The sequence below is a fragment of the Cryptomeria japonica genome, chromosome 3 (assembly GCF_030272615.1).
Source record: "Cryptomeria japonica chromosome 3, Sugi_1.0, whole genome shotgun sequence".
In the NCBI taxonomy this organism is placed as follows: Eukaryota; Viridiplantae; Streptophyta; class Pinopsida; order Cupressales; family Cupressaceae; genus Cryptomeria; species Cryptomeria japonica.
The window spans coordinates 777161939-777234027 of NC_081407.1; the positions used below are offsets into that span (position 1 = coordinate 777161939).

Here is a 72089-nt window from a genome sequence, read left to right on the forward strand (position 1 = left end):
TAAGTGTTTTGGAGTGTTTCCTAAGATGATGGAATGAGTATTTGAAATCCCTAAAGGTGACTTACTCTGATAGGTTTAAGTTCATGTCAACAATTGCATTCATTCATTCTTTTATACATAAGTTTTGGTGGATTCCCACCGTTTTCCATTGATGTAAAAGGGGGGGGGTGAGAGCAATGAAAAATGGAAAAAGTAGTTTAGGGGGAGTCAATTAGATTGAGTGTTCAGAATTCAGATTTTTTGTGTTTTGCAATTTTTGGGATAGTTATCATTTTTCACCAGTGTTTCCATCAATGCCAAAGGGGGACATTTTTAGAATTTGATGATCTGGTGATGCTCCAGATTGGTGCTTCCTAATGCTTGTAGATTCTTAGGGTTTGTCATTGAAGGAAACTCAACTTACTGATTTGATCTGGTATGAAGTTTTGGCTAGCCAGATGTCTTGGATAAAGTATTCCTCGATTAAGACTGTCAGTGTAGTTCAGTATATATTTTTGTGATCATTCTCATTTCTAGTGAACCAAGTTTTGGCTTAGGTGATTAGTGATTAATTGGTTGGGTATATGAAGCAAATTATCATGAATCACCCTCTAGTGTTAATTCCTATGCATGTTTGAAGATCCAGTATCTGGTAGGGCAATAAAGAAGACTATTCTTCATGTTTGGTGGTGTATCATGTGTCTTGATTCTTTAACTTGATTCTGGTGATTGGAAATGTGTTTGGGGCAATATGTGAGACCTATAGGAAGTGTGTGATCTCATATTTTAGGTTTGGAATATGGCTTGGTAATAGATCTAAGTTGGACTTGCAACTACATGTTTCACATTTTGATAATTGGTGAAGCCGACTTGTGGAAGATTAGTTTTTGTATGTGTGGATATATAAGACCAATTTGAATGATGCTTTTGGTGTAATATGTGATGTGGTAGACTATTTTGAAGTGATTGAGCATAGTTTCATGTGCGCATCTTGATCCAGTAAGCACTTGCAAACCATAACATAGCAGATAAGAAGATTAGTTACAACAGATCATTTTGCACTTAACTAGAACTAATTTTTGGCATAATCAGGTGCTATTTTTTGGTTCACTACTTATTGTAATCAGTTTGTAATCTCTTGTAAGGTAGTGATCCTTCCTCCGGGTTTGTTACCTTATTTTTGTGACTTGAGTAGTGAGTTCTAGGAAGTGTGCCTGAATGTAAGTGCATTCCCCTTTATGTAATATTGTTTGGCTACTAGCCATAGTGGAATAATGTTGTGGGTTCAATTCCCATCATGGATTTTCCCATTTGGGTTTCCATGTAAAAAATATTGGTGTTATGGTTGCATGGTTACTTGTTTTATGTTTCTACACTTTTCTTTCTTTGCAATTCATCCCATGGTCAAAGAATAAGCATAACAAGTTTGAAATTTATAGAACCGATTCAACTCCCCCTTTCAGTGTTCATTGATTCCAACATTTTCAACCTTACAAGTGTCAATATTGCCTGATCTAATATATTTTGTGGTATTAATTTTCTCTAAATGATTTGATTAGATGAGCATGGGAAAGGGTTGAGACCCATTACATTACCATCATGAAGGAAAATGGAGTGAATCCCACCAGGGGTGAGATTAATCAAAAAGAAAAAAGAAAAGAATCTTTATAGTAGAATAAAAAAATATAATATAGAAAGATCTAGCAAGGGACAAACCTACTAATTACTATTACTAAGGGAATTTAGTCCATTCACTATTTGTCATTTCTTTTGTACCAAGTCCAACTTCTCCTCGAAAGAAACACACTTAGCACATTGATTCCCAGCAACTACATTGACCTGGATGGAAAAATTGGGGAAATCAATCAAATATTTTTATTTTTGGTGCTTTTGATAATAGAGGCTACTCCAAGTTACAAATAATATTTCCCTCTCCATTTCTTCTTTCTGGAGTAATTATGAGAATTATCTAGCTATTTCTTAATTATCTTTTAATTACTTTTTCAATTAAGCTAAACCAAGGTGCCCTTTTTATCTAGAATTTAAATTTTTAGCTTTGATTCAAGATAAAGTTGAGCTTAATTTAGCTCCTCATGCTTTTCCTTTGTTCTCATAGTTTTTGGGTTAGGGTATCTATTTCTTTCTATAAAGAATGTCATTCATTCATTGTAATTGAAATTCTTAGATATTATATCTCTAATCAATTTAGTGTAATAATATAGAATTATCAAGTTGTTATAGATTATATTATCCTTTCCTGATCTCTTTCAAGTGACAATTGTTTTTCTTGTAGATGATTATTGGCTTATGTGGTTGTATGATCAATTTCTACATGTTATCAGAGTATCAAATCTCTCAATTTTTTATCCACATGGTTGATGGATCTAACCTTGAATTATTATTCTATGCACATTAGGCTGAAATAAATATTGTCATTGTGTTTGCGACATCCTAAAAACCTAAGGTCAACTAATGTTTTGTCAAAATTTGACCAGTTGAATTTTTGGGTCAATTTAGATGAGTGCCTGAAAACTAGGGCAAAGTTTTGGGGTAGCTAAGAAATAGGGGCATTTTGGGGTGAAATGAAGGGCACCATCATGCTTAAGAGGCTCATGGACCCTAGAAATAGTTGTCAATTTGTAAAACTTAAAGATTGGGAAAAAATTTACAATTTTTTTTGGGATATGAAAATCCATACCATATTGTACATATCTATATAGTTGTATGGAATCCATACCCATGGGTTCTACATAAAAATCCACAATTCGATTCAATTTTTTCTCAAAACTTGTGTTAATTTCAAGAAATATCTATGGTTAAATGTTTTCCAAAATTTTTGTTGACTTGTGTAATTAAAAAGGTTCAAATTCTTTTATGGGGAAACATAAGTTTTTGTAGAAAAAGTACTACAACTTTTAGCTCCCACATACTTATTTGGATTGTCAATGTCATGCTTTGTATTTAGAGACTTTCCCTTAAATCTAGTGACTTTCTATTTTTAGCATTGCTTCTAATTTTTTTATTTTGACCAAGTCTTGGTTTATTTACCATAATTTCATCATACAAGCTTGAAAGTGCACAAATGAGATATCATTTTAGGGTTGGTTTTAGAATTGATCCAAATTCACAGGTTAAGATATCATCAAAGGTTGGTTTTAGAATTAATCCAAATTCATAGGTCAATTTATCATATCCTACACCAAGTTTTCATACCATACCTCCAAATTCAACATTTAGTTTTACACTTCTAGGGCCATATTTTCCACATCTAGACTCCATTTTTTTAAAATCAAACATCTTCAAGGAGATCTTAGAATCCTATATAAAGATATTTAATCCAATTTTCTAGAGTTTTCCCTAGATACATCTCATTCATATTTTTGTATTTCATTATTTGGTTAATTGCTTGGATGTTTTAGTTCTTGGGAAGGATATTTTTGTTAAAGAGGGTTGTATTTGATGTGATGTGCATTTATTAATATTTTTTGGGTCTAATGATTTTATTTGTGGACATATCATGGGTTTTTATGTTCACCCTTCTCATATCAGCCTAGCAAAGGGCAATTGTGAAGCTTGGTGACACAACAGCCCCACACATCTCATCTGGTTAGATATGTTGCCTTATTTGTATGGACTCATACCTAAACTTGTCACTCTAGGAGGAATATTAGCTTGGGGTTATATCATAGACCATGTTATAGGTGTGATTTGTTCTAGTGTTGATTATGACACTATGTATGCTATATTGGACCTTGAATGTCCTCGCCCTCTTTACACCCAACTTTGTGAGATGCATGGAGGTCTTCATATCTCTCCATTCCTAGAGTACCCTATAGTAGATTGTCTTCTTCCCCTTACACATGTGGATTTCATAGGTTTTGATAATGATTCTTTAGTGGAGCTTGAATACATTATAGGTCTTGCAAGTTCTGATTGATCAAAGGAATGTATTCAGTTTCCTACTCCTTATATTGAGATAACATCCCAATTATCTTCATCTTCTTTTGTTCCTAATATATTGGAATTTTATAATGCATAGTCCCCATGGATTTAATGCAACATTACAATGTTCTTCCAAACACAACTACTTTGGATTCTTATCTTATAAACATATTATCCTTGTTTGTGGACTCTCATATTGTAGATTTGAAGGATTATTTTGAAGACGTTAATCTCCTCTTTGTTAAAAGTCACATTAGAGTTGTTAGTTTATCTTTATTTCCCATGGATCTTATTCTTCATCAATTTTTGCAGAATCATGGTTTTGTCACCCCCTACATTGATTGAGCATACACCTGATTGGTTTGTGGCATCATCATCTATCATGGACATAACGACATATGAGCAGTTTTTAGAGGTAGACATAGTTTCGATTTGAATTTCTTTATCCTCCTATTTATGGGAGTGGCTTTTCATATCTCTAGTGGATTTGTTTCTTCCCAAGGGTAGAAATATTGTTTGCATGCAATGGATCATGTTTTATCTTTAGGTATTCATCACTAGCATAGGAGCTACTTCTTCATTTGGGGGATTCCTACCTTGAATTTCTCTCTCTTATAGAGATACAATTATTGTGTTTTTGTGAGAAAAGTGACCTTTTGGGGTGATATTAAGTCTTCCTTCTATCGTTCTTTCTCTAGTACAACTAGTGTATTTTCTCTCTTTTAGAGAAGAATTTTCTCCCACTATTCTTTTCTCCTTTACTTCATTTATGAGAGTTGCATTGATTTGTATTGTTTTGTATATGAGTACCTAATCAGGTCTAGTTGTCAAAACTCATTCAAGCATGCATTTATCTTAGCTCTTTAGCTACTCCTTAAGTTAATCTTAAGGGGAATGTTCAAGTAATTAGAATAATTATCTAGTTATTTATTAATTATGTCCTTTAATTTCTTTTTCATTTAAGCTAAACTTAAGTGCTTTTTTCATCTAAAGTTTATTTTTCTAGCTTTAGTTCAAGCTATAGTTGAGATTAATTTAGCTCCTCGTGCCTTTCTTTAGTTGTCCTAATTTTAGGATTAAGACATCTCTTATTTTCAATAAAGAAAGTCATTTATTCATTGTAATTGCGAATCTCCAAAATTGTAACTTGAGTCAATTGAGTGTGCAATAATACAAAAATTTTAAGTTGTTAGAGAGAATATTATATTTTCTTGATCTCTTTTGTGTGAAAGGTTTTTTTCTTACAAATGATTATTGGCTCTTGTGGTTGTATTGTCAACTTCTACACTTCTCCTTCTGGCATTTTAACTTTTATGTAAAACATGTATGATGAGGGTTGTATTCTTTATCGAGTCCCTATAATGGCCAATTATCTATTTCTTGTTGCTAATAAGGACCTCCTGAATTTATTTTAGTTTATTGACTTTTACTTTTAGCTTGGGGTTTTTAGCCTCTTTCTTGACTTTTTTAATTTCCTTTGTAATAATCCTCTATCTCTCAATGTTTATAGCCATTTCTTGGGTTTTCTCTCAAGCCCTACAATCAATTTCTTCATTCAACCATTCTTAAGATTCCTCGAACACCATTATTTCTAAAATATAGATTTCTCATTCAGCCTAGTGGATTTGTGTCATTTTCCATTTAGAAAGCTTCATATGAGTGGCAATGGCATGACAAATTTCTTTAGGCTTTTGTTGCAGCTTAATGCAGAGGTTGCATTACACTTGTGTAGGCTTAAAGATTGACATTTATTAAATAAATGTTACTCATCTTAATAATAATTTATAAAATTGATAGATGGGTTAGGTACTCACCTAATGTGCATTCAAGCCAAGTGTGCAGCCGAGCTAAGTGTGCATCTGGTGCAAGCCTAAGCTAAATGTACACCAAGTGCACACTTGGTCTATTTATTAATTAATTTTTAAAATTATCTTTCTCTAAGAAATTTACTAGGTTACACTTTAAAATTGCATTCACAAGTGAGTAGGAAACATTTCTTATTAAACATTCAAAAGTTGTATCCATGAAAGGAGTATGAAATGTTAGTGTGAATGAGGCTATTTTCTAAATAATTCAAAGTTAGAACTATTTACACATGTTAAATTTACTTTGGATAGCTTAGTTGTCACATGGAACTCTCATTTAATATTATTCAAGTTAGTTATCTTAGTTGTCATTCTAGAAAATGTAAGTTATCACTCACTTATCTAATAGTTTGCATCATAAATTTAATTTTGTATTAAAAGTATTTGTAACTGTCTTATCATCTCTTACTTATATAAACAAGGTAACTGTACATTTATAAATCATCTCAACAATATCATTTATCATTTGTTTCTTATATATTTCTTTTTTGTGAAAGCTATTGTAGTCATAATCCGGGCTTGGAAACAAAGCTCTAACATTTGTCCAAGCCAATTTCCTTTCCGTTCGAGATAATTGAGCTTTTGATTGAGACCCGTTATTCGTTCCTTATCTACTAGCCAGTTCGTAGTCCTAGCATCATTTAGGCGTGAAAATTTCTTTGAATTTTCAGAAGTCATCTCAATTTAGGCTGTCGTAGTACCTGTCCGTGGTGACATTGTTTCAGATTTTTCCAATGTATTTGTGGGCCTGCATCATTATTTCCCTGCAGCTCGAGGTTCTTACCAACTACCTCTCTTGATCTCAGTAATATTTATCATTGAAGAGCAACATTATTTTTTTAACTCGACCTCTGTTCATTTCGGGACGTACCCACAGTGGTAGTGATATGTTTTTCTTCCATGATATCTTTGGAGAGAGCGACATTTTTTTATAGCCGACATTATTTGCAGCGTATACATCATATTATGGAGCATTTATAGCCAATGTCTATCCTTTTTTGGCTGACTCTATATATTTGACTCTGCATCGAAATAGTTCTCAGTGGCTACGACATTAGCTCGAGATTTTGTATATCAATTTCTGGCAGCGATGTATGAACAATGAGAAGCTATGTTGCGATTCTTTTGAGGCAAAAAGGGTGGCCTCTTTTATTTGTTTGTGTTGATATTAAATATTTTAGAGCGTAGTTTGGTTGAGCCGTTATTAGTTCCTGCGTAGCATAGAGGGCTTGCACTAAACCGTGATTAAACTCATCTTTCTCAGCCAATCACAATTCAATATTATTTGACCATTCTCCTTCATGCAATGTTTTATACAGAAAACTGGTCAATATATAACAATTTACTGTTGAACAATTATCTCGGCAGGCTCTGATTGGATGATACAGAGAATTCACGGTTATCAAGACCAGAGAACGCAGAGGTATCGAGGAGTGCCAAAACCAAGATAAGCGAGCAGTGATTTCAAGTTTTTGGAGATGGTGTATTAAAATTGAGAGGACACATGTGGTAAATGTCCCGAATACAACATCCTACCTCTGAATGGCGGTGGGATTTCGTGGAAAATGCAGAAAACAGTTGTTCCATTTACATGGTTGTTCGTTTGACGTGGCTGTTGAGGATATCAAGCTTCATCTTGACCTTTGGCAGAAAATATATGCCTTCTATAAGACTGGTCTCTCACAATCATCCAACTTTTATCATAAAAATTAGTAGAAATAACGTTGAAGAAGCTGAAGAATATCCCAGTATGGGATTCAGATCAAGCGCATATCCTCCAGAAATTACTAAAATTGCTAGAATTGTTTAGCTTCTCAATCTACCAGTTAAGTTTCCTTCTTTCCTCCTCTGCATCTTTTGAAAGAAAGCACTTCAAGGATTTTTAAGATCTGTTTCTTACAAGATTTAGAAGATAAACCCCAGAAAATGCCGAAGGAAAAATAATCCATTAATTCATTAAAGATTTTTTCAATTTTGACTGCTAGTGGAATGGATGTTCAAACCCCAAATAAAATAGGTTTTTGAGTTCATTTTAAACACAAGTTTTTTCAAAAGCTTTAATAACGGATCAGATGTCTTGACCAATGACCTCAGTTTTTTGGTTTCACTTTTAATGCAAAAATTTTCAAAAGCTTTAATGATGAGTCGGATGTCTCGACACAAACCCCGCAGATCCATGATCTGATTTTCAGACAGATATTTTCAAAAAACTCTCTATATTCTATTGAAATAGTATTTTTTTAGGGTCGCATGTTTGCAATCACCTTTTAATTATAGCACCCAGCATCTTCTAAGCTAGTCAAAATATTAAAGCACTCGAAAACCAGAGAAGCTATTCTACCAATTTAAGTTTTTTAAAAATTTATAAATCTAAATTTTCACACAAAAGAATAAACCCTCAATTTTCAAAGGCATCTGTACCTCTCCGCCATTAAAGCCAGTTAGTTTTCATTATTGTGTGGTTATTATTGGCCTGAAATACAAAACAATAAACTCTAAGTGTTTAGAGCTCTTTGTACTTCTCGACCATTGTAAAATAGGGGACTCTAGGATTCATAGCTTTATGTGCACAATATAGGGAGTAGAGACAAGGACACCTGGCGATATTATTGTTTTCTTAAGGAAAAAATATTTTAGAAAAGCGCATCAAGTCTTTGAAGAATTCTTTTGAAGGAAAAAATTTCCGGTTAAGGTTTCAATTGGCACAATTTGATATATTGCGTTTCACTTTCAAGTTTTTGTACTTTTTGATTCATATGGTACATTTTCATAATTAGATTTTAGCAAAGATAAAACAATTTTAACTGCAAGATTGATGATGAAATATTTGTTCTCGTTTTTACTAGGGAGGACGTTGGCTGCGAGCTTTGGAGTTTTCTGGATTTGTACCATAAGTTTGTTATGGTAGAATTGATATTTCTCTTTTTTGAAATCCAATAGTGTGAGGCTCTGCTTTGTTAGTTCCAACCCTTTCCCCCAAAGGCTAACAATTACTTTGATTTAAAATTGTATACAAATGCACCCATGGATCTTCTAAACAAGGATTGTGGGCATCTTCAATAGTTAACCTTTAGTCATATGCTTTTAAATTATTGACACTTTCTTACTTTTTTGTACATGTCATTGTCAGAACTTGCTTAGTAGTATTTACTGTAGTCTAAAGATAAAATGATTTGTTTCCTTGAAATGTGTATTATGTCTCTTTTTAAGAAATTAAATCCGACAACTCTCGATCTTATTGTGGTTCTGCAATGATCTACATAGATCTCTCATTATATAAATTGGCCCCTAGTGAGGCAGGAAATGCCAATCACAAAGAAATGTGCAAGCTTATAGAAAGATAGAGATAGATTGACATGAATACAAGGGTTTTTGTCTTCAGATCTTTACTTCCACAAGAATATATTACGGTAAACATATTTCTTATTTTTTATTGAGAATGTTGGATAAATTTTGTTGATGGTTTTAGTTTAGGTCACACTTAGGTAAACTAACAAAATATGTTGTGTTGTGCAAGGAAGATGGTCACTCTCTGATCAAGTTGAGAGAGCAGTTGAGTATAGTAAGCATCTAAAGGAACACATAAAATAGATTATCAGAAAAGAGAAGACATGGTAATTTCTTCCACATCTAATTGTGAAGATAGAAAATTTAAGGCTCTACAATTATGTTGTACATCAAAACCTTTTCCTTCAGCGAAGATAATGGTTGTTGGTTCAGGTATTGAAGTCTCAACTAGCTCATTAAAATGCCAAGTTGTCTTGTCAGATATTCTTCTTGCACTAGAAAATGATTGACTTGAAGTAGTTAGTGCTATTTATTGCACTACAATGGTCAAAGTATTCCATAGTATATACAAGGTATGTTGATATAAATTTCTAAAATATTGTTTATTCAATTTATTAAGAACATGGGTTGATGTTTTTTTGGTTTTTTTTTTGGTTTTTTTTTTCTAATTTTCTAGCACAAATTAGAGAACTTATTCATACCCTATAATTGTCACAGATATGAGGCATTGGTGGGTTAGACTTGATAACATTTTTCTGAGTATCACAACATCAGTAAAATATACAATCTTTTAGCTACATTTTAGGCTTTGGATCTTCAAAAGTTTGACAAGACAAATCTTCATCAGAAGCTTTTCCATCTGCTCAAGAAAAATACAAGCAATGTAGATTTTTGATTGTGAGTATGTTTTGAAGACTTTTGTGGTTGTTTTATCTACTAAAATTCGAATACCTTGATTTGTAATGGCTATCAAATGTTGCAAGTTTATACATTTTATGCTTTAATAGTGTTATATTTTGTTAGAGTTTTTCTTAGTAAGCATTACAAGTTTCGATATTCTTATTTAATATTTCCTTCTTTTATCTATAGTTAACAACACTCTATACTACATGCATTAAATCTTTTGATTGTGGAAAGCTAAAACAAAGAAAACAATGCCATTAAATTTTTCATGAATTATTTTGGAAAAATTGGCAATGCATTATATGTTCTAAATTTATGCATGAAATTGATGTGCAGATAATTTCACTGTTGCATGCTTTCTTGAGGTATTAGATGATGCAGTTGCAAAGAATCCATAAACAAGTAGTACAATTGATTCGTTACCTGTTTCTACTAAGGAAACAAGGCAAGAGGACAATAAAGACATTGATTATAACCACCAAAAACAAAGTAATAGACGAGGATCCATGGATGAAGGTCACTAGCAAAAATTATTACTTTTTATTTTTTCTTATGAATAATTTTTACCTATCCCCTCTTCATCCTTACGTCCAGTGCTTCCTGTTATATTTATCAGGATGTGGGTAGGAACTTCATTGTTAGAGTGTCTCTTATTTGTACTCATTTGTATCTTAAATCTAATTCATTATCTCATTAAAGATATATTGCAAATATTTTTGGGTTTCTTGCAACCATAGAAGTTTCAGCTTATCAATTTTTTGTGTTGACTAATTAGTGAATCAAATTACTTTGATTATTCACAATACAAGATTGAATATTAATGTCAATTATATTTAGTTTTAGATTGAGGTACATATGCATTTATGTTATGGATGTCTTAATGATTCTCCCATAAGAAAAGACTGGGATGTTTTGTGCCTAGGGAAGTATAATTTCCTTATCCCAATTTATTGTTAACTGTTTCAAGATGAATGTGTAGTTCATCCGAGTTCAAGCTAATGATAACAAGTCAGTGTATGGTAAGAAATATAACTCTCTCTCTCATGGATTGAAATGCTAATTTCCTTCTCTTTATACATAAGCAGACATGAAAACTAAAGTGGGAAACAACTAACATGCTAACATATTTAAAAAACATTTAGATTTTGTCAAGATCATAATTGAGTATTCACAGGGTAGAAGACATGCGCATAAGGTGCAATTTATTTTTAGCTTTCAATTTATTTTAAATTCTTAGAAGTACTGTCATTTGTGAAAACTTTCCTTGTAGAATTCAGTAATTAATCTTTTTTCTTTTATCTAGTTTAATTAATGAGTTCAATACACACCTATCTATCCTATAGAACAAATTCAATATAGATGTCTTGAGATTGATATATGTTAGCATCTTCTAGTTAGATGTAGTTAAGATATTAAGGTTAGTTTACTATTTTGGTTTTGGATATTCGATAGTATTTGTTAATATGCTTAAGCAATTACATTCTACCTCATTCTGTTACTATAGGTTATTCCTGTAGGTGCAATATCGTGGGTTAGAAGAGATCAAATAGGGGGAATACTTGAAATTGAAAATATTGCACAAGACGTATGCCATTGGTATAAGCGCATAATCTTGTATAAGGTTTTTTCTATATGCTTGGTCACTAATGTTGTTAGTTTCTCACTCAATAATGAAATCAAGCAAATGTCATAGGAGGATATGATACGAGGTTTATAACAATTCAACTCTTGAATGCTGTTTTTTTTATATGCATAGCTTGCAAAATGCAAGTCTAGAGGCCCAATATATTCAATTGCAGCTAGCAATTAATTTCTAACAAGAAAATATGGGCATTTTAAAGATTCCACAACTTCAATCTTTTAAAAAAAGAATGTCAATCTTAGAAAGTCTTATGGACTGCATTTGAAATCAGAACTACTAATTTTGACAAATTGCCACCAATTAACCTTAAAATTGCACTGCTAGAAATTAACATATTTTATGATATGAAGTTGTCTGTCTGTTTTACCTCTCTTTAATAAAAGTCAATTTTACCTCTCTTTTAAAAAAATCTACTTAGCATCCCATGTCTCCTCTACTCCCCTTTCTCTTCTATTGTTGCTTATACCATGCCATATCTTGTCTCCTCCTTCATTCCACCTCATAGCCCTAATCTTCCATCTTAGCTCGCTAAATTTTCCTACACCTAAATCATTATATTATATATCTCAAAGACTATTCCTTCTAACATTTTCCGAACACCGTAATATCTCTATTATTACTAACCACTTCATTCACATCCCATATTTTTAGCCACATGCCAACGATAGTCAGCACTGCATTGCAATCTCCCCAATATCTACCATCTCAATAATGCCATCGATATCCTTTTCGTACTCCCTGTACTAAACCTTACTCTTTTATTTTGATTCAATCTTGCTTATGGTTTTTGTACATGTGCCCTCAAATATTTTGCAAATCTATTATTAAAGTTTTCTTCGCACTCCAAGTTTAGCTTCGAGCTTCTTTGAACAACAGCAATAATGAGATGACTTTTTTCTTTTAGGTCTGCCAACAACTCAAAACAACGAGTTTACTTCTCTTTTAGGTCTGCCAACAACTTAAAACAACCACACAACCATCCTTGCTTTCTTACGCAGGAACTTCGCTGCTCTGCAGCACTTGTTTAAAACGGCAAGGCAAATACATACCAAAGGGAGCCCATATTAACTATTGGTGATCGCGCTATTCATATTGCTCTTCAAACTGGCATTTTTCTTTTGATTTAAAGTTCTTTCGTCATCGCATATTCTTTATTGTGTCAGCATGTTTTAAGAGCCTGTGATTATTACAACATTTAATTGATGCACCTTGCTTGATTGGCACCCTTCATGGTTTGGGTGAATTGTATTGTATTTTCTGCTCATATAGTTTGGCTCATTGTCGGATGTTCTTTGGGCAACATTTTTGCATCTGCGTGGAGGTGCCCATTGTTTTGGTTGGAAAGTGCATTCAGATTTTTCCGGGTTAAATCTATCTATTGAAACTTTAATTATTGTTGGCATTTTTCAATTTCAATGTAGACCCGTTATTTTCTCTACAAATGCCGTCATTACAGGCGCCTTTAATGCATCGGTCCACTTTCACTGTTGCAAATTATTGTTGTTTTGAAGAATACATTTCTTAGCTATAGGCTTTAATTAGCATCTACATTTTTTGGCCAAGTCATTTTCCTCGAGGACCATGAGTTTATAATAGCATGATCTCAATACCTCAATACGAGGCACATATTGTCAGTGGCAGGCTTCATCTTTACAGCAATATATTAAAGCTTCAGACGGGCTTAATATTGTCAGAGATAACTTATTTGTGGTATTCGCTTTAGCAGTGTATTTCTTTGTGGCCGACATCAACATCATTCTTCTTGACTATGGTATATATTATGTTGGCTGTTACTTTGGCTGCGAATTCTCTCCATATCGGCTTCTATCATCTTAAAAGGCTGCAAATTCATGGTGGACTGCTCGTGACCATATCACAACAGACGGACAGATTTTTACGCCAATGGCTTACAATGTCGGTCAATCGACATCGACCTCACTTGCAAGCCCCACTTACCATTCATTATTGCCATCTCAAGTTGCTTCTTTTTTAATCGTATTTGGAGGTTTCGCTTCTATCTCTAAGATTTTGAAGAAAATCATAGTATGCAATGGAATTATCAATTCATCCTTCTTTGATCATCTTAAAGAGGGGGAATTATAGACATTGGAGCAATGACATTATCAACCATTCTATAGGCCTTCATTTATTACCGTTTTTGTATAATCTTGTTCTCCTACTTGACACACATAAATAGAAGATTGCTTGGACATGGAACATGGATCTTGTCTTCATATTCATTGTTATGTATGTTGATAATGACATTTAGGAGTCTGTTGTTGATTTCAAATGTCCTTATACTCTTTTGACTAAACTTTGGGAGTTTTATAGTGATCATACTACTCTACCCGTCCTAGATGATCCAATTTTGCGTCTTCATTATTCACCAGATAGTCTCCTTGATTGTGATCCTTTGGAGTTTTTTTACACTTTGGTCGAACTTGCTTTAGAGGTTCCTGAATCTTCTTCAAAGATAGTTGTTCCACCATCCCTTCCATTACCTTCTTCTCTAGATTCACTAGTTAAGACTTTCATCATCCCTAATCAATAGGACTATCATTGTCTTTCACATTTGATTATAGGACACACTTCAACATATTCATCTTTAGAGATTGTTCTATATAAGTTACCTCATAGTTCCATCCTATCACTTTCTTGTTTGTTTGGACATGTTCGTGAATGGATTGTGGAATCATCATCTTTCATGAACAAGGAGACATGTGAGAAATTTTCAGAGAAAACATCTTCATTCTTCCATGTTTCATTGCATATTGAGAATAGGACCCATACCTACATTCATACTTGGTTTTATTTCTTCCTAAGGGAAGACAAGTGGTTTTGTAAGCATTGGATCTTGTTTTGTCTTCAAGCCCTTCTCATTCTTGCAGGAGATTATTGAGTATGGAGTGGGGGGGCTACAAAGTCTCTCTCTTTCCCTCCTATGTGGGTGCTATTGATTGGATTCTTGTGATGGATGTATTTATTGGGGGGTATTGGCATTGAGACCTCCATGCATCACTTCATCTTTCACTTGTACATAATTTACATATCTTTTGATTGGAGAGGAGTTTTGTCCCATGAGGTTTTCTCTTTTTCTCTATTTGTGAGAGATTTGTTGCATGATTAGTTGTTCATGGCTACCTAACAAGGCCTAATTTTCAAGACCTATCATCATATTATATTGCATATTCCATAAGAATTTTTCTTCCAAAGTTGCACATAGGGGGGGTATTGATGTGAATGCAGTTACATCATAATTAGTTTAAAAGTTAGAACCTATTCATAAATGTTAATTTTACTTAAGATGCTTGGTTATCACATGAAACTCCCTTAATAATGTTCATGTTAGTTACCTTAGGTGCCTTTATAGAATATTTGAGTGACCACTTATTTATCTAATAGTTTGCATCATACATTTAATTTTGTATCAAGGGTAGTTGTAACTAACTCATCTTCTCTTATCTATATAAGCAAGGCTATTGTACATTTGTAAATTATCTCAATAATACCATTTATGATTTTCTAATGAAATATTTATCTCTCTCTTTCTGTGAAAGTTGTTGCAGTCATAATTCTATCTTGGGAGCATAGCTCCAACATGATGAGAATAACTAATAATGGCTATGTTCAAATTGTATAAATCACTAATGCTTTTTTATTCTACCATTAATATGGTCATACACAAGGAACTATTGATGTTATATACTATTGGGATTGATTTCCTCATGCATTGAAGTTGTTTATCTCAAGTTCATTATGTAAGGTCATTCCCCTAATGGATTTACCTTTGGTGTTCTATTGAATGAACAATGTTTTTATTAAATGTGTCTTCTTATATTGTTGCAATATTTTTAAGTAGTCCATAAAATTTGTATGTGTACTAAGGTAAATTTAATTCTCCTTCAAATTGTATTCTTTCTTTATGAGTGATGTAGGTTCATATTTTTTGTTTTTCCCTCAAGGGAGGATCACTAGCTATGGGTCTGGTTCTATAGTCTGCAATCATGGCATTGATTTTTTTCAAACCCTCGATGCTATTACTCATCACCTCGCTGCTAATTTCCACCAGATTATTCAAGTTGTCTTTGATGTCAACCACATACTCTTTTAGCTTATCAATTATGCGCTCGTGGTTGATCTTCATAGTTTCAACATCATGAGACAAGTCCCGAGTCAATCTCATGCGCTTCTTATTTTTACTAGGCCCAAGGGAATCCGTGAAAGTATCAATACAATCCTTAATCCCATCTTTCAAGGTTCCAATTTCCTTACCAACCCATCTCCAACATCTCTCCTGGCCCCTAGTGACCTCCAAAATCAGGTCTTCCAGCACCTTCTCCCCCTTTTGACCACCTTCATTATCTTTATTCACGATTCCATGTTCCTTGTTATCCACATTGATGGGGATGTCTAACATAATCTCGTGGTCCTTGGTGCTATTGAGTTCATTGTTGATGATACATAAAATTACATTATTTTAACTATGGTGGTGTTGTTCAAATAGTTTATTTATTCAGATGATCTTTACGCACTCTGCTTATATAGATGCAAATGCAAGGCTATCATCTTTTGAGTCCTTAAATAGGTTTTCAAGGCATCTATAAGTTGATTTTTTTATCTTGCATTATTTTATATTGGGCTAAGTATATTACTATATGTGAACTTTTGACTGCCCCTATTTATTTAATATTATAATATGATAAGAATAGTTATCTTCTTGTTTGAATCGTTAGGTTGGGAATTCATTTTATATCATGAACATTACAAATGGATTCTATATAGTAGAATGTTATCTAGAAAGGCCATTTGAATGTATAGTCCTTATGATATATGAACTATAATTTCGTTTGCATTCTTGATTTATGTATATGTTCTTAACTAAAGGTCAATTGAGATGGATTTAATCTATTATTTTAATTTGGATAAACGAGACTCCTATGACTTATATGCCCACATGCATTGGTTAATAAATTATTTTATGTAATAAGATCAACTATTTAAATTGTGAACCCCATGTGATAGTATGTGCTACATTCATTGGCATCTATGCTTTGAAATGTAGAATCCTAAAATGTCATAACCCAGATACATATGGAAGTCAACTTATTTGTCATTACAACTAGGGTAAAAATAATGACACTATTAAGACACAAGTAGACAAAAATATATTCCCATTAGTATATGTCTTTCTACTTGTTCCTAGATGATCATCAAAGCTTGAAAACTTTTATTTTTCCTACATATAACCTTAACATTATTCTAACATAATAAAATTTAAGAAGATGCATCTCCTAATACAATTTTTTAGTTGTATTTAGTGTTGTCTGGATTTTACTATTATTATTGAACTATTGAATTCCAAGAGCTATCCACTTTTATAGGTTTATTACATGGTCTTTGACTAATAGAATGCACGCAAAAATTTCATCATCTATTTGTCTTAGAACTTCAATATAGAAATTGGTGCTTTGAGAGTTTGTATGTTGTTAGTGTTATATTTGGCTTGGTATATGGTTCTTAATCATCTAATTGTTAGACCATCTAAGGTTACTTATAACACAATACTAGATATAGATGAAATAAAGCCATAAGATCTAGTTATGATTATTTGGTTATAAAATGTTTTCTAGTATCAAAATTTAGTCAAATATAATTGTAGTATGACTTGTTGATAATAGCTCAAAGGCGAGGACATGACTAAACTAGCTCTGAAACTAATCATGTTATTGACTTTTTCAAAAACAATTGAAAAATCAAAGTCGTAGCTAGTTCTGTTGATCACAATCAACAATCTGTAATTTTTTACTAACCTTCGTGTTATTGACTTTTTGTATCATTTTGGACCTAGTTTAGCCATGGCCCAAAGGTGATCAATGAAAAGTGCTAAATATCATATACATAATTATTTAGCTATCATTAGTAGCATTAGGAGATATATTACAGAAGATAGCCTACATTCATTAATTCCATGGTATATGATAGATGCTTTGAACTACCTCATAATAAATTGGGCTCTCTTTTATCAATAGCATAGAAGTGATAGATTTTAAGATTTTCCAAATCAAAAGGCATAATTAGCTATAGAAACTTATTAATCAGACCTCACATTTTGAATTTAATTATTGTTAGTGTAGAATATCCTACCTAAAATATTCCTTCTAAATAAGCTTGCTTAGAAGTGTTTGCTTGGATAGAGTTGCATGCCACTATTCTAAATGGAACTGCTAATCCTCTTTACTATATATGTACATCTTTTTGTGATATAATAATCAATCTATTTAGTTGATCCATTCTGCTATTGCATTGAACATTCTTGTGTTTCTCATTAATCTCTCAGTTATAGCATGCACTTTGTTGTCTTGTATGGTTCCCCAGTACAACCTTACTATCTAAATATTTTGGGTAATCGCACATGGTGCCAGAGTGATTTTTCATTGTAGTTTGAAATGCTTGCATGCAATCTTTGGTTTGTCATTCATGATCTATACAAGGTCGATTTAGGTGATTGAATAGCAAACTATCTTGATGAATCTGTTTTTCAGTTCTGTCCAAGTGATTAATGCCTTTATGCATGTATAGCGAGTTTAAAGGCTTACGTGGAATATTTGTGTGGAGCTCACAACAGTTTGTGTTAGTACCAGAGATTTAACCACTATTTGCTATTAAATTGTGTTTCGATTTGGGCAAATAGAGATATTGATTGGTTTTAAATGCTATTTTGTGCTCGAATAGAAACCAGTGAACAAAGGCATTCATGATAGAGCCCATGAACTTTCACAAAGGTCCGATATATCCGTTGGGGCAGATTCTTTGACAAATTCCTTGCTAAAGATATATGGCTGGAACAACATTTTCTCCTTCAGTGATTAATTATTGAAGCGATATGTGATCCCTTGGCCACGTGACATTGTGCAAGGTGCAAGTGGTTTCTGAAGGCAATGTTAGTCTCTTCGCAGGTTAGTTCTTATTTAAGCAGCATGGTTCTCTGTAAAAGGCCGTAGGCTACATTAAGCCTTTTTAGGTCACTATTTGAGCTCATGAAGTCGTGATTTGTTGTCTCACCTTTCAAGCCGTGAGATCCTTGTTGGCTTTGAAGCTAGTTGCTTGCAAAACATGAGCTTCTTCTAACGAGAAGCTAAGTCAAATTCAACGCTGACTTGTTTCTTGTAGGCTGAGATTTTCTCTGTCAAGGTCACCATTCTTCTCTTCCTGATCGCTTATATACGCATACTACATTATATAAAAGGCACATTTGCAATCTATCAGCCTTTTGTGTTTGTCTTTCACTCTCCCTGTGAGCGGGTTTCTTTCTACTATGTGTGAAAGGCATCTGAGGGCAGGCCTTTATGCAGATCAACGTATTGAGAGAGGTGTGAATCTTTTTGCATGCGTGATCTATTGATCTTATCATTGCATGCTGAATTGAGAACGTTCTATTGCGTAGTGATAGAGGCATTTTTCCTTTGTTTAGGCTAACGTCATTGTGCAGGCCGTGATTTGTCTAGGCGTGGTTAAGACAGCGGCAGTTTCAACAAGTAGTGTTTGAACATTTTTTCTCTGGCGTGAGGGCATTGATCGCTTGTGAAGGCAGCCAATACATTTATGCAAGCCGCAAAATCCATTACCTTGGCCATGGTTGCTAGCGTGAAGGGTTTTGTCTTTGTGCATAACACCAGTGTTTCCAGTGTTGTATTTATTGATTCTCTAGCGTTTGTTGTTTTCACCTTGCGTTGTCGTTTTGACTCTTACAGGCCGATACAGAGGCAAACAAGCAGTTTGTAAAATGTAAAAGTCATTCAAAAAATTTTCGTTATCCCTAATTTATTTTATTTTTTGCCATGCAAGGCCAAAGTCTTTTCGTTGGGAATTTAGTGTGCATCAGAGATCGATTTTGTTGAAATGTGAAGTTCAAATTGATTTCTTTTAGATGTGTTGAATCATCTTGGAATCTCATCTAGATGTGGAAGCACAAATTTTTTTAAGACTTACTATAAATAGCAATTTTGATGTGTTATGCATTTAGTTGTGGGAGTCATACACTTACTAAATATAGTAAGTTGTCTTCAATTAAGACTCTACAACTTGGCCCATGAATATTGGCATTACTCACACAAATAAAGTTTGAGTATAAATGAACAATATATACTTTTCCTATTAATCTGGAGGGCAAAGAAACCAGAGCTTGAATGATAATCAAGCTCTATTGAAAGGTCGCCCTTAATTCATGTAGATCGATTATATAATGGGAGAATGGCGAAGAAACTAGGGCAGGACTAGAAACTAGGGAGGGACTTCTTATGGTTTTTTCCTCTCCAGCAATGCCATAGATTGGGGTACCATAATCATAAGCCATCTCAGAGCCAGGACAATCGTTCTTGTAGTCATCCTCGGCAAAATGCCTCTGAGGAATATCAACACTTGAACTCCTGGGCAAAAATGTTTGCGACATGATCAAACTGCATTCCCATTTCAAATTATAAGAGAAGCTTCACCACTCCTAAACAATCTTTGCATCCAAAGATGCAGCCTAGGCATCAAAGACGACAAGACCATCCTTCATTCTTGACAGGGTGGCCTAACAAAGTGTGGAGTAGTCTAGGCCCACAGTATAGAGATTTGCGAGCCAAGGACCTAGGAAATGCTTTCCCCTTAGGGACCAATCTTTGGGGTTTTAAGAGCAGGGATCGGAAATGGCCAAGGAAAGCAGGAAGTAAACTCTTTGTACTCCCCTCGAGTTCTCATAATCCTTTCTCCTCAGGGACCAACCAACAGGGAATTGGAAACAAGGCTCAGAAATGGTCCAGGAAAGCAATGGGCAGTAAACTCTTTGTGCTTCCCTCGAATGCCCTAAACCCCTCGCTTGTCTGTTTTAAGGAGAATGCTTTCTTTGCGAAGTGGTGTGGCACTGGTGGGACAAGCAAAGAAATTGTGGAGTGGTGGGTATCATCCTTTCCAGACCTCATAACAGTGAGACAATTGCAGAACAATTTCTTGTTTATAGAATGTGTGGATGCGACATTAAAGCAAACAATCACAAAGGGTAGTCCTTTATTCTGCCAAGGCTCCACATTCCATTACCTAGATTGGAAACTAGGGTTTGACCCAGCCCAGCACAGATTCATGAAAACTCCTGTCTAGCTATCACTAGCTAGCCTTCCTTCAGAATATTGGTGCCCAAAATCTCTTCTTAAGATAGGGGATGCCCTTGGATTTCTTGTAGGGATTGAAGCAGACTTCTTCGAAGGCCAGAATGGGGACATGGCAAATATTTATGTCGAGATTGACTTGTCCAAAGGTTTTTATAGTGAGCTCGAAATCATCTCAGAGTTAGGCAGATGGAAACAAAAAGTGACTAGATTGGGAAAAGGAGCTCCTAGCAAATGCATTCTGAGAAATCACATAGTCAACAATAGCTCCTTGGTAGTGTCTATTGGATTCATCAATCTCCCCCTTTAGCAATTGGACCAATTTGCAAGCCCAAATCCTCAAAAGAGACACTCGAAGCTGGAAGTAGAAGTCAAGATTCTGGTCCAAGCCCCTTTAGAGTCCTTGCGCTAGTTCTCAGGTATGGCCTCTTCTCCTCCCCTGGTTTCTTTAGTGGCTCTAGATCCCCTTGTCCTTCTCTACCCCTCCACTGATGTGAGTCTGGGAACCAATAATTCTTGTCTGGTTCTCCCACTCTAAAGCCCTGGTCATTTGGATTCCCCCCCAGCCATGAGCTCTAGTCCTCATCTCATCTTATCCCCAATTGCCAAACCTCATTCCCAAAAGACAGTCAGAAGTCTATTTGGGCAAAAAAAAATAACATCAGCTTTGTGTAGAGGGGCTTTCAAAATCCTTTCCCATCCTCCACCTAAAGCCACAAGAAGGAAAAAAGGCTCTAGGCCCAATAAGATAAAGGGACCTTCTCGCACAGCCAAATTTACAAAATCCAAAAATATTCACCCGGTGAAAGCATTGCTTGAAGAAGAGATTATTGAAGAGGATCTCAAAGCAGACTTTGAGGCCAATACAGACTTTTCCCTCTCAGAAGGAGAAATTTCCCCTTTAACGGATTGCCTCCACCACAAGCCCTTTCTCAACCTATCTTTGGAAATCTCCTTCCCCTCCCTCGCATCCCCTCCATTTGAACCAACCGGCCTGGATTTACCTTTGGACCAAGTTGCTCAAAATCTCTTGCAAAATGCCATGCTAGAAGAGGAGGACTAGGAGGCTATTTTAGACACACCCTTGGCAGTGCTCTACTCCTAGATTAAGGAGAAAATGAAGCTAGGGATTCATTAGAATCAAGAGGGCGTGGGAAAGCCAAATTTTGGCTTTTCCCCTTCCGAGAAGGGGAGAAAATCTTTCATAGAGGTAGGAACCACGAAAGGAATGGTAGTCAATCAATCCAAACTATTGGATCTTTGGAGAGTAGGGAAGAGAAATACCCTTCTTGAACAACAATGAAAATCTTATCTTGGAATGTTAGGGGACTCAACACCCCTAACAAGCAGAGAGTGATCAAAAGAAAGATTATTTTGGTCAGTACAGATATAATCCTACTACAAGAAACTAAATTGGAAGAGAGGCTTGCAGTTGCCTTTGGGAATGGGATAAGCTCATCATTCCAATCTTCTTGGGAGACTACAGTAGCTTCAGAGGGTTCCTCAGGAGGACTAATGATAATTTGGAAGCCCTCTCAAATTAAAGCTGAAGGAATAGCATCTAATAAGGACTGGATGCTAGTTTAAATTAAACACCTACAATCGACCACTTCTTTCTTCATAATTAATGTATATGGTCCAGTAGCTCCCTCCAAAAAGAGACAGGCATGGTCTTCTTTGGATGGAGTATTGGCCACCTTATCTAAGGAACAAGTTGTCATTGCGGGTGATTTTAATGCTATCAGGAATGCATCAGAAAAGAGGGGGGGCATCACTCGCCTAGGGTGTGTTCAATAGGATTTTAATAGTTGGATTGAGAGGAATGGCCCCTTGGAAATAGAATCAAGAGATTCTTACACTTGGACCAACAGGAGGAAAGGCTTTAGTAATATAGCAAAGAAAATAGATAGATTCTTCTGGCAAGGGGATTTCTTTACCTTTCCCTTCACCCCTCTTTGCAATGTTCTCTCATGTTCAGGCTTTGACCACTATCCCATTTTTCTCACTTTAAAAGGCACCCAGGGATCAACCAAGACCCCCTTTAGATTCAAAAATATGTGGATGAAAGAGCCAAACTTTCTGATATTGATTGAAAATTGGTGGAAGGAAGAGTCCTTTGAGGGCTCAAAACTCTTCTGTTTCATAGCAAAACTAAAATTAATTAAATAGAAACTACTTCAATGGAACTCCAAGCACTTCAAAAACATCTTCTCGACAAAAAGGCACATAGAAGAGCAATTGGAAGCCCTAAATGATAGGATTATCAAAGTGGGCATGGACCAAGAATCTTTTCAGAAGGAAAGATTCCTTCTACTGGATTATGAGGACATCCTCTCCAAGGAAGAAATCTTTTGGAAACAAAAATCAAGGGAGAATTGGCTCGGGATGGGGGATGAAAACACTAAGTTTTTTCACAATGTTACTAAAATCAGAAGAAACAAGAATTGGACATCTAAACTACAAATCAGAGATGACCAATTTATTGAGGACCCGAAGATCATAAAAGAGGAGATTATCTCCTACTATTCCAATCTTCTGAATAACAGTGAAGGATCTCATCTTCAAGATCAAAAGAAGCTTCTGTGTGAGATCCCCAAGATCATATTTGAGGAGCAGAATTAGAGTTTAAATGGGAAAATTAAAATGGAGGAATTCTTCAAGCCCTAAACCAACTCCCTTCAGGAAAGGCACCAGGGCCGGATGGTTTCCCTTCAGATTTCTGTAAGAAATGATGGCACATCCTAGGGTAGGAACTCTCAGATGCCTTAGAGTGTTCAAGAAGGTCAGGGAAAATCCTCAAAGAGGTTAACAACACTTTTATAGCACTTGTCCCAAAGAAGGAGAAGGCGAAAAATTTGGGAGATTATAGACCTATTTCACTATGCAATGCAGTCTATAAAATCCTCTCAAAAATCATGACCAATAGATTGAAACCTCTCATGAACATTATCATCTCAGAAGAATAGATAGGGTTTATCCCGGGCCGATCAATTCTCGATGGAGTGATCATAGCACAAGAAGCAATCCACACCCTTCAAAACACAAATAGGCCAGGTATGTTAATAAAGTTAGATATCACAAAAGCTTATGATAGTGTAGATTGGCGTTTCCTTTGTAAAACTCTGCAAGCCTTTGGCTTTGATAAGCATTGGATAAACTGGGTATTTGAGTGCATATCTATGCCCAAATTTTCAATACTAGTCAATGGAAAGCCAGTTGGTTTCTTCTCTTCCTCAAGGGGTATTAGGCAAGGGGACCCCCTTTCCCCCTTCTTGTACATAATAATGGGGGAGGCTCTAGGAAGACCCATAAAAGCCAGTTATGCCAGCCAACAACTAGAAGGAGTCAAAATAACTAAAGACTTTGTAGCAACCCATCAGCAGTTTGCAGATGATAATCTCTTATTTGGATCAGCAAAAATAAAGGAAGACAAACTCCTAAATCATATCTTAGAAATGTATGGAAGGGCATCAAGTCAACTAAGAAACAAGGACAAAACTAAAGTATTCTTCTTCTCAATAGCAATTCCACTTCAGACCAAAATTCTTAGAATCTTGAATTGCAATGCAAGAAGCCTTCCATGTACCTATTTGGGCATCCCAATAGACAGAGGCTTGAGGAACTCCAAACTCTGGGATCCCTTAAAAATTAAAGTTGAAAGTAGTGCAAATGCCTGGAAGGGTAAATGGTTGTCTTGGACGAGCAGATTAGTCATGATTCAAGCAGTGGTCTCAGCTCTACCAACTTATCTTTTATCCTTTTTATCCCTGACATCTAGTGCCAACACCTTCATTATTAAGAAGATGAGGGATTTCTTTTGGCAAAACATTGAAGAGAAGCATAAGATTGCACTAATAGCTTGGGACAAAATTATGAAGCCTAAACCAATGGGAGGCTTAGGCATCAAGGATTTTAGATTTCAAAATATAGCTTTGGGAGCCAAGCTAGTATGGAAATTTATTAAAAACCCAAATGCATCCTGGGTCAGAATGCTAGCAACAAAGTATCTCTCAAATCAAAATAATTTAAACATCCTCAGATCAGGGGCATTTCCGAAAGGATCAAGAATATGGAACTTCATCATCTCTTGCAGAAACCTGATCTCAAACTCAGTCTCTTGGGATATCCATGATGGTTCGGCAAGCCTATTCTGGGAAGACTCTTGGGGTGGTTACCCTCCTCTGGCAAATATAATTCATATTCCTGCAACAGAAAACTAGTTCAAACACAATTGGGGAGTCAGAGTCAAAGACTATATGGAAATAGAAGAAACTCCAAACACACTAAGCTGGAAGTGGAAATCAATGGAGGGGCTACCAATTCCAAGGGAGGACATGGAAGAACTTTTAGGACATCTACAGACGAGAAACATTACTCCTAGAAGAGGGGAAGATTCACTTATCTGGGAGCCTTCCAAAATAGGACAATATAACTCAAAGGATGGCTACAGAATTCTAGTTAGCCCAGTAGAGCTCAACAACCACAACATCCCCCTCAAGATGTTCTGGAGCCCCAATGTCATCCCAAAAGCGGGCATCTTCGCATGGCTGGAAATTCAAAAAAAAATTCTAATGGCAGACAGGTTCACAAGAATCGAATATGAAGGACCTTCAAGGTGTATACTTTGCAAAGCCCAATTGGAGTCAGTGGATCACATCCTCTTGACCTATCCCTTTGCCTCAAAATGTTGGAGATGGCTCTGTGCAAAATTGCAACTGATCTTAGTCTTGCCGAATGATATTAAGCTTCTATTCCAGAGCTGGCCTCTACATACAAAGGAGAGCGTGCTAAGCCAAATTATGGAACTTTCTCCTTCATGCTTAATTTGGGAAATTTGGAAAGAAAGGAACCGCAGGCTATTTGAAGGTAAAGCTAGAAATTAGAAATCAATTCTAAATTCAATAGAATCGGCAACAGTGGATTAATCAATAGCAGAACATCCTTTGCACTAAATCAGTCCAAAGTTTTCTCCTCATGGGATAGGAAAATTAGTCAAAACTGGCAAGGAGTCATTATTCCCTCACTCTCTCGCCATAACTCAATTTCAAGGAAAGGAGCAATCTAGTCTCCCCTGAAGCCAGACTGGGTGAAACTGAATTTTGATGGGGCCTCCAAAGGCAACCCAGGCCCCTCCAGAATAGGCTATGTCATCAGAGACCAGTCAGAAGCAATCATCGGGAAAATGGCAAAACCAATCCCTCTGGACACTAATAACATCGTAGAGTTCATCACTCTACTATTAGGCCTAAAAGACTGCATCAACCATGGAATCAAAAATATTATAGTGGAAGGAGACTCAGAGATAGCAATTAATGCTATCAAGAAGAAGGCAACCCCCAATTGGAGGCTTCAAGCTCTTTTCAAGAGCATTCTAGAAATCTTAAACAACCTAGATCTCTTTGAGGCAAAACATATATATAGAGAAGCAAACACAAAGGCGGATGCTCTATCAAAAGTTGCAGCTCTAGGAACCACTGTCCACTAGTTGTCACAAGGATCTTAGCCTTCTGCTATTTTAGATCGCCCTAGCTAATATGACTGATCAATCAAGGTTTGAGTCTCAGCGTGCTAGTAGAATGGAGGAATGCATAAATCAAATTCAAAAATTCATAATCCCTTTCTTACCCTCCTTTTGGTGGTGAACACCAATGGTCACTTTTTCTTTTCAAACTAGCTACTCATCTAATTCTAGGATGTATGGTGGGTCCGATAAAGCCGACTAGACTAACCAGCAACATTAATCTGGGACCAACTAAAGCCCAGCTGGTGAGCACTGCCTCTTTGTCCTTGCATGAGCTGTCCACAGGTTAATCTCTCCCTCCACTTTTCAAGGGATTTGGTTTGATATGAGCATTTATTCTCTACCACCTTCGCGTGAGGTTTAATTTCTCGCGTTTTCCCATCATTGCTCGTCGAGTTGTGCGCCTGCCTTCCTGTAGAAGACCATTTATCATTTCTCATTTTCTTTGGCTCAACTGGTTGCTATTTGGCTCGCCTCTTGCTAATCTAGGCTTTTAGTCGCCATGCCTTCTGAACCCCCTTTCGGCTTTATCATGAGTGTTTATCCCAAGCCCATGTCTTGTTTTGGTGTAGACACTCCCATCTCTCTTGGTGCTTCGACCCGTCAAGTTTCCTTCTAAAAGATTACGGACCTGAGACTCAAGCGTCTTCTTATTCACTTGGATCCTTTGGTTCTTTTAGCAGTTAAATTGATTCTGGGGAGCGCTCATCTGAGTAGAGACGAATACCCAAGAGACAACACCTCCATTTCTTCCAGATTTGTGGCGTCTCTACTGGAGTAGAAGCTTTCAAAGCAACTAATCTAGAATCTTACCAGGGAACTCTTCCTAGCTGAAATTCTTCTAGAGCTCCAAGAAGTTCTGAATAAGGCCAATCACAACTCTGGTGCACCCAGACCTAGCGACAAAATCCTTTTTAACGCTCATGGTGCTCTTATCAAATATTACCCATTCCTTCTGAACTTGAAGTATAAAGAATTGAATAGGCACAAGAAGTTTGCTAGTGCAAGGCTGAGCTACCTCAAATGGCGTTTTCTAGGGGAAAATCTGGAGGCTGAAGGGCAAGAGGAAATTCTGTTCCTCTTTGCAAGAATGAATGGCTTCCTGCCTATGCTTGTGGAAGATAGAGAACCAAAGCCTAAACAGAGGTGCAGAGGTAGCTCCAGCAGTGGTCGCAGAGGCAGGGGTCATGGTCGGGGCTCTCCAGCAAGCAGAGGTTGAGGTTGCCCAAGAAACCACCATCCTCAACTGGATATTCCTTCCACAAGCTAGGCTCTCTATGGATACCCCTTTTGCTTATCGAATATACAATTAACCTTGTAAATTTTTATTAATCTTTAATTTTAGTTTAAAAACTCGGAATTTAGGTTGAAGAACTCGGATATAACTAGTACTTATGCTTATGTTTTGGTTTCTAGACTTAAACCTTAAATGGTTCAAGAAAATGATTGAACCCCAAGCTAAAAGGCTCTGTTTTTGAAGGGACCTCTGTGCTCCTAAGAACAAAGGTTTTTGAATTTTTTGAATTGCAGTGGTAATCATATGTATTTACTCAAAATTAATACAAAATTTGACTTTGCCTTTACCGACAAAAAAAAAAGACTCTGCAACTTGGTTGTTTTATGTTGGTCGAAGTCATGTTTTCATGTACTTTTTGAAATTGTTGTAACTCTCTAAATTCCTAGAATCGATACGAAAGATATATTTTATATATTATATTCTATTGTTGTTTTCTGCAATTGCAATTTTCTGCACTTATTATTTTTCTCACAGATTCAACATTCATGGCGATAAGCATTCCTCTACACGTCGTCGCTTTAACATGTGGATCTTTTCGTGTCTTTCCTTCTTTGTTTTGATAGTAAAGACAACTTAGAATTTGTTAGTCCGAATTTAGGCGATATATGCATTCAACCTTTAACGTGCTTAAGGAAGAAGACGAATAGCAAAAAGAAGAGGAAACTAATTTGGTTTCATTCTCACGTAATGAAGGACAAGATAATGGAGCTTCAGGTAAAGAAGATGAGGAAGAGAGGACAAAGGACATGGAGGAGAATCAAAGGGATGACTATTCTGAAGAGGGGAAAGGGAATGTCAATCCGAATAATACTCTAGACTTCTTAAAAGGTAACTTTGCTATCTTTAAAACTAGCCTGGGAAATTAGAGGGATGAATATCCTGAAGAGGAGGAAGAAAATGGTAATTAGAATCACACTGTTGACTCCTTGAAAGTTGCCATTGCTATCCTTCAAAGTAGGATGGGAGAGATTGAAAGGGAATTGTAAGATAAGAAATAGTGTAAAGATTTTAATGAAAAATTAAAAAGCATTTATGGTCTTATTAGCTACCAAAAAGAATTAAGATGATGGATACTCTTTGGGAAAATTTGTTAATGTCACCAATGGCAATATGAGGAAAGTTGTGATGGGCACCATTCCTAGCTAGTCTAAAATTAAGAAATAGAGAAATAAATAGGGGACCATCACTGAAACTTAGGATACATGAAATAAGAAGATGAACGGAAAGAACTCACAAGAGAAACTAAATTGGGAGTCTCTTGAATCTTGATTGAGGATTGGAAGTTTATATGCTTTTTTTCCTCTTTTATGTTTTTGTTAGTTATTTCTTTCTTTTTTCTAATTTATATAAATAGAGAAGGGTCCAAGCCCATGAAATCAATCTAATTTTAAAAGTTTGTGAACTAGAAGAGGCTGGGTAGAAAATAGTGGCAACTATGTCAAAGTGTCAAAACTAGATAATAAAGGTGAATACAAAGCATGAAAGTTTCTAAAATTATATAGAAATCATGGAATAAAAAATGAAGTCCACTACCATTGATTTAGAGCAGATATTACCGTACAGCTTAAAATTATAGATTTTGATATAGATGCATTGTTTCCTTCACATTAAAAAGATAACAAAATAAAGATAACATATTCTAATTCAGATAACACCCATTGAAGTTGGATCTGAGTTGTTTCCTTGTAATACAAATTCAATAAATAAAAAACCATGCTAAGATAGAGTTGAATTTATACTTTCCAGTTCCACAGAGGCTCCCATAAGGGACCAATGTCTTCTAACATCAAATCATCACTTTGTTCTGTTGGAGGCAAAACATGAGATCTACCCGTAACGATTGAAGTCAGGTCATCTCGCTTCCTACTCATTCTAACAACTTCTTTCTGCGTGATTGCCAACTCCGTTTCAAGCTCAGCAATTTGCCTCTGCAGTTGATAAACTGTGCCTGCAGACCCATGCACTGGGTCTGCCAATCTGGCGTTTGCTTCATACACCATGCTATTTACCGCAGCCGCCCTTTCATTTTCTTCCACATCCTAAACCAATTCAACATAAGAACCAAATAAGTTCCACTGCCTGATTGAAAGACACAAAAAGTTAACAAAACTGGAATGGCCTATGAAAAAATTACTTGAAGCATTTTCAGTACATGGCTGGTTCCAAACACTCTATGGACTATTTCGAATTTGTGGGGATCGGTGGATGGAAAATGACGAGCCATTATACATGACTCTGAACATTTCTTTTTCTGCCACTTGCAGCTTGCACATCTTTTAATCTTGTTTGTTGCCATAATGTTCCTCAAACTGAAACCAGTCCTCAAACTGAAACCAGAGGCTCGGATAGATAAACTAGGGACTACAACTACGATGAAACAGCTTTTAACCTAAATTAGACACGATAATCCAGTGAGAAATTATATTCAATAGTCAATTGGCGACTCTGAACCGTGTTCATTTCGAGTGCGGGCAATCCTTTCCGATTGAATACGCTTCAAAAAAAAAAATAGTTAGTCGATATAATTCTGCATTAAACTACTTTTTAATTATAGTCAAGGACCTTTCCGTCTTGTAAAATATTTAAAAGGCTGAAAAGTAAAGCCTGATATTCTAAAATTGCGGAGTTTTTCAACAACACGCTACTAATTTAGAATTTTACAAGTTTAGCCAACCAGCATTGGCCTACTGAAAGCGATGGATAAAATGATACATTCCCGCAACGCGTCGATCACTGAAAATTTGAGATTATCTGGTTCTAGGTAATTGGCCAGTCGCTATCACTTCCGAGCTTCTTATTTAATTAATGTGATCAATTTAGTGTTTAACATTTTTAAAGTATTGTTATATCTTTTCTACTAAAAGAAAATAAAGTTTTTAAAGGTTACTGCAGGTTGATTTAATAAGATGTATATACACAAGGATATTTTTATTTTGGATATAATCATTAACATGAAAAAATGATTATTTAATATGAAGAACATAATTTGGAATAAGTTTTTACAATTAGTTGTGTGTTCAATATCAATTTAGATTTGAGGATGGTAATCATATTGAAATCAGTTTGTTTTTTTATTATTGTGTAAACGTAAGTTTGCGGATGAGGGATGAATCCAATATCCCAAGCTTCTTTTACATCTATGAACATGTCGTATGTGTTTTAGAAACTATTTTTCTTTACTAGAGTTGACGATGTCGCAATGAGATATGTCCTCCCACATCATCCCTAAAAAATGTGAATTAATAAATGAAAACATGATCAATATTTAATTATGAAGATGTTTCAACCAATGATTGTGAAGAGATAAATTCCTTTTATTCCACCAATTGAGATATACAAATTCAAAATATGTGCTTGATTCTCTTGCTTCTTAGAAATAATGTGTTTTGATGCATTTCATTACAAGGACATAGCAACACAATTCATAAATTTGTGTGAATAATATAGAGTAATTGAGCATCCAAAAGATTGTATTGTTCACAAATATAGATGTTAAAGTAAATATCCAAACATCAAATGATATCACCATGGGGTCTATATTAAAAAATGGGGCCTAGATGGATATGATCATCATCAAAATATATCATCATGAATACATATAAAATAATGGATACTACAATGATATTGACACACACATTCTTCTTTTGTATACTTCTTATAAGAAAATGTTGAATCTCTATAAACACTTGTAACTATATGGGTCTAAATATAAAAAATTAGTGACATATTATTCCACTTGATATTTTGTTATATACATCTATGATATAAGAGAATTTAGGAAGAAAGGAAAACTATATGAAAAATAAATGTATTCTAAGAATGTAAGAATATATTCATGTAAATATATTAGAATGTATAGTGATGATTATAATGAATTGATAGTTGTAGAATAATATTATAGGAACATGTGATTCAAACTGAATAACAATGATTCTTATAGTACGAGAAAATATTGCTAATGTAATCCTTAGTGTATATAAAAACTTGTGCGAGTATAATTGTTTGAAAATATGATAAAGGAATGGAGTCTTGATAAGGGCAAGGAGTCATCATAGAAATGAAAGATAAATTTAACCATATATCAACATGTTCATGGAGGAACAATATATAAATAAGAAGAAATATGCTTTCTAATGAGAAGAATCAATTCTCACAATGAAGAAGGAAACATAATGCTAACAAATAAGAAGGATTAATGCTCTAAATGCAATAAAAGGGAAGAATCAATGCCTACTCAATGCAATCAAAAGACTTATTTGAAAACTACTATTTTTTCAATATTATAAATCCAAATATTAGAGGGTAATCTCTACACCTAAACTCGTGGATACCTTTTGACATAGGTGAAGAGTAATATAATAACCAAATGGTGGATGGTAATGGAAGAACTAATAGGATTGCATGGCTTACTTCTAGATCTACAAAATTATTAAGAATGATAAAAAAATGTTAAAAAGAAAACTTCATAAAGGAAAACGAAATTACTTCATATGTCGCGTGCATGCGCACACACACACACACACACATACACACACACACACACACACACACACACACGTGAATATTAATTTAAATAAATTTTATATAAAATTTATAATTGTTTGGCTGCAAAATAGTTTTATGTTTTTAATTTTTAATCGCTACAATTACTTTATTATATTCAATAAATTATGATTAATATGTAAATTATCTTATTCCTCCATCCTTTATCCCTCATTTGATTCTATAAATATTTTCCACTATTCTAGTTTAGTAATATTATGCACAAATAAGCTACGAAATAAGTGTCATGTCAAAAAAAAAAGAAAAAACATGATGTAAAGTTTCTTACCACATTTACCTTTACTTAGTGTTTTATTAAAGAGTGTTATGATTGATTTGGTTTTTATTTCAAAATTGTAAATTGTATATGGTAAGTTATATTATTAGCTTATATTTATTAAGAAAATGATGAAAGATATCAAGTTCGAATTATTTTATTTTATTATTAATTTTTTTAAGAATTATTCTTTTTATGTATTTTAGTTTTATTCTAAGAGATATCATTTTTACATAAGATTAATTTTATATTTATTTTATTTTTAATTATAAATTATTTTTACAATAAATATTAAATATTTCCTAATATAATAATTAAATCTTAGTAGTACACCTCTTGAATCTAATTAATTAAATATATAAACCATCTACTGTAATACAGGATGGAAATAATCACTATTTTAGATGTTATTAAATATTTGGTTCTTTATTTAGCATTTAATGGAAAGAATGTGATCTATTTTTTCAGATAGACATTTAGGATCTTAATCATCAACCCTACTATTTAGTATAAAGAAATAAAATCTATATTTTTTCTTTTAACAAAATAATTTTATAAATAAATATTATAATTTTCAATATGGGATTGATAATCAAATTAAATATATAGAAAAAAAAAGATAAAAATAGTATCATCTAGTTTTTTCATAAATATAAATTAAATTTTAATAAATATTGTAAATGATTAATATTTATTCTTAAATAACAAGGTTATAATTTTTCAATGTATGTGGAAAATATAATTTTGATTAGAAATGGAAAGATGAGTTATATAAATAAATATTTATTATAATGCAATTTGATGATAGAGTATACTTTAATAATTTGATCCAGTCTTTGGTAAAAAAAAGACGGTCTTCTTAAATACACAAAATTAGTATTTGTCAATTTATTTTGATGTACCATTTACTTGTGGATAATAAGAAATACCTTTATGATCATAAATTTATTTCATAAAATTGTCGATAAAAGGGGCAATTATCATCTACTAGAGAATAAGGAAAACATTATTATCATATGGTGCTTAATACATCTAATTATTACCTTATTGATGTCATTCTTAAAAGCCTTAGCTTCAATCTAGCATGTGCAACAATCTCTCATAGTCGAGGTGAATAATGGTTGGGTAGATAGTTAAAGTCTACGATGCTAAAAATAACCTAAAATATACTAATTTAGAGTACTTGTGTAAGTTATTAGTTTTAAGGACATAAGAAGATTCATTTTTATGGGGAAATGGGTCCATAAGCTTAAACATGCAAACTAGAGATAATTTGAAGTCCTACATTCATTGGAGTACAATCAACTAGGTGCAACTTATGTCTCTTAAGAGAGATAAGACTTTGATAAAAATTTTTCTTTTTTATTGACATGATTGGATATGAAATGATGCAAGAGCTAGGCAAAATGCTAGGAAATTGAAAAGATTCAGCATAAATAGAAACATATAGAACATAATATCAACTCAAAAGAACAATTCTAGAAATAAGATACAAAGACAAACCTTTCACTAAAATCTATCGCTGAAATTATTGTTGAGTGTGCTAGGTTCCTATACCTAATTGTGTTTCCATAAGTTAAACTTCTAAATCTAGATCAGGATACCCTACATATCACTCCCTTCAAAATTCAACCAAAAAGTGTTAGTCATATGTGCACATTGATAAAAAATAGGGTTTTTCACCTATTCAAAATTTGGAACTGTAGATCTTAGTCAACGTTTTGTAACTCTATAAAATTTAAATATTTGATGTGTAAGATAAACATGTTAGAAAAGGGAAAGTATTGTGTTGTATTGGGCCTTGCTTAAGTCAAAATGATGCAGCCATAACCAGTAAAAACTCTCAAAAGAGTCAACCGGCTTATGCAGCAAGAGAGACACAACAAAAGCAGTAAGAAAAAATAACAAATTCATATAAATAGATCAGATTACAGCCTTAGAAATTTCGGCAATCATCCAACAATCTTTATATTATCATCAAAGAACATCCGGTAGTTAATTGGTTACATGTAGGCTTCAAGCAAGATACAATCCAACCTGGACTCTTAGAATCAACCAGATCACAACATGCAAATCTCAATCCTTATTCTTAGTTCTACTTCCTTTTCCCTTACAAATGATTACATAACATCATATTTATACCTATCAGAACATATCTGGGCTGCCTCAAAATATTACATTCACCAATGCAGGAAAATGAAACTTGTAATCAGGTCAGCCCTAAGATTTAAGAAATCTTTCCAAAAAATAACAACCAAGTGATGTGGTTCAGTAGGAAGGTCAGCCACATGCCAAAGAACATAAGACAATACCCAAGATGGATCCACACGCTAGGAATCACATAGATAATGAAGGAAAACCAACCGGTAAACACAAGAACTGTCTCGGGAACCTAGAAACAACCAATCGGAAGCGATAACTAACTGAAGAAGAACCCAAATGAACTATAAATATGGAATCAACCACATGAAAACACCAAGAATCTGTAAACAGGATCTTCCACAAAGAATAAGCAACTACTGGTACATATTGGTAAGAATACTGAAACTACACAAAGAACTAAACAAGAACAAAACTAAAAGGAAATAGTTTTGGTTGATGCCAGATTGCTCACTAACCAGGGATGCTCCTGCATCAGGCAACCTAGGTAGAAAAAGATTTTCCATGAGAGGCAACTAATGAACATCTAAAAAGATTTGGAATGAAGATTTTGTTGGCATTTTTGCATTAAATTGTCATTGATGTTAACCGGTAAGAAAGAAGGAGTGACTGGCATGAGAGAGAGCAGACAAAATGAAAGCTTACTAGTAAGGCATTAGCCGAGATGAAGGTTGTGTGTATTACCATATTGAGCAACAACTAGCAGAGAAATAAATCGGTCTGGAAGTTGACTTCCTATTTATGATGAAGAGGCAAAATGTTAAAGTTATCACAAATCACCGGAGGTAAAGATGTGTTACCGGTATAGTGTGCACTATCAGTTAGCAGAAGAAGAAGGCCTCACTAGTAAAGGCATGTACCAGTATGAGTTTGTTGAATGTTCAAGTATGGACCGATTGTGTGTCAATGAGATGAGTGATTAACCATGGTGATTGCATGTGGAGTCGAGGTGGCAAATATGCAGAGGTCAATAAACCACCCTTGACACAGTTGGTGAAACTGTTAGTTGACACATATGAAACAACCACAAGTCATGAGATTGTAACATAGTAATGCATCTCAAGGAAGAAAGAATGATAGAGGAAGATCAAGGAGGAGTTGGCACCTGGATCAATGCAAAGGAAATCTGATTGCAATAAGACCTCGAAAAGGAAATAGCTGAAGTGTTTTATAAGTCGACAAAATTCAAGGTAGGAAATCTTGTACGTGATTGCTATCCTTAGCAAATATGCATTGGATAATGGAAACCATGTACAAATTCTTGGTGGGAAATCGTGACGATAAATATATGAGCTCGAGATAGAGAAAGATGATGTTGTAGAAAATAAGAAGAGGAAAGAGATATTAAGTGAAAAGAAGAATTCTTATCCTTAGAACTCATTCTAAGAAAGTTGCAGAGTAAGTGAGCAAGTAATCTAGCAAGAGGGTTCAACCGAAAATGATTGAGTACCGGTATAATTGTAGTTTCATAGTTAAGCTAAACCAGCAAGGTGTGGTAGAGAAAGCAACAATCAAGTGTGACACAATGTGTTATGAGACTGTGAGAAAGACAGAGATAAGAGAGGCCAAGAATCAGAGAGAGTAATCTCACAACCGGTAGTGTGAGATTCAGTGGAGGAGAAAAGAATGCCAACCGACAGTAGAATACTTAATCAAGAGTTGCATAATTCATTTGCAATAAGAAGCCTTAACTGTATCCAAATTGTATTTAATTATACATCACCAAGTTAGAGCTTGGTACAGGTGCTAGTGCTCCTTGGTTTGGTGTGCTAAAATAGAAGGGGTTGGTGCTCCTTGGGTTGGTGCCCTAAATCTTTGTCATTCAGTGTTTTACCTGTGAGGCTAGATTGGAGCAGTAGATTCCAGCAACTTTTCTCATCGAGGTTTTTCCCACATTGGTTTTTTTCCTCATACATCTGGTGTTGTGAGTTGTATTTGGTTGATTTAACTCCTTGGCTTTCCTTCTTGCTTTACTTGTTTTGTTTGTTTAGTGCTTAAGTGGTTAACAGGTAGTCTGAAGTTGCTTTGAAAGTCAAAATATTTAGGAACCACTGATTCATCCCCCCTCTCAGTGGTACTCTATGTTCAACAATTGGTATCAGAGCCTAGGTTCTTGGTTGTCATTAATCCTTGGGTTGATTCTGGACTTTGAACACAATGGGAAGAAATGAGTCTTCTTTCTCAAAATCCCCCATGTTTGATGGTTCTAATTACACCTTCTAGAGCAGAAGAATGGAGACTTACATTTCCTCTCCGGGATTTTATGTGTGGATGTCTATTGAGAATGGTTATGCTTTTCCTAATGTTCCTCCCATTGATCCAGATGCCAAAAAGGAATATGGGAACAATGCAAAGGCCAAACATGCTATCTTGAGTGGGATGTTTGATAATGAGTTTGTCAAAGTCATGCACTGTGTTTTAGCAAAGAAGAAGGGTCAAATTGCAGAGGTTGTTTGAAGGAGATGCAAAAGTCAAAGGCCAAGTTGCAAGCACTAAGGGGCCAACTTGAAAGCATCAAGATGAAAGATGATGAAAAGGTTGCAGAATATCTTCACAGATTTGATGAAACAATGAACACCATCAGAGGACATGGTGAAGAGATTGCAAATGAGGCTCTTATCAAGAAGGTACTTAGATATCTCACACCCAAATATGATACTAAGGTGTCTACCATAGAAGAAGCCAAGGACCTGAAGACCTTTACAATGGATATGTTATTTGGCTCACTGACAGCCTATGAGATGAGAACAATCGGCGACACTTCCTTAAGGAGAGAAGCAACATTCAAAATCATCAAAAAGGGGAAAGAAGCAGCTAGTCATAAAGAGTCCAGTGAAGATTCTAATACAAAAGTAGCAAACTTTGTCAGGAAGCTAGAAAGAAGATTCGGACGGTATAAAGGAAAGCTACCACTTAAATGTTTTAACTGTAGGAAGGTTGGACACTTTGCTTCTAATTGTCCTCACAAACAAATTGGTGGAGATGAGTCAAGAGAATTCAAAAAATCTACTGGCAAAGATAGAGAAATAAATGACTATCGGCAAGGAAGGAGAGGCTACCAGAATTAGAACAATCTATATACTATTGAGGATGACACAACAAATGAAGAAAATGCATCAAAAGATGATTACCATGAGAATGACAAAAAATTCAATCTCTTCATGGCACTTGGTGAACCAGTTGATGAAGATGATGAAGAGGAGGATATTGAGGCTGAAATTGACTTGTAAGGAGAACCTATCAGTTCTCTTGAGGAGCTAAGAAAAATAAGAAAATAACTCAAAAGGTCAATGTTTCTGCAATAGATGAACAAGATCTCTTCAAGTAATCCCTGGATGAGTCTAGTCAAGTTATATCTAACTTGAAATTGCAGCTAGAAGAAACTAATAGGTGTCATGCTCTGTGAAGTGTACTTGTTCCTACAACACAAAATGCACTCAATAAATCATTAAAAGCATGGTTAGTAGATTAAATCAATGAAACATAAAACCATAGCTAATCGACTTATTGCCTCTTAGTAAATGCAAGTATGAATTTTGCTCTCAGATCTTAGTATGCAAATTCCAGTGACTTGACTACACTTAGATGGAGGATTTGAATGATTAAGATGCATGATCTAGCATAATTAAGCTATATGAATTCATGATTATCCTAGCATGATTAAGCTAAGAGTGAAGTTGAAATGAGCATGATAACATTGCTAAAACTGATAAACTATAAGCTAGATGCCTATAGTAACAATGCAAATGAGCTAAAATTGAGCATGAATTAGTAAAGTGTCTGAATTCGTGAATTGGCATGAATTTGTAAATTGGCCATTTGTTCTCCAAAATAGGGTCTATTTATAGGATTTTCCAAGGCTAGGGGTGAGTTGGCATGAATCAATGGTTGAGAATGATCTAAGGATATCAATGGTTAAATTGGAGGAAGTTGGCAAAGGGGGTTGGATTAAAGGGAACACTTAGTGACAAGTGTCACAAAGGTTCTAGAAGATGTTGGATGAAAGGGGACAAGGTGGTAGGTAGAATGGGTTAGGTTTAGGAATGGTTAGGTTTAGGAGTGATAGAAGTTAGGAGAATTTGAATTTAGAAATTCAAATAATAGGAAAATGGCTAATTAATCTCAACAATTCATGAATGATTTGTTTTAATTAATTAGGATTTAGAAGAAATGATTTTGCATGGAGGGAATTAATTAATTTGAATTAATTAATTAAAGGGGTGAAATGAACCTATTAAATAAATCCTTCGATTTATTAATAAGTAGATGAACGAGAGATTTAATCAAATTGCTTAGTGAATTCAATTAAATTGGGAAGGAGGGATTAATTAAATAATTGCTTATTTAATTAATTATCTTCAGACCATTTTTAGGTGTATACAATAGGATATGTGAAGCTACATCCTCTGATCTGACAAAGATGGAAAAGGAGCATCAAGAGTTGGAAGAAGAGATAGTGAAGCTCAGAAAGGAGCTTGAAGAAAGTAATTAAGAAATAAAAATAAGGAGCAAATATGAAGGTAGCACTAAGGCTTTAGACAACATTTTGAACAAAAGGAAGCAATCCAAAGACACTGGTGGTTTAGGATTTGAAGTAGGTCAAAGTTCAACCCACAAAGACAAATCGGGAAAAAAAATAAAGTTCACCTCTTCTTTTGAAGGTGAAGGAAAGAAGACTTTCACTGTAGGCAAGGATACCAGTAAAAATACATATGCAAATGTTGTTGGAAATCACCACTCAAATCGGTATACAACAATGAACCGAAGGCCACACTTCTTGTATCAACATGCAGATCCAAGGAGAAATGCAAGGGTTGATCATGAAGGTTTCACCAGATTCAACAACATGAAGGGAAGACCCTCAATGAGACAATCCCATTTAGGATCAAGGACACCTATCTGGTATGTTTGAAACTTTCATGGTTACTGTTACCAGTGTAACAAATTTGGGCATAAAATGGCTAACTATAGGTTAATAAATAATCCCCATATGAGTTATGAAAGTAGAAATCCATTTAATGCACTCTATGATATGAATGTTGTTTGCTATCAGTGCAATGGATATGGTCATAAGATTTTTGAATGTAGAAAGAATAAATCGGTATCCTGAAATAAATTTAAGGATGTTCCCTTACATGAGAATGTAATTTAATGCTATAATTGTCAAGAGTTTGGACACATAGAAAAGGTGTGTAAAAATCGGAAGATCAAGTAGAAGAAGACAAATCTTGATCAAGAACCAGTAACTGAATTTGAGCATAATATAGCAGCTGACAAGAAGAAGGAAACCAAACCAGTATGGATTGAGAAAGAAAAGGAAAAGGGAGAATCAAGTTTCATAGTACAAATTGCCTTACATGCTGAAAGGAAAAATCTATGGGTTGTAGATAATGGTTGCTCAAACCACATGACTGGTGACAAAAGAAAATTCATCAAACTCAAAGACTGGAATGGTGGTTCAGTTAGGTTTGGAGACAACTCTTCCATCAAAATAAAGGGAAAAGGTACTCTAAGTATTGATGGAAAATTGAAGGCACATGATGTATATTATGTGGAAGGCCTGAAGCATAATCTGTTGAGTGTGAGTCAGATGTGTGACAAAGGTTACAAATTCACCTTTGACTCAACCAGTTTCTAGATAAAGAGATAGTACCGGTCAAGTTGTGGCAGAAGGAAAGAGAACATATGGAAATTTTTATAATCTGAAGGAATGCTATGAGTCCCAATGTATGTTAGGACAAGTAGATGAAAGTTGGCTATGGCACCAAAGATTAGGCCACATAAACTTTGATAACCTAGTGGCAGTAAGCAGAAAGGGGTGTGTGAGGAATATTCCACCCATCATCAAACCAGTACACACATTTTGTGATGAATGTGTAAAAGGTATGCAAACTAAAGTAAGCTTCTGGACAAAAGAGCACAACACCTCAAGACCACTTGAAATTGTGCATACAGATCTATGTGGTCCAACTAGGACAAGAGCACTTTTAGGTGAAAGATACTCAAGAATGACATGGGTTATCTTCCTCCAAGATAAATCACAAGCATTTGAAAGATTCAAGATCTTTAGGAAGATGGTAGAGAAAGAAAGTGGGTGTAGGTTAAAATGCCTAAGATTAGATCGGGGTGGAGAGTTTACTTCAAATGAATTTGAAGATTATTGTGAAAAGCATGGAATTAGAAGGCAATACTAAACTCCTAGGGCACCATAGCAAAATGGTGTGGTAGAAAGGAAGAATAGGACAATCAAGGATATGGCTAGAACCATGTTAAATTAGGCTAGTATGCTAGACACATATTGGAAGGAAGTTGTTCATACTACCGCGTACACTTTGAATCGAGTTCAATTAAGAACAAACCACAAAATGACACATTATGAGTTGTGGTATGACCGGAAGCCATCTATCAAATAATTCAAAGTATTTGGAAGCAAGTGCTTTATCAAGAAAGATATGGATGGTCTAGGAAGTTTTGACTCCAAGGAGTGATGAAGGAACCTTCCTTGGTTACTCATCAAACAAAAAGGCCTACAAATGCTACAACAAACGACTAAGAAGAGTCATTGAGAGTGTGCATGTAAAAGTTGATGAGGATATGCAGAAAGGATGTCAACCACAGATCAAGTGGTACGATAACTCTGGTACTAAAGATGATGAATCTCAATCAGACATTGAACCAAAGGAAGAATACAAGAAGGTCCCCAATCGGTATGTATAGTTGAGTCACCTGAAAGAGCAAATTCTAGGAAATAAGAGTGATGGTGTCCATACTAGAAGAAGACTTTCCTGGAATGATGAATAAGTCAACCTTTGCCTCATGACTGAAGTTGAACCCAAAACATTCAATGAGGCCAGCAAAAGACAAGAATGGATGGATGCCATGGAAGAAGAACTGCAACAGATTGAGAAGAACAAGACTTGGGAATTAGTCCCTAGACCGGAAGACAAGAACATCATTGGAACATAATGGGTCTATCGGAATAAGATGAATGAAGAAGGTAATATTGTTAGGCATAAAAATAGACTAGTGTGCAAAGGATACTCTCAGGTAGAGGGGATTAAATTTGAAAAAACATTTGCACTAGTAGCTAGATTAGAAGCAATTAGAATGTTTCTAGCCTACTCTGCCTACAAGGGTTATAATGTATACCAAATGGATGTAAAATTTGCCTTCTTAAATGGAAATTTGGAAGAAGTGTACATGGAGCAACCGGAAGGGTTTCTGCTGCATGATGATGAGAAATTTGTGTTCCAGTTGAAGAAGGCCTTGTATGGTCTAAAGCAAGCTCCTAGAACATGGCATTCAAGATTAGATTAGTACCTGAAGGAGCAGGGATTCAAAAAGGGAAGTGGTGATAGAAATTTGTACATAAAGAAATATGGGAACCACATGATCATTGTGGTTATGTATGTAGATGACATTATCTTTGGAGGAAACAAGGGCATCCTCTGCAAAGAATTTATTGATCGGATGCAGTCAGATTTTGAGATCTCAATTCTTGGTGAAATAAATTATTTCCTTGGTTTGCAACTTTTGGAGAAAGATAAAGAAATCTTTATCTCACAAATCAAGTATGCAAAGGAGATGTTGAAGAAATTCCAACTAGAAGATTGTAAACTGGTAAGTACCCCCATGGTGACTGATAGTAAATTGAGCAAGAATGATAAATCATCGGTGGTGGATCAAACTCTATATAGATCCATGATAGGAAGTCTACTGTATCTAACTGCTTCAAGATCGGATATAGTTTATGTAGTACGCATGGTGGCCAGATTCCAAGCTGCACCTAAACAGTCACATATGAATGTTGTTAGCAAAATCTTTAAGTACCTATAAGGGATTCTTAGCTATGGGTTGTGGTATCCTAAACAAGGATATTTTATCTTGGAAGCATACACTGATGTTGATTGGGCAGGTTGCATTGATGATCAGAAGAGCACAAGTTGGGGTGCATGCTTTCTAGGTGACCAGTTGGTCTCATGGCATAGCAAGAAGCAGGACTCAGTTTCACTATCTACTACTGAAGCTGAATACATTGATGCTGCTACATGTTGCTCTCAGGTGCTTTGGATGAAGCAGACCCTCAAAGAAATCTAGGTGGACATCACTGATCCTACTCTCATCAGGTGTGACAATTCGAGTGCAATCAACATAGAAAAGAATCTAGTGATGCATTCTAGAATAAAGCACATTGCCATCAAATATTATTTTCTTAGAGAAAAGGTTGAAGGATGGGAGCTAAGGATGGATTATGTCCCTACAGGAGAACAAGTAGCATACATTTTCACCAAACCATTACCAGTAAGCACTTTTGAGTATCTCTGACACAAGTTGGGAGTTGTGTCATCTGTCTAGGAAGGATTTATGTGGCTCAGGGGGAGCTTGGTATGGATCAAAGGGGGAGTGTACATTACCCTTTGTCATTGTGTCAAAGTGGGAGAAATGTATCGGTATATAGTGTGTTGTGACAAGTTGACATCAATGCCAAAGGGGGAGATTGTTGGCATTTTGGCATTAAGTTGTCATTGATGTCAATTGGTAAGAAAGAAGGAGTGATTGGCATGAGAGTGAGCAGACATAATGAAAGCTTACCGGTAAGGCATAAACTGGGATGAAGGTTGTATGTGTGTTAACATATTCAGCAACAACTGGTAGAGAAATAAACTGGCATAGAAGTTGGCTGCCTATTTATGATGAACAGGCAAAATGTTAAATTTAACACAAATCACCGAAGGTGAAGATGTGTTACCAGTATAGTGTGCACTACTGGTTAGCAAAAGAAGAAGGCCTCACCGGTAAAGGCATTTACTAGTATGAGTTTTTTGAATGTTCAAGTATGGACCGACTGTGTGCTGGTGAGTTGAGTGATTGACCATAGTGATGCCATGTGGAGCTGAGGTGGCAAATATGCAGAGGTCGATAAATCTACCATCGACATGGTTGGTGAAACTATTAGTTGACATAAATGAAATAGCCACAAATAACAAGATTGTAACTGACTAATGCGGCTCGAGGAAGAAAGAATGACATAGGAAGATAAAGGAGTAATTGGCACCTAGATCAATGCAAGGGAAATCAGATTGCAAGAAAACCTCAAAAAGGAAAGAGCTGAAGTGCTTTATGAGTCAACAGAATTCAAGGCAAGAAATCTTGTACGTGATTGGTATCCTTAGCAAATATGCATTGGATAATGGAAACTGTGTACAGATGCATCACTGGAGGATAGGTGATCAATCCAAGACAAGCTAGATTGGATCTCATGAAGATTGTGTCAGGTAAAGAAAACCCAAACTGCTCAGTGTTTGAATGCATTCTTGGTGGGAAATTATGATGATAAATATATGAGCTTGAGACAAAGCAATATGATGCTGCAGAAAAGAAGAAGAGAAAAGAGAGATTAAGTGAAAAGAAGAATTGTTAGCCTTAAAACTCATTATAAGAAAGTTGTAGAGTAAGCAAGAGGGTTCAACCAGAAGTGATTGAGTACTGGTATAACTATAGTTTCATAGTTAAGCTAAACCGACAAGGTGTGGCAGTGCAGACAACATCCAAGTGTGACATAGTGTGTTATGAGACTATGAGAGAGAGAGAGAGATAACAAAGGCCAATAATTAGAGAGACTAATCTCACAACTGGTAGTGTGAGATTCAATGGAGGAGAAAATATTGTCAACTGGCAGTAGAATACTTAATCAAGAGTTGTAGAATTCATTTGCAACAAGAAGCCTTAACTATATCTAAATTGTATTTCAATATACATAACCAAGTTAGAGCTTGGTGCAGGGGTTGGTGCTCCTTGGGTTGGTGCCCTAAATCTTTGTAATTTAGTGTTTTACCTATGAGGCTAGATTGGAGCAGTAGAGTCCAAAAAATTTTCTCATCGAGGTTTTTCCTACATTGGGTTTTTTCTCGTACATCTGGTGTTGTGAGTTGCATTTGGTTGATTGACTTCATTGGCTTTCCTTCTTGCTTTATTGGTATGTTTGTTTAGTTCTTAAGTGGTTAATTGGTAGTATGAAGTTCCTTTTAAAGTCAAAATATTTAGGAACCACTGATTCACACCCCCTCTCACTGGTACTCTATGTTCAACAGATCCCATGCTCATTTCTTATCCAAACATCTACTTTATTTGCCAATCTTTGCTCTATCTCTCTCGGTGCTTCAACCAGCTTCTCTAACCTTTGACTCTCTTTGTTTGTCTTTCTTTGCTTTAGATATTCACATTACCTTTATTTCTACAATTCTGATTTGGTTTTGCCACAGGACCTTATCCAGTTTGTTACCATTAGCTCCCTATCATCCGGTTCCATCTATCCATTAGACCCATCTATCAGATCCTTCTGCCAACTCATGTCACCCACTGGTATAATCTGTAAAATTGGTTCTATCAGATCTTTATTCAAAACCTTTGGTATAACCTCTGCAACCAATTCTGTCAAACCTTTCGGTATAACCTCTGCCACAAGTTTCCTGCAACTTTTCTCAGGACTCGGATTCTTCACCTCCTTCTCTTTCTCCTTCAAAAAAATCAATGTGAAATTATGCCCATCATTTTTAATAGTAACTAGGTTTCTTCTACCATCATAAATAGCTCCTCTATCATACTGCCAAGGTTTTCCCAATAGGACATGACAAACATTCATTGACACAATATTGCATAGAACTTCATCTCTGAAATGTTGAATATTGAAACTCACCCAGCACTGCTCCTTTATCTCTATCTTCTGATCATCTTGAAACCAACTTACCTCATAAGGACAAGGATGCTCATGCCTCTTCAACCCAAGCTTCTCAACCATCTCCTCAGATAATAAATTATCAGTACTTCCACTATATCCTTCTTCAACCCAAGCTTCTCAACCATCTCCTCAGATAATAAATTATCATTTGGAAAATAATCTTCCTCTGAGTAGATCTGATATCCTTTCTTCTGAACATAGGAGATTCTCCTTGTTCTGGCGCATAGTTAGATCCGGTACCATCCGGTTCTTCACTTTCCACACAACTTCTTGCCATTCCTTCCTTACATTCATAGGATCTATGTCCAGTTTCTCCACACTTGAAGCATTTTCCAAGAAAATATCTATCGGTACTATTGCTACCTTTCCTCGATGTCTTCTGCTCCATTTATTTACTCCATTTAGTTTTTGCCTCCTCTTCTTCAATTGATTTCTTCATTCTATCATTCATCTTGAATTTCTCCTTTCCCTTATTCGGTTGTCTTCTTCTCACCTTCTCCTCAGCCTTCAAAGCATACTGGTAAGCTTCTTCAACTATTGAAATCTTCAACATACTCATCTCATCTTGAATGTTAAAATAAAGCCCATTGATTACCTCGTCACCTTTTCTCTTTCCATCTCTCTTTGTCTAGATCTGATTACCTTCTTGTATAATTCCTCAATATATTCCTTCATAGTCAAGTTTCTCTATTTCAGGTTCTGTAACTTCTTGAACAACTCCAATTCATTCTCTCTTGGTATGAACTTGGCCTTCAATCTTGCAACCATTTGTCTCCACCGGGTGATCTTCTATTCACCATTTTTCACTCTATCTTTCTGTAACTCTTTCCACCACAACACAACATGCTCTTTCAACTTGTTCTATGCCAACCGAACTCTCTGCACATCCTTGACATCCTCAAACTCAAATTAGTCCTCCAACTCTCCGATCCAATCAATCAGATCCTCTAGGTTCAGCATTTTGGAAAAGTTAGAAACCTTAACTTTATGCATTTTACTTGCTTACATCACTGCTCTTAAGAATATTTCCTCTCTCTCATATTCTAGTCCTTCAACTTCTTCAATCTCTTCACTGGTTTCCTCATATTCATCCTCAGAATCAGGGTTTCTTCGTAAACCAGCCAAAGCATTCTGGATTTCATTCCTCACTTCATTCTTGAAGTCTTCCATCATCTGTTCTACCCTCCAGGGATTTGGTCTCCTCAGTGGCATCACTCCTTCCACTCTGACGAACTGCCTCAAGTTGATGATCTGACTACTAGTTTCATTTGCCTCCCCTTGGTGATCTATTGAACACACATGCAACCTCCCTCTAATCGGTGATTTGTCCACCTCAAGGAATGCCTTAATGTTTGCAAATGATTCTTCCATCAGCTAGTCCATAACCAGTAAAAACCCTCAAAAGAGTCAAACGTCTTATACATCAAGAGAGACACAATGAAAGTAGTAAGAAAACATAACAAATTCACATAAACAGATCAGATTACATCCTTATAACTTCCGACAATCATCTGGCAATATTCATATTATCGTCAAAGAACATCAAGTAGTTAACCGATTACATGTAGGCATCAAGCCAGATACAATCCAACCAGGACTCTAAGAATCAACCAGATCACAACTTGTGAATCTCAATCCTTATTCTTAGTTATACTTCCTATGTCCTTACAAATAATTACATAACATCATATTTATACCCACCAGAATATATCTAGGTCAGCCTCAAAAGATTACATTCACCAATGTAGGAAAATAAAATGTGTAATTAGGTCGGCCCTAAAATTTAAGAAATCTTTCTGAAAAATAACAACCAAGTGATGCGGTTTAGCAAGAAGGTTGGCCACATGCCAAAGAACATGAGATAAGACCTAAGATGGATCTACATGCCAAGAATCACATCAGTAATGAAGGAAAACCTACCGATAAGCATAAGAACTATCCTGAGAACCTAGAAACAACAAACTAGAAGCAATAACTGATTGGAGAAGAATCCAAATGAGATAGAAATATAGAATCAAGCACATGAAACCACTAGGAAACTGCAAATAAGATCTACCACAAAGAACAATCAACTACCAGTAAGAATACTGAAACTGCACAAAGAACTAAACAAGAACAAAACTGAAAGGAAATGTTTTCGGTTGATGCAAGATTTCTCACTGACTGGGGATGCACCTGCATCACAAAACTTAGGTAGGAATTAATCTCCACTACAAATATGATTATTAGAATAGAGAGATTAGTACACTTGGTAGGGAAGAGGCTAAAAGACATAAGGAAATTCTAAATTGAAATGATACTACTTTAATATTGATGATGGTTGTAATGGAATTCCCCTTGGATAGGACCTTAAATGGTTGATGCAATAAAATTATAAGAAAAATCAAGATTTGTCAGAAAACTCACTTGCATGTATATTGTTATAGCTTTCTACTCCATAATACTTTGATTTGAACATATTTTCCTAATAATTCTTTCTCAAAGGAATTCTAGGATAGTGATGATATGAAAATAAACTAAAGACAATTTACATTTATATATGGATCACAAGATATTTTCTTTCTTAGGGAAACTTCTAATGGTTATATTGAAATATCATGATTAGATAACAAATGGCAAGAATTGATACTCCAACACATTTGATTTTAGGCCCTTTTGGAGTGACTATGTTACTAGATGCCATAGTCCACCTAGAAAAGGGATAACTAATAGTAGATTCATAGTGAAAAGACCCAAGACATAGGATTTGGCCACCAAATAATAATATGATAATATTTTGGTTGTAAGAAGGCTATAAATAGGTTCAAAATAACTTATGAGAGGGTACACTAGAGAAAGGTCCCATAAAGGAGTTTGAAATTATATAGGGTTACAAGTTACGATAAAATGTCACTAAGTTGAGAAAATGAGCTCCCAAGTTTAGGACTGTAACTCACATCACAACATCCAAGGAACGACACACATAAAATGAAAGAGAAGGAAAAACAAAGAAAAAATAAAACAAAATGGAAAAATAGCAAATAAAAAGACACACACAAAGGGGTTAGTAGTAAAAACAAAGGATGCAAGCAACCTATTTGAAGATACTTTGATAATCAAAATGTCTCCACTACTAATAATATTATATAAATTTTATTGTTATTTCGCAAGTAGTCTTATAGAAAGAGAAATAAAATATACTAATTGATGAGACAAAAAACTATGATCCAACAAGTAGCAAGGGATGCTATGCTATGGGTCCATGAATTTTTTTTTAACCACGAAAACCATTTGCCAAAAATGTGTGTTATGTTGGATGGTTCACAATTTCATCATGGATTCTAATACCTAGAAAGTTCTATTATTCAAGGTGATCTATAAAAGAGAGGCAAGGACATATATTCCACTATAGATAATAAGGTGTGTTATGTTGTGTGACTTGTTTTAAAATAAGAGGTAGTAAAACAAATCTATTAATGTGCATTATGGTAATTGAATCATACTAAAGAAGACTACAAAGAAAAACATCCATTTGCTAAATAATATAAAACTGTGACTACAAAATGGGTGTTGCAGTGTGCACCAACCATAATTTTTATATGAGACTAAAAAATGGGTGTTGCAGTGACACCAAGCTCAAACAACAAGGAGTCTATATTCCTCCCCTTGAGATGTAAACATAATACTATGTTGATATCTTAAGAAATCTAGAGATCCACATCAAGGATAAAAACCATGAGCACCAAGGAGACATCATTAACAAAATGCATACATTTCAAGCTAGAAAGATGATCCTTATAAATTTTATAATCTGCAAGCAAGGAAGAGATACTTGTAAAAGATATATTTTTCAACAAATGCAAAGGGATCCTTATGAAGGATACATAACTATCAATCAAAGGAGGAATAGATATTTACTTAGAGATATGTACCTCCAAGAAGAGAGGAGATCTTTAATAGATATGACATCTTCAATACATAATAAAGGGGAAAGAGGTCAAGAATACACACCTTCTTTATGGATAAGAGGGGGGATTCTTGAAGGATTTCACATTTTCAACACCAAGGAGAGATCATTTATTAAATATATATGCTTTCAAGAATAAAAATTTCCTAATAAATTATACACATATTTAAGAAAGAATAAAATTCTTATAAGGACAAACAATTCTATTCAAGAATAGATATCTTATTAAAGATTCAACTCAACAAAGGGAAAGTGGATCCTTAAGAGGGAAGGAATGGTCGGAAGACCATTCTTGTCCTCAATATAGAGACAAGAATAATTAAGATATTATGTCATTAGAAAAGTATAATTGAGCATAAAATTTTACCACCATGAATGACAATAAGCCCCCCTGCCCCCCCCCAAAAAAAAGTTAAGCTACTAGTGTTACCTAGTGAGGAAAGACATAATAAGTAAAATAAAAAAAAATTTGAATTACATGATAAGTAAAATTAGGAGAAAAATCAATATCAAATGTTATCTTGAACAAGAACATTATGAGCAAGATTTCTAACACATTTATTAAATTATCTACAACCAGTAGTAGTATGAACATACATATGATGATAAAAAGAAAAGAAAAATAAAATTGTGATCACCTTTTTGAGTTTCATAATTGTTCAAATGTGGACCAATGATTAATTGTTATCTTAAGAAGATTATTAAAATTTGGTCTTCTATAGATAAGTGAGAGTACTTTGGAATTATGTCACTATCATGTGAAGGAAATTTTTTTGAAGGATAACATGGAGGCAAGGATAAGTAGGGAATCCTACACCCTCTCTATAATGATGAGTTATATGTTCCTCCCTAAGGCATTTCTGTTGGCATTAGTGTCAAATATTTCACTTTGACGTCTCTTGGTTACTTTGGTTTTGTAAGGTGGTTTCTTGGTAGGTTTGTTATGTGTGGTATAATTAAAGTGACTTAAGGTGATTATTTGTAGTGACTATGTCACTAAAGAAAAAGCCAAAGTTTAAAATCACCTAAGTACAAATGCTAAGGTAATGTCACCTAAGTGACTAGGTAACATGACATCTTTTGTTCCCCACTAAAAAGGTATTTGTTAAGTGAAAAGTATTACCATCTTATTTATGTTCAATGATATTTGTGGTTTTGGATAAAGCATTGAAACATATCTTTTTGGAGCTCATTTATGTCTTCATTTTTTATTTGCTATAATTGGGCTCTCGAGCGAGGGTTTCGGTAAGATGCACAATGGAGTTAGAGCAGAAGGGAAGTTGTAGTAGAGCATGACAATTGTAAGAATTTTAGTGAGATGCACAACAGTTGCAAGAGTTTTAGTGAGATGAACAGTGTGGTTACAATGACAATGAAGTTACAATTTGTCAACATGATTAGTTTTTCATTTCCACTATATTCCAACTATTTTGGTTCCTTTCACTCTTGTCGATTTTCTTGTTTATCCTAGTTTATGACTTGTTATCTGTCAAGTTGTCTAGTGTGTTGTGTTGTTAAGCAATGACTTGATTTACTATTAGTCTTAATACTTATTTATACTCTTGCTTATATGTTTTGTATTTATGGCTATAATATTTTGATATTATGTTTGTTGAAATAAACCCTAGTTAAGTTTTTTGTTTAAAATATTCCAATCACTGTTTAGTTCTAGTTTATTTTGGGTTCAAACCCTTGTCAAGGGTTTGTCATATGGTGATCTTTCTTTGTGGAAATATGTGTGTAAGGTTGTTAAAACAACAGTTTTGGGGATTAATCTCTACCTATCAAAGGTTTTGATATTGCAGTGTGTCAAATATAATTACTATTTGCATCTCGACAAAACTTCCTTTCAATTACATTCAAGATGTAATTAATGAGTTATGATTAAAAAAAAATGTTGTTTTATCTTTCAAAATGATTGTGATTTATAGAATGTAGAGATTGAAGTTTTAAGATAGTTTGAGAATTGAAAATAAGGCATCTCTTGAGCACTTTGTATTATTTATGAATTCATACAATATCACTGTTATTGTTAGAAACAACCAAGAGGGAGGATTGAGAGGGGGGTTGAATCAGTCTTCATCAGAATAACAAACTTGACCACAAAATATAGATCTAATAAACATCAATAGTAAGATAGATAAGCACAATACACAACACCAATATTTTTCCATGGAAAACTTGGTTGAGGGAAAAACCACGGTGGGAACCTACCCATAGTAAGATGATACTCTACAATAGTATGTGAAAATATTACAACAGGAAATGCACATGCATTTAGGCACACTACTCAAATAATATTTTTCTAGAAAGCTACAACCCTTAGGGAAGTGTCCCAGACTTACAATAAGATTCATACTACAATCCAGAAGAAATGAATTGAAAGAATAACATCTCCAAATGCCTGATTACAGTTTTGGTTAAGCACAAATGTCTGCCTTGCAACACCAATGTCACTACAAACTCAACATCAAAGAGTAAATCACTTGTTCACACACAAACCTCTCTCTAACAATGTAGAAATAACATTGACTCACAAACTACATGACTATATCACCTATATATACAATTTATCAACCTTGACAACAAGGTCAGCTAAACCCTCAACCCTCAATTATAAAATTACATCGCATGATACAAAGATCTGGCATCGGACCAATATAATTATTTACATAGCATAACATGATCCTAAACAAAATTCCCAAATGTACAACTCCATCAAAAATCACACCAAGATCAACCACAACACAATATATACCACCAGAAATACCACATAACATGCAAATCATCACCAGTTGATAGAAACCATGAAATGATTGCACAACAATCAATGCAGATCACCAAAACAAATATGACATGACTAGGAAACATGAGGAAGTTTGTTGGAGTCATCAAGAATAGTTGCACCAACAACACTTTCCAAATCTTCATCAGTCAACGTTTGAAATCTCAAGAACACAACCAATCAACTACTGTCATGAAGAAAGATAACTTGCAATGTACCAAATCATGATCCATCTTAAATGAAGATACATAATAACATTATAATTAATATCCCAAAATATCAGCACCAAATATGATCACACCAAAATATATCGGAGGATATATTGAAGTCAGTAAAATAGTGATTAGCAAACCAACACTACAAACCGGATCAAAAAAGATTCCCAAACTGCAATCACCAGAGAAACACACAAGAATATGTTGACATCAATGACAAAAAAATATCCTAGAAATAGCAATACATGACAATATCCAATAATCTCCCCCTTTGGCATTGAGGGCAACACATGAATGTGAAAAACAATCAATGCAAAGAAAATAAGATATCTCCAGCAAACTCCCCTTAAGATCAAGACTTAGAAAGAAGTTTTTCACATGATCTCTCTCTCCCTTTGACATAAATGCCAAAGCTTTCAAAAAAGAAAACTAAACAGAAACATGAATCTCTCTCCCCAAAACACAGACTACTCCAGCAGAGGAGCAACACCAACACACCAATCTGGATAAAGAAGTAAAGCTCTGAAATCCACCAGATTGATGCAACTCAATGCATGTAGTTCTCATCAAGAGGGGTGGATACCCCTAACTTGTCTCTTAAATAGACAAATGTATCTATAGGCAAAGGCCTAGTGAAAATATCAATAATTTATTCCTTTATAGATACATACTCTAGCTTCACTTTCTCTTCATTGACTTGCTCTCTCAAGTAATCATATTTGATTGACACATGTTTAATCTTTGAATGTTGCACCGGATTCTTTGACATGTTGATAGAACTGAACTTATCATAGTATATAACAGTAGGCTCATCATACATAACTCTGATATTCTTCAATATTCACTTCATCCAAACTACCTAAGTGCAATTACTAACAACAACAATGTACTCAACTTCAATAGTAGATAAATACACTGAATCTTGTTTCTTGCTAGCCCATGAAACTGATTTCTTACCCAAAAATGATGTTCCACCCGTAGTTCTCTTTTGGTCATCAACATCGCCAACCCAATCGACATCAGTATAGGCACAAAGCATGAAATCATCATTCCTAGGATACCACAATCCATAGTCTACAATTCCCTTCTGGTATCTAAATATCCTCTTAACAACATTGACATAACTCTCTTTTGGATCAGCTTGATATCTAGCAGGCATGCACACAACATGCATAATCTCCAACCTATTCTGAGTAAGATATAACAATCCACAAACCATAGATTTGTATTAACTCTGATTAGCTTTAAGAAATTCATCATTCTTGGATAATTTACAACTAGTCACCATAGGAGTTCCAACCAGTTTTGAGTCATCTAATCTAAATTTCTTCAACAATATCTTCACATACTTAGTTTGAGATATGAATATACCTTTTCCAATCTGTGCAATCTGCAAACCTAAGAAGAATTTCATTTCACCAATTATAGACATCTCAAATTATTTTTGCATATCACCGACAAACTTTATGCTCAAGTTATCATCACCACCAAAGATTATATCATCAAAAAGGACTTCAACAATTGGGATGTTATCATTTTCTATCTTAAAGTACAGATTGTTGTCAACAACACCTTTACTAAATCCCAATTTCAACAAGTATATATCTAGTCTAGCATACAAGGCTCTAGGAGCTTGTTTCAATCCATAAAGAATTTTTTCAACTTACATACCATGTCTCCATCATTTGATAGTGAAAATCCATTAGGTTGTTCAATGTAAACTTCTTCCTCAAGATCACCATTGAAAAAGAATATTTGACATCCATCTGATATACCTTGAAATCTTTATAGGCAGCATAAGCAAGCAATAGTCTAAAAACTTGAAGTTTGGAAACTAGAGAAAAATTCTCCTCATAATCAATCCCTTCTTGTTGTGAGTATCCTTTTTAGACCACTCTAGCTTTATTTCTGACGACTTCACTGACTTCATTCAGTTTGTTTCTGAATACCCATTTAGTACCAAAAACATTCTTATCCTTAGGTCTAGGCACAAGTTCCCAAGTGTTATTATTTTCAATTTGATCTAGTTCTTCTTCCATATCTCTCATCCAGCTCTCATCTTTATAGGCTTCAAGAACATCTTTAGGTTCAACTTTGAAAATCAAACATACTTCTTCAGTAGCTAACCTTTTTCTAGTCATCACACCTTTATTCTTATCACCAATAATCTAATTTTTAGAATGATTCAATCTTACATACCTCTGAGTCTTCTAATTGTTCTAGTTTTCAAGTTCCTACACTCCTTCACAAGAAACATCTAGATTCACAATCTGTACTAGATCATTCTGCTTAAGATTTTTACATTGAATAGGCACTGAAGCAATATGTTGACCATTATCATAACCACATGCTCTGATCTCTTTCTAAGTTTCTCATCCACCTTCACATTTGCACTCTCTACAATATTTCTCAGTCTCTTATTGTAGCACTGGTAGGCCTTTCTCTTAGTTGAATATACCAAGAAAATACCTTCATCACTTCTAGCATGAAACTTTGCTATGTCTTCATCTCTCTTGATATAACATTTGATACCAAATACTCTGAAATATCTCACAGTATGAACATGACCAAACTATAACTCATAAGGGGTCTTACCGGTATCACCTTTGATGTGAACTCTATTGAATGTATAAAAAATAGTACCAATAGCTTCTCCCCAGTAAATCTTCAAAACATTTTCTTCAATCAACATAGTCCTTTCAATATCCAAAACATTTTTGTTCTTCCTCTCAATAACTCCATTCTGCTAAGGGATTCTAGTAGCAGATAATTATCTTCTAATCCCATGCTTCTCACAAAATGAATTGAAATCACTAGAACAAAACTCTCCACCTCTATCAGATCTCATACATTTCACCTTGAATCTAGACTTGTTCTCAACCTTAGCTTTGAATATCTTGAATTTGTCAAATGCTTATGATTTCTCCTTCATAAAGACAACCCACATCATCCTTGAATACTAATCAATTAGAAACATAAAATATCTATCACCCTACACACTTCTAACATTTTTAGGTCCACATAGGTCGATATGTACAAGATCTAGTAGTCCTTCTGATGTATATTGTTTTCTTTTGAAAGAAATTATTGTTTTCTTACCCAACTGATATTCATTACATACCGGATTAGCAACCTTAACAATCATAGGTAGATCTCTAACAACATGTGTAGAACAAATCTTAATCATTGAATCAAAATTCACATGACACATTTTCCTATGCCACAACCAACTCTCATCAATCTGAGAAATCAAACAACTTTTCTCACCAGCATTCAAATGAAAAATATTTCCTTCAATCTTAGTTCCATATGCAATCTCTATACCGAAGGCACTCAAGATGTTGCATTTACCATCCTTGAATTATATATCATAACTCTTATCAACCATCTGTCCAACACTTAGAATATTATGCTTCAAACCTTCAACACACAAGACATCATTAGTGTTATTCTTACCATAAAAATAAATAGAACCTCTCCCACGGATTACATAGGCTTTGTCATCTCCAAATCTAACTATGCCACCATCATATCTTTCCATTCTCACAAATTTGCTTTTATCATGGGTCAAATAATGTGAACAACTGCTATCAATTGCCCATTCATCTTTCTCTTCAACTTTAGCTGCTAAAGCTTTCTCCTCAATAGTACAACTAGTGGAATCAATAGGTGCGTGTCCATCTTCCTTAATGGAAAGGAATACAACTTCATCTCCTTCAGATTCTTCATCCATTACACCTTCATGAACAACATAATAATAGTTGTTCTGATTTTTAAACTTCCGACTAGGCTTGTAAGACTTGTTATACTTCTCATGCTTGTCATAGTTATCATTCCTATCATGCTTATCAAACTTATCATGGCTTTCTTATTTAGGCATTCTCTCTAGGCATCTAGAAGGAAAATGTCCTATCTTATTTCAAGAGAAACATTTCAAAGGAAACTTTCCATCATACTTATTGGAACCTTTAGGCAATCTCTAGGAAATCAGAGCTTCAAGTTCTTATAGCTCCCTTTCTTGCTCTTCCATCTCTCTTCTCTCCCTTTCATAGCTAGATATTTTGCAATCATCAAAATCACATTTCTGCCCTCTGAATACATATGCAGATGCTCTAAATTTTGTTTGAAGACTTTTCATGTGATTCTCCAAATTCATTCAGCTCAAATGCAACAAGCTTTCCAACTAGCATATCTCTTGTCACAATAGTCACACTTCAGATTTCATCAATAGTAGAAACCTTATGTTTATAGGCAGGAGGCAAAGATCTCAACACCTTAGCAACAATTTCATCTTCCTAAATATTTCCACCGACACATTTGATACCTAGGACAATTTCATTCACCTTAGCCATAAAAGAGTGTATGATCTCATCACCTCCCATCTTCAATGTTTCATATTTTCCTTTTAAACTTTGCAACTTAGCAACCTTTACTTATTTATCACCTTCATACAGCACCTCAAACTTCACCCAGATCTCATGTGCGGTCTGAAGTCCCATCACATTAGTCATCTCAGAATTAGTCAAGGCACTAAGAAATGCTTCCTTTACTCTAATATTATGTTCTTCTTCCTTAACCTCATCAGGAGTAGATGGTTCATTCTAAGGAACAACATAGACATTTTTTGTAATATTCCAATAGTCTTCACCAAGACATTTCAAGTGCACTTCCATCAAATCTCAAACTATCCTTCTTAAAGATTACACCTTGAGATTCCATCCCGGATCTCCTCAAGCAATTAAGCTTCTACCAGAGGATCTAGCTTTGATACCAATTGTTAACAACATTCAAGAGGGAAGATTGAGAGTAGGGGGCAGGGGTAAATCAGTCTTCACCAATATAACAAAAATGACCACAAAATACACATCTAATAAACAACAACAATAAGATAGATAAGCACAATACACAACACCAAGATTTTGACGTGGAAAAGTTGTTTAAGGGAAAAACCAGGATGGGAACCTACCCACAGTAAGATGATACTTTGATACTCTACAGTAGTATTTGAAAATACTACAATGGAGAATGTACATGCATTCAAACATACTTCCTAGAGCTCACTGCTGACTCATAATAAGATTCAGACTACAATCCAAAAGAAATGAACTGAAAGAACAACATCTCCAAATGCCTAATTATAGTTCCGATTAAGTACAAATGTCTACCCTGCAACACCAATCTCACCACAAACTCAACATCGAAGAATAAATCACTTGTTTGTAGACAAACCTCTCTCTAATAATGTAGACACAACATCAACATAGAAACTACATGATGATATCACATATATATACAATTCATCGACCTTGACAACAAGGTCAGCTAAACCCTCAACCCTCAATTAATAAATTACATTACATGATATAAAGATTGACCACTAGAGAAATATAATAATTTAAATTACATAGCATGGTCCTAAATCAAATTCCCAAATGTACAACTCCACTGGAAATCATGTCAAGATCAACCGCACCACACTATACCACCAAAAATATCGCATAACATGCAAATCATCACCGATGGATAGAAACCACCAAAATTTCGCACAATGATTAATGTGGATCACCAAAACAAATAGGACAGAAGTAGGAAACACCAAAAAGTACATTAGAATCATCAAGAACAGCTGGACCAAGACCACTTTTCAAATCTTCATCGGTCAACGTCTGAAACCTCAAGAACACAATAAATCAACAACTGTCACGGAGATTTATATAACTTGTGGACTACCAAATCATGATCCATGTGAAATAAAGATACACAAGGCCATCATAAGAAATATCCCAAAATGTTAGCACTAGATCTGATCACACTAGACTATACTAGAGGATATATCGAACTTTGCAAAACAGTGATCAGCAAACCAACACTACAAACCGGATTAGAAAATCTTCCCAATTTGAAATCACCGGAGCAATACATAGGAATATGTTGACATCACTGAAAATAACATATCCTAGCAGTAGAAATTCATGACAATATCCAACAGTTATATCATGACCAGTTTATGAATATTTTTGAGTAATGATGTGCAAAAAGCTTCTACATTGGGATTCATTGTAATGTATTTTTTCTTGTACTCATCATATGCACAATTATATTGTATATATTAGAAATCAATCTCTCTACATGACATAATTGTGTATGTTTTTATACATTTTAGTGTATGGCATGTGAATTAAAATAACTATTGTTTCTAGTCTCACAACATCGAGACTTAGAAACAATAGTTATTTTAATTCGGATGAAATACACTAATGTGTATGAAAAACATACACAGCTCTGTCATATAGATAGTTCATTTTCCCACATATACAATAGAATTGTGCATATGATGAGTACAACAAAAATATATTACAATGAATCCAAATGTAGAAGCTTTTTGCACATCATTACTCAAATATCTTCATAAATTGATCATGATATAACAATGATATTTTATGCCTTCATAAATCACAGAGAGTACTCAAGAGATTCCTTCTTTTCACTTCTCACACTGTCTCAAAACTTCAATCTTTGCATTCTATAGATCACAATATTGTTGAAAGACAAAACAATAGTTTTTTTTAATGATAACTATCATTAATTACATCTTGAATGTACCTGAAAGGAAGTTTTGTTGAGATGCAAACAATAATTATATTTGACACATTGAAATAACAAAACCTTTGATAGATAGAGAGTAATCCCCAAAACCATTGTTTTAACAACCTTACACACATATTTCCATAAAGAAAGATCAACATATGACAAACCCTAAACAAGGTTTGAAACCCAAAATAAACCATAAACTAAACAGTGACTAGAATATTTTAAACAAATATCTTAACTACGGTTTATTTAAACAAACATTACATCAAAAGAATACTAATAGTAAATCACCTCATTTCTTAAAACACTAGACAACCAAACAGATAAAAAATCATAAACTAGGCTAAACAAGAAAATCGACAAGAGTGAAAGGAACAAAAACACCTGGAAAATATGGGAGATGAAAAATTGTCCATGCCAACAAACTATAATTTCCTTGTCATTGTAACCACATTGTGCATCTTACTGAAACATTACAATGATTGTACATCTCACTAAAATTCTTACAACTGTCATGCTCTACTACAAATTCCTTGTTGTTGTAACTCCATTGTGCATCTTACTGAAACCCTAGCTTGAGAGCCTAATTTTGGCAAATAAAAAATAAAGACATAAAATGAGCTCCAAAAATATATGTTTCAATGCTTTATCCAAAACCACAAATATCATTGAACATAAATAAGATGGGAATACTTTTCACTTAACAAATAACTTGTCGGTGGGGAACAAAAGATGTCATGTTACCTAGACACTTAGGTGACCTTACCTTAGCATGGTACTTAAGTGATTTTAAACTTTGGGTTTTTCTTTAGTGACACAGTCACTACTAATAATCACCTTAAGTCACTTTAAATATACCACACATAACAAACTTGCCAAGAAACCCCCTTACAAAACCAAAGTAATCAAGAGATGTCAAAGTGAAATATTTGACACTAATGCAAATGAAAATGGCTTAGGGTGGAACAAACTCACCCTTTGGCATTGGTGTCAAATCTAAAAGTTTGACCAGCTAGAATTTGAAAGCAATATACCTGATAAAACTACCCAATGGACCTAAATGCCCATGAAACTGCCCTGTATGTTGTTACCAAGAGAGATGTCAAAAACTAAATCACAAGGCATTGTCACAAATCACAAAATTAGCAGAAAGATGTCAAAAATTGAATCACAAAACACTGAACAAATTACTTCTACTGAATCATAATGAATCAAAACAAATTATTGCAGTCAATCACCACAATCACTGCAATTACTGAATCTCTATGCAAATCACTATAGATATCTCACTGCTCAATGTAATCATCACTATAATTCTCCCCCTTTTGACATCAATGCCAAAGGAGTTATGTTGAAACCAACAAGAACTAGAAGCAAACATATGATGCATAAAAATACCAGAGGTATAAGAATGCATCATAAGTTTACTTGAAAATATAATGAATGCCACAAAATGCCTTAGGGGAGCAAAAAATACATGATATGCTCCTCCTCACAACATGAACTGGAGTAATTCACTGAACAAAACTGAGAGATAAGACACCAATTTTATCTCTAAAAGTATCAAAAGTAGCTTTGGGTAAGGGCTTGGTGAAAATATCAACTTCTAGATTTTTGGAGGACACAAAATGTAGAACAACTTCATTTTCCAGAACCTTTTCATGAAGGAATTGATAATTGATATCAATGTGCTTAGTTCAAGAGTGTTGAACATGGTTCTTTGAGATATTAATAGCACTAGTGTTATCATAGAGTATATACATTGGTTTAGGAACATCAATTTAAATATCTTGTAAGGTTTTGAATCATCCATAACACCTATGTACAACAAGTGGCAGTTGCAACATATTCTACTTCAGCAATGGATAGGGACACAAAATTTTATTTCTTACTATGCCAAGCCACTAGTCTATCTCCCAAGAAAAATGCACCACCTGATGTGATTTTCTTATCATCTAGGGAGACTCCCCAATCAGCATCAGTATAGGCAGTCAAAGTAAAGTCATTATGTCTAGGATACCATAAGCCATATTCAATGGTGCCAGATATGTATTTTAAAATTATTTTGACTACATTTAAATGAGATTTATTAGGAGAAGATTGAAACCTTGATGCTAAACATATAGATTGCAATACATCAGCTCTAGTAGCAGTCAAATACAATGAACTACCTATCATGGATCTATACATTGTCTGATCAACATCGGGCTAATCAAATTCTTGTTTAAGTTTATAACCTATTTCCATGGGTGTTCTTATAGGCTTACACTCCTATATCTGAAACCTATTTAGTGTTTCTTTTGCATATTTTGATTGGGATATTAAGATTCCCTTTTCAAATTGACTAACTTGCAGACCCAAAAAGAATGAAAGTTCCCCTAACATTGACATTTTAAATTTTGATGCCATGACTTTTGGAAACTCAAAACACATTTCAAAATTATTACTACTAAAGATGATATCATCATCATAGACCACAACTACAAGTATTTTATCACCTTTTGTTTTGTAGTATAGATTTGTTGTCAACACCACCTTTCATAAATCCCTTCTCATGTAGATGTGAGTCTAATTTGGAGTACCGAGCTCTTGGGGCTTGTTTTAATCCATAAAGAGCCTTATGTAACCTATAAACATGACTTTCTTTACTTGCACATACAAATCCTAAGAAGGTTGTTCCATGTAAACTTCTTCCTCAAGATCGCCATTCAGAAAAGAAGATTTTACATCCATCTAGAAAACTTTAAAACATTTATACATAGAAAATGCTAGAAAATTCTAATGGCTTCAAGTTGAGCCACTGGTGCAAAGGTTTCATCATAATCCATTCCTTCAATCTAGGAGTACCCTTTGCATACAAGCCTACCTTTATTTATAACAACATTTCCCTTGTCATCAAGTTTCTTTCTAAAAACCCACTTGGATCCAGTTACATTTTTTTCAGAAGGCCTAGGAGCTGTTGGATATTAGAGTTGTTGCAATATGTTGTTGTCATTGATGTTAACATATTCCTATGTTGCAGCGAACTGATTTATTACATAAAGTTGTTTTGGTTATTTGTTGCAGATGTGTTGATGTGGTTTAATGGGTTTTGAGATACTTATCTCTAGTTGACTCAGTATGAGTTTCACATGTGATGCTATGTGGTGATCTGATTGAGTTATGAGGTCCGATATGTGGATTATTTTTTCAGTGTTGTAGTATTTGATCCATATTTCTCTAGAATGATTATATCTCGAGTTGCGAATTTTGGAGAGTGTTTGGGATATTCATGTGTATCCTTTGATCAGATGGTTCATGATTTGGAACTTCACAAGCGTATCTTTCAGTTTCTTAGTTGGTGTTGTTGAGCTCTGGTGATGTAATAATGATGAATCTTGTTATCTGAGTTGTTGCGGTGATTGTGGTGGAATTCAAGTTGCTTGTTGATATTCTTTGATCATGTTCTATGCATTTTGGTTGCCCACATTGATCATGGTGTGCGTTATTGAGGGCCTTATTGGTCCAGTGGTATTCTTCATATTATGTGACATATTTAGTGGTGTAGTGTATTATGGATGATCTTCATAAATTATTTGATGGTGTAGCATGTTCAAGGATTTTATTTGGGTCCATGCCATGTCCTTGCTGGCAATGTATTAGTATGGTTATGGATTTATCTATCATATGATGTAATTTTGTAATTAGGTCTTATGTGTTGAGCCGACCTTAAGGTTAAGGTTGATAAATTGTATAAATAGGTGATATAATCATGTTAGTTGTATGTCTATGAGTGTGTGTGAAATATATGAGTATATAGTATGTGTGAATAAGAGAATTTATCTTTCAGAAGTGTGGAAGAGAAAAGAAGAGTTGTTGTGTAGACAATATGCTTAACCGAAACTGTAATCAAGCATTTGGAGATGCTATTCCTTCAGTTCATGTAATCAGGATTGTTGTCTAATCTTTGTAAGGCATTAATCCTTCCTTAGGGTTGTAGCCCTCTTTGTAATTGAGTAGTGAGCTATAAGAAGTGTGCCTAAATGCATGTGCATTTCCCATTGTAGTATTTACACATACTACTATCTTGTATGATCTTATTGAGGGTAGGTTCCCACTATGGTTTTTCCTTTAACCAAGTTTTCCACATCAAAAATACTTGTGTTATGTGTCTTATTGATGTGGTTATTATTTCTTCTATTGATGTTCATGATCAGATCTAAAGGTAAGGTTAATTTGGTTGAGTTTGGTGAAAACTGATTCACCAACTGCCTCTTAGTTTTCTTGCATTGTTGTTGCCCTGCTATCAACAATTGGTATCAGAGCTAGATCCTCTAGAAGGAGCTTGACTGCTTCAGGAGATCCAAGATGGAAGCTATTATTTTCAAGAAGGAGAGTCTGAGTTTTGATGGAACTAGTTACTCTATATGGAAGCACCAGATGAAAGTTCACTTGAACTATCTTGGAGAAGATTATTGGAAGATCACAAAGAATGTATACATTGTTCCTTTGAATGGTCATGTTACTGTTGAAAGTAATATTAGAGCTAAGGAAGCATTGTTGAGTGCCCTGACTGATGCAGAGATGACTAATGTGATGGGATTATAGATTACATATGAGATTTGGGTGAAGCTTGAAACCTTTTATGAAGGAGATAAACATGTGAAATTTGCTAAATTGCAAACCTTGAAAGGAAATTATGAGATGATGAATATGGGAGAATATGAGAATATTACATCCTTTATGGATAAGGTGAATGATCTTGTGCTAAAAACTAGATGTGTCAGCAGAGTTCTCGAAGATGATGAAATTGTGGCTAAAGTGTTGAGATCTTTGCCTCCTACTTACAAACATAAAGTTTCTGCTATAGATGAGATTTAGACTATGACAAGTATGATAAGAGATATGCTGGTTGGTAAGCTTTTTGCTTTTGAATTAAGTGAACTTGGTGAACATGGGAAAACAGAGACTACATTTAAAGATACTATATCCGAGAAGAAGAAGTATGATTTGGGAGAAAGTTCAACTAGAGTTTCCAGATATGAAAGAGAAATGAGAGAGATGGAAGAACAAGAAAGAGAGTTGGAAGAGCTTGAAGCACTTATTGCCAGAAGATTGCCTAAGGGAGCCAATAAGTATGAAGGAAAATTACCCTTGAAAGTTTTTTCATGTAATAAGATTGGTCATTTTGCTTCTAGGTGTCTTGAAAGAGAAGAAAAAGTGTGCAAGTATGATAAGCCTTACAAGCCTAATTAGAAGTATAGATATCTGAAGAAATGTTATTATTCTTCTGAAGAAGGTGTAACAGATGACGAGTCTTAAAAAGGGAATTCTAAAATGAATTTGTGTTCACTGCTATCAAGGAAGATGATTTAGTATCTATTGATTCTACAAGTTGTATTGTTGAAGAGAAATCTTTGGCTATTAAGATTGATGAGAAAGATGAATGGGTAATCGACAGTCGTTGTTCACGTCACAGATGTAAATTTTTGAATATGGAGAAGCATGATGGAGGTGTAGTGATATTTGGATACAATAAAGCTTATGTAATATATGGTAGAAGTTCAATTTCTCTTGATGGTAAGCATAATACTATTAATATTTCATATGTTGAAGGTTTGAAGCATAATCTTTTGAGTGTTGGACAAATGGTTGATAAGGGATATGATTTGCAAGATCTTGAATAGTTGTGGTATATTAGAGATTACATCTAGTACTAAGACTAAAGGTAATATATTTCATTTGAATATTGGTGAGAAAAGTAGTTTGATTGCTTAGATTGATGAGAGTTGGTTGTGGTTTAGGAGAATATGTCATGTTAAATTTAACTACATGATTAAGATAAGTTCTACTAAAGATATTAGAGATATTCCTAAGATAATGTAGCCTACTAATCAAGTATGTAAAGAATGTCAATTGGGAAAGTAAACAAGAATTTTATTCAAGAGCAAAATTATACATCTAATGGGTTATTAGATCGTGTGCATACTAATTTATGTGGAACTAATAGGATGAGAATCTTGCAGGGAGATAGATACTTTATGTTGTTGACTATTCTAGGATGATGTGGGTTACTTTTCTAAGGGAGAAATTTGAAGCACTGGAGAAGTTCAAAATATTATTAGATAAAGTGGAGATAGAGACAAGATTGAAGCTAAAGTGTTTGAGGTCTGATAGAGGTGGAGAATTAATCTCTGATGAGTTTAATTCCTTTTGTGAAGAGCATGGAATCAAAAGACAATTATCTGCTCTGAGAACCCCTCAATAGAATGGAGTTGTTGAAAGGAAGAACATAATAGTTTTGGATGCTACTATAACTATGTTGATTGAAGGAAATGTTCCACATATCTAGTGGACATAATTTGTTAGCACTATTGTATATACATTCAATGAGGTGCATATAAAAGGTAATTCTGGGAAGACCCCTTATGAGATATGGTTTGGTCATATTCCTACAGTTAGATATTTCAAAATCTTTCGAAGCAAAAGTTATATCAAAAGAGATGAGGTTATAGGTAAATTTTATGCAAGATATGATGAAGGAATCTTTTTGGGATACTCTACTTAGAGAAAATCCTACCGGTGTTACAACAAGACATTGAGAAAGATAGTAGAGAGTGCAAATGTAAAGGTTGATGAGAATAATGAGAAGCAAATTAGAGCATGCGGATATGAGTCTGATGATCAGGATATTACTTCAAAGAAAGTATAGAGTTTGAGCACAAAGTAGAGTGATCCGGTAGAGATAGAAATAGTAAATGTTGATGTTGTTGCCAGTGAAGAAGTTCAAGAGCTTGAAAATCAGAATAATCATAATTCCCCTAGGTATGTAAGATTAAATCATTCAAAAAATCAGATTATTGGTGATAAAAATAAAGGTGTGATGACTAGGAGAAGGATTGTTGTTGAAAAGATGTTTGATTTATAAAACTGAGCCTCAAGATGTGGTTGAAGCTTGTAAAGATGAAAATTGGGTAAAAGCTATCGAAGAAGACTTAGATTAGATTGAGAAGAACAAAACATGGGAACTTGTTCTGAGACCTAAGCATGAGAATGTTATTGGTACTAAATGGGTGTTCTAGAATAAGCTAAAGGAAGATAAGGAAGTTGTTAGAAACAAAGCTAGACCGGTATGTAAGGGATATTCACAAATGAAAGGTATTGATTCTGAGGATACTTTTTCTCCTGTAGCTATAATTGAAGCTATTAGATTATATCTTGCATATGTTGCTCATAATAAATTCAAAGTATATTAGATGGATGTGAAGTCAACCTTTTTAAATAGTGAGTTGGAATAGGAAGTTTACATTGAGCAAATAGATGGATTTTCATTTATAGATGAATAAGACATGGTATGCAGATTGAAGAAAGCACTATATGGACTTATACAAGACCCTAGAGCCTGGTATGCTATATTGGATAAGTATTTGATGAAGTTGGGATTCTATAAAGTTATTATTTATAGTAATTTGTACTTCAAGATTCATAATCATAACATTTTTATTTTTGAAGCTTTTGTTGATGACATTAGTTTTCGAGGAGATGATGATTGGAGGAAGAAGTTTGCTGATGATAAAAAGAGTTTGATATGTCTATGATGGGTGAGATGAAATTCCTTTTGGGATTGCAAATTACAAAAAATGACAAAGGTGTTTTCATATCTCAATCTAAGTATGTGAAGGAATTGCTAAATAAGTTTGGGTTAGATGATTCCAAACTTGTTGGAACTCCTATGGTGACTGGATCTAAGATGACAAAAGATGATGAATCTTTGAAAACTAACCAAACATTGTATAGATCTATGATTGGTGGACTGTTATATTTGACTTAGACTAGACCTAATATTATGAATGTTGTATGCTTTATTGCTAGATTTCAAGTTAACCCTAAGGAAAACCATGTTACTATTGTGAAAAGGATATTCAGTTGTTTGAAGGAAATAGTTGATTATGGTTTGTGGTATTCGGAAGGTGAAATCAATATTCGAAGGATGATGATTTCACCTTGAATCCTTATACTGATGCTCATTTGGTAGATGATGTTGATGACCGAAAGAGAACTACTCGTGAAACATTCCTTTTGGGAAATAAGTTTGTTTCTTGGACGAGTATGAAATAAGATGCTATTTCTTTATCTACTGTAGCGGCTAAATATATTGTTGCTGCTAGCAATTGTACTTAGGTTGTTTGGATTGAGTAGATTTTTTATGATGAGCCTACTTTCATATACTATGATAATTGTAGTGCTATCAATATTTCTAATAATCTAGTGTTGCATTCTAAGAAAAAACATATATCAGTTAACTTTCATTATCTTAGAGAAAAAGTCACTCATAAGGAAGTCAAATTGGACTATGTATCTACAAAGGAATAGATTGTAGATATCTTCACTAAGCCTTTACCTGCAGATAAATTTGTATATGTGAGAGAGAAGTTAGGGGTGATTGCCCCTCCTGCTATGAACTAGATGCATTGAGTTGCATTGATCTAGTGGACTTCATAGCCTTATCCTATTATTAGGATTGATGAGTTGGTGCTACTGCTCTGGGGGAGTAGACAGTGTATGGTTGCATTGTTTAGATTTGTGAGTTTGTCATAAGGGGGAGATATTGTCCTCCTTAGAGGGAGAGATGCATGATTTGTATGTCTTTGGCATTTTTGTCAAAGGGGGAGAAGAGCATGTGAAAAACCCTAAAGTATATTGAGTTGCTTATGAAAGATGGAGTTGATCCTTATGATCTCAAGGGGAGATTGTTGGTTGTGATGTATTTCTTTTCATTAATTTTTTTCACATTCATATGTTTCCATCAATGCTAAAAGAGGAGATTGTTGGATATTAGAGTTGTTGGGATATTTTGTTTTTATTGATGTCAACGTATTCTTGCGTTGCGGAGAATTGGTTTGTTACAAAAAGTTGTTTTGGTGATCTGTTGTAGATGTGCTGATGTGGTTTAATGGGTTTTGATATAACTATCTCTAGTCGACTCAGTATGAGTTTCATGATGCTTTGTGGTGATTTTATTGATTTATGAGGTCGAGTATGTGGATTAGTTTTCCACTGTTGTAGTATTTGATCCTTATTACTCCATAATGATTGCATATCGAGTTGTAGATTTTGGAGTGTTTGGGATGCTCATGTGTGTCCTCTAATTAGATGGTTAATAATTTGGAACTTTGCAAGCATATCTTTCAGTTTGTTAGTTGGTGTTCTTGAGTTTTGATGATGTAGTAATGATGAATTTTATTATCCAAGTTCTTGTGGTGATTCCAGTGGAATTCAAGTTGCTTGTTGATGTTCTCTAATCATGTGCTATGCATTTTGGTGGTCCATGTTGATTGTGGCATGTGTTATTGAGGAGCTTATTGGTACAGTGGTATTCTTCGTGTTATGCAACATATTCAGTGGTGTAGCATGTTTCAGATGATCTTAGTGAATTATTTGATGGTGTAGCATGTTTGAGGATTTTATTTGGGTCCATGCTATGTCCTTACCGACATTGTATTGGTCTTCTTATGGATTTATGTATAATGTGATGTAATTTTGTAATTAGGTCTTATGTGTTGAGTTGACATTAAGGTTAAGGTTGATGAATTATATAAATAGGTGATTTGATCATGTTAGTTGTATGTCTACAAGTGTGTGTGAATTGTATGAGTATATTGTATGTGCAAATATCATTTGTAAGTGTGGAAGAGCAGAGAAGAGTTGTTGCATCGATAGTGTTCTTAACCGGAACTGTAATCAAACATTTGGAGATGTGATTCTTTTAGTTCCTGTAATATGGATTGTTGACCAATCTTTGTAAGGCAGTGAGCCTTCCTAAGGGTTATAGCCCTCTTTGTAATTGAGCAGTGAGCTCTAGGCAATGTGTTTGAATGCATGTGCATTCCCCATTATAATATTTACACATACTACTAAAGATTATCATCTTATTGTGGGTAGGTTCCCACTCTGATTTTTCCTTTAACTGGATTTTCCACATCAAAAATTGTTATGTTATGTGTGTTATTGATGTGGTGATTATTTCTATATTGATATTCATGATTATATCTAAATTTAAGATAAATTTGGTTGAGTTTGTTGAAAACTTGTTCACCCCCCCCTCTCAATTTTCCTGCATTGTTGTTTCCCTACTATCAACAGGAAGAATCTCCCTGGTCTTGTTCTTTTCAATTTGATCAAGTTCTTCATGCATAGCCTTGATCTATAAAACATCTTTACTAGCTTTTGCATAAGTTTTAGGCTCAAGATAAGACAGTAAACACAAATAAACCTGATTATTAGTATTTGTAGCTTTTCATCTAGTCAGGATTCCAGAGGTTGTATCCCCAATTATTTGTTCTTTGGGATGATTCTTTTGCAATAACTTTGTGGATCTAATTGGTGTAGATTTTATTGGTTGATTTGGCACATTTTGTTCAGTTTCCTCATTTGACTTTGACTCATTACCTGGCTATTTTTCACTTATAGATTTATGCCTATATATAGGTGTTGGGACATAATTGTTATCATCAAGTTTCTTATCATTTGTATTGAAAAACTCATCAACTTTAACATTATATATTTCAATCACTTTCTGTAGCCTTTTTTTATAACATGTGTAGGCTTTACTATGAGTAGAGTAACCTAAGAAAATTCCCTCATTACAACGTGATTCAAAACTGTTGATACTATCACTGTCTCTCTTAATATAGCATTTACTACCAAAGATTTTGAAATAACCAATATTAGTTGCACTACCATACCAGAGTTCATAATGAGTATATTTTGTGTTTAATCTCAATTGTACATTATTTAAGATATAGATAGAAATATGAACTACCTCATTCTAGTAGGTATTTGGAAGACCTGCATCCGGTAACATTGTCCTAGCCATTTCTTTTACAGTTCTTTTTTTCCATTCATCAACACCATTTTGTTGTGTTATCCTTGAGGCTGTGTATTCCCTCTCAATGCCATGTTCTTCACAATAGTCAATGAACTCCTTTGAAGTATAGTCTCCACCTTTTTTAGACCTTAGACACTTAATTGTTAAATCGGACTTATTTTTTACCATCTTTCTGAATATTTTAAACCTATTGAAAGCCTCTTCTTAATAATTAGAAAAGTCACCCATGTCATCCTTGGGTAGTTACCAATGAAAAGCATAAAATATTTCTCATTTCTTAAAGATTTTGTGCTTGTAGGACCACATAGATAAGTGTGAACTAGCTGCAACAGTTTAGTAGAAGAACACTCCTTAGGTTTAAAACTAATTCCAGTTTTCTTTCCTTCTTAGCACTATTTTCATATAATGTGATCTGGTCTTCGAAGAGTTGGCAACTTTTTGATATTCTGATTATTACTTATTTTGACTAGATTATCATAATTAATGTGCCCTGACCTTCTATGCTAATTTCTAATTTCATCAACTTGACCCATGAAACACAAACTAGGTTTTTTACTACTAGAATTTTTGTGAAGATTATAAATATTTTCATTAGTTTTGAACCCTGCTTCTATAGTATTTTTGGATTTTTTTTTATTTCACATCCAAGAGCATTAAAGGTGACATTAAATCCATTATCACAGATTTGACTCACATTGAGTAAGTTATGAGTCAGACCTTCTAGATAATAGACATCATGCACCAATGTATCATTATCCAAGAGAATAGTGCCTTTGCCTACAATTGGAATACAATGATCATTTCAAAATCTTACAGATCCTCCTGAGTAGGTTTCATAGTCAACAAATTTTCTTTTATCACATTTCATGTGGTGTGAACAGTCACTCTCCACAACCCAAAGATTCTTTCTAATAGAATGCAAGGTTGTTTGAACAACCAAGGCTTCTACCTTTTTCTTAGGTTTCCAAACCAACTTGAACTTGTCATGTTGATATGGTTTACTAGTTTGTTTCACAGGATCTGATTTATAAAAAGTAGTTATGTGTCCCAAATTTTTACAATGATAACATCTGAGATTACTTAGGAAACTATATAGACTTCCATTTACAAAGTTATATTTCCTCCTAGACACAACTTTGTATTTATTTTCTTTATGCCTAAATTGATGGGAACTGAAACAATAACCAAAGAAATTAAAGTCATATTTGGAAAACTTACCTATTTTATCAATGGTCTTTCTACCAACAAAATGATTTGATTATTAACTTTCAGTGAATCTTTGTATTTCTTTTCCTTTGTAGTCTTTAGACTTGTTCATTAAAGTGAAAGGTTCACCATTGTTCTTATATAGCTGAAGTTTCCCTTGAAGAACAACAAGATTTTCTTCTAATGAGTGACATTCTTTCTCTTTATTGCTTAACCTTTCTTGAGTGACTTCAAGAATCTTTTTGCCCTCTTCTATTTGGAGAGTAAGATCAAATATAAGCTTAGTATTATTTTTATTCTGATCTTTTATGATTACAACTTCTTTCTTGAGTTTTTAAATCTCTTTGAGAGAAAATTTTAGCTCTCCCTCAAGATAAATCTCACACTCAGAGTGATCTGAAATAATTTCTTCTTGTTCTTGACTAGGAGTTAAAATAGTCATAAACAAGGTTTCAACTCCTTCTTCAAGAGACTCACCTAAACAACTATCTGTGATATCAGCATAAAAGCTCTTCTTTTTTAAAGAAGTTTTCTTTTTACTATGGAATTTTTATTTTCTTTCCTTGCCTTCTAGTGTCTTCATCATCACTTGCAACATCTTTGTTGGGACATTGTGCAGCATAGTGGCCAATTTTGCCATAATTGAAGCACTTAAAGGGAAATTTGCCTTTATATCTACCTAAACCTCTTCTAAGACAATTGACAAAAATAAACTCATCCTCATCAATTTTATCAGATTGAGATTCATTATCCCATTTCTAAGTTTTGAAAGCAGTTTCTTTACTATTTGGAATATCTTCACAAACTCTCATTTCATAGGCAGTTAAGATTCCATGCATCTCATAAATAGTAACTTTGTTCAAGTCTCTTTCTTCTAAGGAAGATACTTTAGAGTCATATTTAGGTACCTTTTTCACAACTAGTTTTTCTTTCAAAGACTCACCAAGTCCTCAAATTGAATTAACAACTTTTGAGACTCTTAGAAAGAAATCATCAATTTTCTCTTCTTCAGTCATCTTAAGACTTTCACATCTTTCCCTATAGGTCTGAAGCATTTCTTCTTTGAATTTATCATCACCCTCATATATACTAGAGAGTTTATCCCAAATAGATTTTGAATTCTTACAGACCACTATTTTGACAAGTACATCATTTGATAGACCACAACAAATGGCATTT

At 34.5% G+C, this 72089-nt stretch overlaps 1 protein-coding gene across 1 annotated transcript; it reads right to left on the minus strand.

Annotated features, from left to right (window-relative positions):
- Positions 1-29316: 29316 nt before the first annotated feature.
- On the minus strand, positions 29317-29807 carry LOC131063310 (LOB domain-containing protein 1-like). The gene is made up of 2 exons (XM_057997089.1): positions 29718-29807; positions 29317-29622 (listed from the first exon to the last, which is right to left on the minus strand). Exons 1-2 carry the CDS (start codon positions 29805-29807, stop codon positions 29317-29319), a joined length of 396 nt encoding a protein of 131 aa, XP_057853072.1.
- Between the last annotated feature and the right edge of the window lie 42282 nt (positions 29808-72089).

Bases quoted from the DNA above. Each gene is read 5' to 3' on its own strand.
- LOC131063310 (XM_057997089.1), bottom strand. From the start codon at position 29,807: ATGGCTCGTCATTTTCCATCCACCGATCCCCACAAATTCGAAATAGTC. The intron at 29,623-29,717 runs GTAATTTTTTCA...GAATTGGTTTAG, and splicing joins ATGTACTGAAAATGCTTCAA to GATGTGGAAGAAAATGAAAG.